The 72,089-nt window shown below is 43.9% G+C and overlaps 1 protein-coding gene across 1 annotated transcript; it reads right to left on the reverse strand.

Moving 5' to 3' along the window:
* Window positions 1-305: 305 nt before the first annotated feature.
* BARX2 (BARX homeobox 2) lies at window positions 306-36,419 on the reverse strand. The gene is made up of 4 exons (XM_080567525.1): window positions 35,836-36,419; window positions 5,896-6,193; window positions 2,871-2,955; window positions 306-1,623 (listed from the first exon to the last, which is right to left on the reverse strand). Exons 1-4 carry the CDS (start codon window positions 36,020-36,022, stop codon window positions 1,372-1,374), a joined length of 822 nt encoding a protein of 273 aa, XP_080423651.1. The 5' UTR covers window positions 36,023-36,419; the 3' UTR covers window positions 306-1,371.
* Between the last annotated feature and the right edge of the window lie 35,670 nt (window positions 36,420-72,089).

The following is a 72,089-nucleotide window of genomic DNA, read 5'->3' on the forward strand; positions in this document are numbered from 1 at the left end:
GGCTGTCCAGATACAAGTGCAGGTGGGGAGGTGACAGAAAAAAAGCTAGAACACCAGTGATCCCACCCTGAAACGTTCATCTGCACCCAGGGACAAGGTGGCATCAAAAGCACCCCTCACCTACCTTCGCAAGGTGCTACAAGGAGTTTGCTCAGCGCTTCCTGCACTGTGGTGTTACGGAAAGTTTGACGACTCCCATTTTCTCCAGTTTGTTAGAATGAAAAACCTAGCCCAGAAGTGTCTGGGCATTCTGAAGAAAAGTAAAAATAAAAATCTAGCATTCTGAAAGAGAAACAACAGCAATGTTTTTATTTATATATTTAATTTTTAATTAAAAAATAAAGGTTATCTTAATACATCTCTTGCAGCCTTTGGGCAAAATGCACCCTTAACAAGACTTTATGAAACATGATGCACATCTGTTCTTGGCACACATCTTAAACACGAACTTTCTGCAACAACTTCTTAAATCCATCCTTCTCCCCAAACCCTGGAAACATTTAAATGTTCTTTAAAAACCTTACAAAAATTAGAAGTGGGCCCAAAGCAAAAATCCTAGATCCAAGCATCCCAAAGCTTTTGGAGCAGACTCAAATCCAAATCCTTATCTCATTCGAAGTTTTATCCTGGATCACTGCAAATTCACAGACACGGCACCCAAATAACCAAGAGATATGAAATCTGAACGCTGACCCGCGTATCAATCTCTCTTCAGAAGCTTTGATCTTTATACGGGGCCAAAGCAAACCCATGGGTCTGAACTCTTTCCTAAAAATGTTGAAGTTGGGCCCATCCCTAACAGAAATAAGTGCTGGTTACATGATGAAATGGTGCTACCACAGCTCCCATTTCTTAGCTGTCCCTGGTCTGAGACCAGACCAAGTCCTCTGTCCATTTGCACTACTAAAAGGCAAGGATAAAGCCAAGCGAACACACTGAACCCTCCAACAGTCATATCACTACACATTTGCCTCCCGCAGCAGGAAAGGAGCCCTGGCCTTCTCCTTTATTTGCCAGGAGCTGTCTCAGGTTTCTAGATGCAGTTTTCTCTGGAAATACGTCCAGTTTCTCTGGAACTCCGTCACTATCTGTGGGAAGGCGTACACACGCCACCAGAGAGACAGGTCATCACCACTCACACAGGATGTCTTTGTTCCACTGTGGCCCATGATGGCTGATTCCCAAAGGCACAAAGTGACAAATCTTTCGACTTATACACAAGGTCTACATATATATATATTTATATATATATGTACACACACACAATTACATACATATTTAAATATATATATATATACACACATATATATATATTTGGTTTTGGTTTTTCTTTTCTCTTTTTATCCCCCCTTTCCCTTCGTTCTTTCCCTTTTAACTTAATGGCGTAGCCTCCTCTGAGGAGGGTGCTGGTATATGTTCTGGAGACTTCTCTGTCTCTGAAGAGCCTTCTGGCTTCTCCTCTGTCACTTTAGGTTCCTCAGGGGCTTGAGATCCCTCCAGCTCCTGACTCTGAGCCTGGCTGTTCATTTTCTCTTCCGCTTCAATTTCCTCTGAGGTGGGAATGGAGTTTTTCTTTGGACGGCCTTTGGGCTTCGTTGGAGCCTCCTGCCCGCCTTTCAACACCTGGAGCAAAGAGATTAACAGTCAGCATCAGTCTGAACGTCACTGCTGTGAGACTGCCTTTAGAGGGTAGGATGAAATTCAGCTTTGACTTCAGAGTGGATCCGTGGTTTGATCACCATTGCAGCTTCATAGAAATTCCTTGCATTCACGGAGTGAGTTCACTCATTACCTCAACTAAAACTAAATGCAAACAATACCAGTAAGGACACCTAGAACTCTGGAGCTGTCTAAGTCAGTTCCTACAGCAGGCCCAAAAGCAATCTAAGCACGGAGTCCTCAAGATTACATACAGAAAGATACTAAGCACAATTCACTTCCTTTTTTTGAGTGTTTGCTTTAATCAGAGCCCAAGTAAGAACAGTCATACTTTAGCCAGAATTTCCTCTGGCTGCCTATTCTCTTGCCAGTTCCACTTTGGCTTCTGAAATAGTCTTTATTATTAATATTATTATTTTTGTAACTCCTGCATTAAAAGACATGACACCCATCTAACCTGTGTAAAGGCAGGGAGTCATTAGAATAGGTCTGCTCTTTTGTTTAATTCCCTTTCCCTTCACAAGCTGCAGCCTGAAGACACTTTCAGCCAAGGATCTGGATCCAAGCTATTCCCAAATTTGTTTCAAGTGGCAGTAACTTCTGCAGCGCTCACATACACTCAAAAATTCAGTTCTGATGCAGTGCAGAACTGCATCTCCTCTACTGGGTGGGAATACATAAACATCTCCACCGGAGAATTCACAGCATCAGTTCCCAGCAGGATTTATGGATACCTCTCCTTTCTAGAAGCATTTTAATTGGAAAAGGGCCATGAAGCTGGAAGTACAAGAGGTGAAAGGAAGGTATGAAAAGCAAGAATCAGTTATATTAGTGCTTAAAACTGCATTGGCTCCCACTGAGCAATATCATCTTTTTGGTCTACATGGATAACCGATCCCACAAGTGTTAAGATCACAAGAATGCCAAGAATGCAGAGGTAGATACTTTGGTTCTTTTCTCTGCTGTTTTATTTTCTTTCTTCTCTTGTCTTCGTATTCTTCTTACTGCCTGTTTTACAACTAGCCCACCACATATGCTGTAGTGTGAGGTTTTTTGTGTTTTTTTTTAAGTGTATTTCTACAAAAATTCAGAAAGAATAAAATAAAATTTGGTATAAATAGAGACAAATCACTGACACTATACTCAGCTTCAGAACCCATTCTTTTAAAAGCAGTTTAAGGACTATGGAGAAATGGTAAAGAACCACTTACCATTTTCTTCCATTTCATCCTGCGGTTCTGGTACCACGTCTTCACCTGGAGCTGAGTCAGCCCCAATGACTGGGCTAAATCGAGCCTGGAAAACAAGACAGACGTTGAAATGACTTGACAGAGGACGAGAAGAGCCCAGATGCCAGGGGCAGCCAATCCAACACTAAGTGCATATAACAGGAGGACTGCCAGAAAAGACTGCTATTTGTTCCTCCAATCTGTTGTTTGAGAAAAAGTCAGACAAAAGTGGTAAACCACTTTTGGGTGAAAAGATAGCTGCATCTTACAGAAGAAGCAAGAATATTTAGGTGTTTGCAGCACTGATTTGAGAAATGAACTCTCTCATTCGTTCTCTATTCTCCTTCTCATGGAGGAATGAGCAAGCCTACAAATATCAGAGGTTTTTCTGCCCTTTTTGAAACACAGGACTGTGGTATTCCAACTGCTGACACTCCACATTTGTGCATGAAGCTACTGGTACACAGCATCCCTGAAAAACAGGTCTATGGTGTCTGAAGCAAACACGTAAGAAGAAAGACACTCAGCTTCAGGCTGCCTTTGAAAGCGTTGCTCCTTATATCGTATTTCATCTTCACTACCTACATGATGGGGATAATGATACTTTTTCATTTCTCATGGAGTAGTAGTACATCTAAATCTATTAATTTCTTATGCATTCTGCTACTATAGGCAATTTAGGCTTATAAATGAATTTATTATTTGCGTGTTTAGCTTAAGGGTATATGTGGCAGACAGCCCATAATCCTGATTCATTCTCTGCAAATCTCCAACCTGTGCAAGTTCATCTGAAACCATTCATTAAAACCCAGGATATGAAGCAAATACAGCTCAGAGTAACCCTTTATCCTTCCCCACAGGTGATAGTAGCATGCATCTGGCAGTGTTGTAATGGCGTTGCACAACGGATGGAGTTGGAAATCCTCAGCAACGCAGGGCAAGTGCCCCAGCGTCACGCAAGTCCTGCAGGTGGGACAGCTCAAACAGAGTCACATTCCAAGGTGTTCTGGATTATGTGAGCTTTTTGGCAAATATTTCCCCACCTTTGCATGGAGAAACACACTGGTGGTTCAAGGCCAAGTTTTTCATAATACGACTTTTATTTCAGCTGGGTTCCTGAGGCAGACAGACGCACTTTTGTATTTACAAACACCTCTGTACTCCACACCAGCTCTGTGCTCACACACATACTCCTAGCTTCATTCTTTTCCCCACTTTAGATTCCCTACAGGTTTGGTTTGCCTGCTGCCTATGCCACTACAGAAAGTCTGCAAGATATCCCACTGACTTAAAAATGCCACCACTGTTGTGTGAGTAGCAGAATCTAGCAGGGGCATTACCCCCTCGTACCGCACTCCTTTACTACTAATAAACCAGGTGCTCCAGTTGCCATCCAAGCAGTACAATGTTGCACCCAGGCCAAAAGCTGCAGGACTCAACACAGAGCACAACCCATTGCTTCACCATCACGTTTCCAGCCATGAGTTCACAGAGAAACACTGCTTGACTAACTCTTGCCACAGTGCACATCTTATCACACTTTGATTACCTGCAACCAGTTACCACCTCTTGCCACACACATTATTGTAACCAGCATTGCCTAGAAACCCAAGGAAACAAACCAAGAGGGCGAAGAGGTACAGGGACAGGAATTGCTCATCAGCCTCGAGCACATACAAAGCCAAGGAACAGTCATACTATTAATTTAATTTACCAGCCCTGAGTGCTTCAGCAATGGTGTCAACAATCTGCTTATGTGAAGCTGTGAGGAGTCAATACAGGAGCATTAGGAACTCTGAAACTGTACAAGACAGTTCAGTCTTGCCCATGAAATTTGGTTTAGCTGTGATCCTTGGCTTCGTGACAGGCAGTACAAGTAGAGAATGCTGACTTCAAAACCAATTTAAATATTGGAATTCTGCCATCTGTGGAGCTCAAGGTCTGGTCAACCTTTCAAACCCTCTCTAGGTTTACAAACTTAATAGGAATTGGACAAAATCTTTTTCCTGTAATTTAAGTTTGCTGAGTAGTGTCCAAGGTCTTTAAAATAGATAGAACCTTTCCTTATTTTAGTTCATCCACTTGTTACCAAGTACTCCCTAAGAACTCGGGACAGAAGCAAGGCAGCCTTCAAATGTATGCATCCCTGGCTCTGTTTCCCTGATGGACAGGCCACTAGCTCCTCATTGAATTGCTAACCAGGTTTGCTAGAGGAAAGCTAGTTCAGCAGCCAGCTGAAGCCACAGCCAATCTCCCAGCCTCCATAGAGACACAGCCATACACCATTGGATCCCAGGAGGAAATCAGGCTGCATTTTTTTCCAAGGGTCTAGCAAGAACAGGAAAGGGAGAGCTTTTGCTCTGTTTCTTGTGCATCTCTGAGTGCCTGCTAGCAAGCACATTTATCAGCATGTGACATTTCCATTGATACAGTCTATCCACGTCACCTTTGATCCCAGGAAAAGTTAGCCTTGAAATTGAATCTGGTCATCTGCCCATGTTCTTGGCCAACAGCAGAGGCATCTCTGTGGAGCTAGTAGGCAGCACACTGCAGCCAGGGAGCATCTGGTATGGGAATGAGAACAGCTGAGCAGGGCTGCAGCAGCCCTTTCGCTCTCCTTCCTTTTCCTAGTTTAGGAAGCAGTATTTTCCTGCTCCTTTCTAAGCAGTATTTATAGCCACTCACAGGCCTTCAGCTAGTTTCTACCCTGCCTGGTTGTCCCCATATCTAAAAGGGACAGAAGTGAGCTACAGATGAATACAAGGTGTGATCTGGCTGTCTTTCAGATCAGTCACTGTCAGTGCTGTCCCTGAAAAGGAACCAACACTCAAAGGTGACACTGAGCATTCAGATGCACTGCTGAGATAAAGCAGTGAACCAGGATGTTTCCTAGATGAAGACAAGAGCTCCCTGCACAGCAAAATGACTCTAGGAGGTGGTGCATAGTGGAGAGCATGATCTGTGGCGGGCAGCTTGTATTTCACTGCCCAGCCCAGCAAACTCCTACCTGTCAGGGGTAGACAGATACTTCTGCTTCTGGAATTTCTTCTCCAAGCCCATTAGCTGGAGCTCTGTGAAGATGGTCCTACTCCGGCGTGGCTTTTTTAACCGAGGTGTGGGCTGCTCTGCCTCCGACTCACTGCTGGCATGGGTCTCGCTGGCTGGGGTCTCCGAACTTGCAGTCCCTGAGGAGGCCTGGGCAGGCAGCACACGGGAGCTGGTGGCAGCTGGCACGAGGTGAGGGACCACAGAGGGCTGCCTGGTGATAACGGAGATGAGAGGATATGCCCTCAGAGAAGGGGACCCTGGCAGGGAAAAAAGAAGAGGTGGATAAGGGTGAGTTGAGTGGCAATGTGGTTAAGACATAAGAGCATTGGAGAGAACAGGGAGAGAGGAACACTTTCCCTGGCTCTGCCATTCAGCTATTAAATGACCACAACCAAGTCAATTCCTCTCTCTGGACCTGTTTGCTCTTCCAGATTGTGTTTAGCCTTCTTGGGCTGGCAGTCTCTTGCTGTGCATTTCATTTTCCTTAGCATAGTGTCTATTTTCATTGCCTTTTTTTTTTCAGGAGCTATTAGGACACACATTGTTGAAGTCATCCATTTAATTACCCCAAGAGACTAACTCAGAGCAAACAGGACAAAATCTGTCCCCACTCATGCAAATCTGCTTCTCTACGGACACTAGGACAGGGTTCATTTGAGATAGTTTCTAACCTCCCTTTATATGTCACAGAAAATCTCAAGTCACAGTTCACCTAGCCCTCTGTCAGGTAACTCAAGAAGTCAGGCGGATCACACTTCTATCCTCTGTTGTCCATACTGGCCCCACTGACCATACGGGCAGATGAGGCTGAATAGGTAAGAGGCAGATTTCCTCACTGACTCTTAACTCTACATTTTATACCAACCAGTGCATACCAGCCCTAGAAGTAAATCAGCAGCTCTGCTCCAATCCTTTCGGGCCAGAGCCAGTCTGGGATGACAAATTTAAACACTCCCAGACACTACAGGAAGTTCTGATTCGCTTCAGACCGCCTGAATTTACAGCTATAGACAGATTTCTGCTCAGCCTTAGCCCCAGGAAATCAAATGTTCCTTTAAATCTCTGGGCAGTGAAATATGGCCACGTACGGGAAATGTGCACTCATTGCAAGGTGGCTCTGTATACAACTTTGCGAACAACCTGCGCAGTCTTGGGCAAGTCATTTTCTTGCTCGGTACCTCAGTTTACCTCATCTGCAAAAGGGAAACAATCCTTCTTACCTACCTTGCTGGTGGTAAAACATGGATTAAAGCTTAATGTACATAAAGTATTCTGAGATCCTTAAGATAAATGGCACTGTGGAAAGGAACGTATTACACCAACACGCCCGATTGTGAAACTCTTAATATGAATCACCACTAATGAACATAATGATCTATAGGCCTCAATGAGTCTATTTTGGTGAGTAACTCATCACCAGCAGAGGAAAGGTGTTACCAGCCTGGCCTGCTGATGACCTATATTCCTTACCCTCGTCCCCAGCATGAAGGGTTGTGGGGTCATACATCAGGTATCAGGTAAACAGCCGTGCAGAGGGTACATAAGGAATTCTGAAGCTTGTTGATTGGCGCTTCTCCCCACAACCACTTCAGTCACAAGGAAAATTCAGCCGCTTACAAAGTGGGCTTGGAAAATTTTTGCCAATACAGTGTAAATCACAGCAGTCTGCATACAAATTAAGCCTTGCTTTTCTCCTCTGCATCTTTGCAACACCATAAATCAAAACATTTCCATTAAATTTAAGTTATTCCACCTAAACCACCCAGGAAGTACATGAGAGATGAGATCAGAATTGCTTAGCCAACAACTGCTTGTGTAAAGCGTATCTGCATCTTCTTTCTGTGGATTTTTTTCCCCCAGCTGATGCCTGCGTGCAGATCTACTACCACCAAGTGAAATGGCAGAAATTCTGCCTTGATTTACCATCTCAGTGGCAGCTCAAAGAGCATAAATCAGGAGAGAGCTGTCCTTTGCCTTACACTACTAATTCTGCCCTCGCTGATATTTCTGCACCTGCTGACACCAGCCAGCTATGCAGAAGGTACAGCAGATCCTGCTCCCACAGTTTATATCCTCCCAGCCAGCGCCTGCTGGGACAGGCCCCTGTGGGACAGGAAAGGCAATGCCAACACACCACTGGGACATTCTTCCTCTGTTTCAGCCAAACTGGCCTGAAAGAGTCAACCTCAACCAGCGCTCAAGCTCACATGCCACGAAGGAGGGCGTCTAGCCTTACGGCATGCTCCAGGGGGCCAGGGGGCCCTGGCTCAAACCTTCCCACCTGCTGAACGCAGCTCCTGCTCCCCTACAGCTTCATTCCCTGAGCCTTATCTCACAGCCTGAAACACCGTCCCTGCCCTTGCACATGGGTGGTTTTTGGCAAAAAATTGATACTTTTACCCTTGTACCCTAGTGTGCTTCCAGCACGGCTCTCTGCAAACCACAGGACTGCTGAGGAGTAATAAATCACCAGAACCCAGAAACCCCTGCAAGGCTCCAAGTGACAAAATCCTATAGCGAAACGCATTTTTACATGGGACTCTCTTCAAGCAAGGTCAGCAAAAGGTATTTGGTATCAGAGCAATCAGGGATATTTGTTTTCCTGCGTGCATGGTAGCAGCATGTGGAAGTGCTCGGGGTGAGGGAGACTAGCTGTGACGGTCCCAGAGCTTGCCATTGGCTTCAGGCTAATTTTCTAGTAATTAGGTAAGATCAGGACGACAATCATAAGAAGACCACTTTCCTCCTTCCAGGATCAGCAGTTTCAGTGTGGCTATTTTTGCAGGGTAAAACAGTGGCTGGTTATTAGAGAAGCAGATGACACTGGGGTTGCTCGAGTGTTGAGCACCTGAATGAGGGGATACATTTTCCAAACTGTTCAGCAGCCAGCAACTGAGACCTGGCAAAAGCTCAGCACACACTTATTTTCGGTGCCCACGTCAGGACACTTATTTACTTACACGACTTCTGAAGCTGCTGCTCTACTTCTGGACAAGTAGTGGTTTGCAACTGCTGAGCTGCTTCGAGCTCCAGGTGGTGAACAGATTTGTGAGGCTGTTGACACCAAGTGCCTTATTTGTTTACCATTTGTGATCATAAGAGAAGCCTTTGCTTATGGCATGACCCCAACAGATGGGACGGTGCTTTTAGAAGTGATTGTAAATAATAAAAGCATCAGCTGATGTTCAGCTCAGCCATATACATATACAAGACTTCTCAGCTTTCTGCCCTTGGCCTGATGCGGGCACAGGATGGCTAGGACAGAGTAAGGACAGCATTTAGCAAAAAAACAGGGGTTCAAGGCTTTCAGTGGGGAAAGCTGGAGGTCAGAAAGAGGGCAATGTTGTAGCAACCACCTGCAGTTAGGAAAAAAAAAAAAAAAAAAGCAGAAATAGCTAACCTCTACATTGCTACTAGATCACAAAGAAAAAAGCATAAGTTCAGTGTCCTGTTCTGGATATAGTTACCCCAAAGTTCAAAGACGGCTGAAGTTGAGTTGGTCCACTGTATCTAGGTACACTATTAAAACAATTCCCCTTAAACCATCTGTACAGTTCTTACCCTGATAAAGTCTTGGCTTCCAAACACTACAAAATCTGAGGCTAGATCTTAATTTCACATCCCCCAGAGTTCAAAGGTATTTCTAGACTGACATGGTATTGTAAGAATGGAATAATTTCCTAATCTTCAACAAATTAAATGCTGGCAAGCAGCTCTTGTCTGCTCAGCACTGTTGTGACATGCTCTGTCTCCCAGGACGGGAAGGAATGGAGATGAAGCACTCTGCCTTTTCATACCTGCCTTACAGAACAGTTTCAGCTGAACATGTACTTTCCCATATCATTCTTTGAGTACCTTTTCCACTTTTGACCCACTGTCCTTTTGCCCTCAAAAACCAAAAAGAAGTCCAAATATGCCAGAAAATGAGGAATTAGTTTGCTACCCTAGCAGCACAGTGTTTTAACATTCCCCACTGATACAATCAAGATGCAGCACTGATGAAGTGCTGTGAAAACACCACAGGTTTAGGATTCAGGAGTTCTTAACACTCTTTATATGAGGACGGTGTCTTGCTACGTGGTTTTGTACAGAAAAGTCCTAATTTTATGTATTTGAATATTCTTCATCACATTGTTCTTAATTTTAGGATAGTTTCATGTTTGCTGTGCTGCTGAATAGTTCCCAAATACCTGGGAAGTTTTAGCATAATCCATACTTCATACCATACACAACTGGGGGAACGGTGCTTACACAACAGTTTTACTGTAATTATTTTAAGCATTTAACTAGTCTCAATTTTAAGCATCAAGAAAGCTCTTATTTCTGTCCATCTTTATAATGCTAACATCTGGCCACTTGGTTGCTAAAACTAATAAAGAGCTAAAAATAAAAAGGACATTGGATCTGCAGAGTGTTTTCCAAGGATCTGAAAGCATTTTGTTTCGCTATTTAAATCAGGCCATGTTGGCAGCCTCCACGCAGTGAAGAACAGACCTGACCCTCGCACAATGCACTGACCACGAAGCCTTGAAATGAACTGGCTTACTCAAGCCATGCAGGTCTAGAAGAACCCTGGACTCCTGTTTCCTAATTACATGCAAGATATTTTTCCTAGAAATGTATCATGATCTGACATATTCACAAGGATCTTTTTCTCACGTGTTTTGCTTTTCAGTACTAGCACCAAGAAGAAGGACAGAGAATGTGTCCCGTTTTCCCCAGAAGGTCGCAGTCAAGAAAGTCAATTTTTACTGGGCAAACCAAGCCAATAACCCAGGCATCAACCTGCAGTGTATCAGCCTTCAACTTCCACTTACCACATATACGAAAACAAGGAGTAAAGCAGCAAAGGCTCCAGACTCCCCACCCCGCTCCAAGTCCCGATACATGAACTGAGAACAATTGCTTTTCACCAGCCCAGCCTGCAGCCAGCTCCACTCATCTGCTGGGATGTTTTGATTAAACTTATGACCATGAGATATGATGCAATAGGTGCACCACCATTGAACTGTATCACATTGCAAAAGTTTTAATTAAAAATAAATGCTTCAAACAAATCTTTTTCTCTCCTTTTTCCCCTCCCCCTTCTTGCTGGCTTATTTTCAACTGCAGCAGACAGAGACTAGAGGAAAGAGAAAAGGGAAAGCACTAATTAATTGCACTGTTTGACTGCCGGCAATGGCAGAACAGTTTTCCTCCTAGGCAAACTCAGCTAATTCTGTTTTGGAAGGAAAGGAAGGAAAGATTTATGGATCAGCTCCTCTTGGCAGGTCAGTCCTGCTCGGAGGCAGAATGAAATCTCACTCCGAATGGGCTGCAGTGAAAGGTAAATAAAAAAAGAAAATGAACTTACGACTTAGGAAGGTCTATAAATCTGCTGTCTCCCAAGTGTCAAAACAAAAGGGTACCAAGAAGGAGTTGGGTTCATTTAGGAGAGTTTCATTTTGCCAAAGGAATGAACAGCCTATTGAAAGGAAAAAGCAAGCCCTGAGCAAAGCAAAGAAGGCAAAAAGAAGAAATGTTCAGAATAAGCAGAACCAAACACAGTTTGTTTAGCAGAGAGGGCATTAAATCAACTTTCTCCACCAGATTCCCAAAACCAGATTTGCCAGCCATGCCATGGCCACACATCTTGGCTGGACTTTGCCAGCAGCTTCCATGGGAATGGAGCCAAGGCAGAGCTGAGCACAGACCGGGTACGATCCAGCCACTCAATTTGGCCCAGGAGTCAAGTGGTCAAAGACAGCAGCCAAACACCTACGGCATGCACTGGGACACAGGATGTCTTCTCAGGTCCCAGTGGGCTCCTTTGCCTTGTGGCTGCTCGAGCCTGTCAGAGGTTGGCTAGGGACATAACACGGCTCTTGCACAAGGGCCATGCTTCTGCTTGCTTCCTCAGCCACCATGTACCGTGCAGACCTGCAGCACCTCTTGTTTATCAGAAGAACAGCAATGAGCTGTGCCTATAATGGGCAAATTCATTCCCCCATAGAAACAAGTAGTTAGGAGAGGGCTGAAGGGAAATAACTGGGTCTGCCAGCCTCTTCACAAATAACTCAATAAACAGCCCTTTCCTAGGTGCCCTCCTCATTGACGTGCCATCATTAACTAATGCTCAAATCCCCAGTTCAGAAACGACCTGGGTGATGTTCATGCTATGCAGCATGGTGCTGTGCACAGATCCCTCAGCTATCTTTAGAATGGGAAGCAGCACAGCCATGCCAGGGTATGATTGCACCTGAGCTAATTATGGCCTTAAAAGAGGTGGGCTAATTAGGCTGTGAATACTGTGTTGACAGCTTGACAGCTTCCAAGACATGAGTTGGTGTATTTGTATGGTGTGGCCCTTGCAACACGTTGACACAGATGGTCTTTCAGACATAACTACCCCTCTTGTGTCCTCTCCTGATGGGCTGGGTGTTCAGGCATAGCCCCAGCATCTTCCTGAAGCTGTTCCCTGCTCAAGTCTACTGAACCTCAAACATGCAAATGCTACTTCTGGACTTGAATGTTTTTAGCATCCCTATCAAACCAAGCTTGGCCAGAGAGATGCTGGTAGATAACCTGCCAGGAATCCTTTGCACCAACCAGTGAAGACTGATTTTCTTCTCATTCTTTCCAAGCTTACTGTAAGACACCCCTACAGAGCCTGCCCCTCTTTGAATATTGAAATGGCTGAAAAGCTTGGATGCAATCCTCTGACCTTTAAAAGGGCCATAACTCAGCTCTATAATCAGATCTTTCTGTGGCTATTACATATTAAATAGGAATTCTGGAACTGGGAACACTTGATAATGCTCTTTATCACCATTCTTTTCCAGCATCTCGGCACCTAAGAGCCTGGTTGATTAACAGAGTTAGCACTGCTCTGAGAGGGCAGATTTTCATTTGTTCTTGTTGGTTTTGTTTGTTTAAACGATTGTTTTTTGTCGTTATTTTTGTTTTTCTACTAGCTCTTTTTCTTTGGTTGCATGGGGAACCAGTTGTAGCTAAACAGGAGCCAAAGTCTTTGCTATGAGCAGAGGTGAAGGGCACTTCTGGGAGATTTTGAAAGCTTCCATAAATAGTCCCAAAACTCAGCTCAAGTGCACAGAGCCAAAATTTCCATGGGAATCATGAGTGTCACAGAGGCTATGGGGAAAAAGAGCAGTCAACCCTGAAGTCTAAGTGCAGAGCTCGAGTACAGAGACACTGGTGGTGCTCCAAAAGAGCATTCAGTGAGGTTCCTCAAAACGAAGTCTAACTGCTCCTCATCAGAGGTTGCAGGTAGAGCTCACACCATATTCTCTTTCCAATTCAATTCAATAAAACCTATTAGCCTGACAAGGGCCATGAGTCTTGCCAAAATTAAATGCAACTCAGCTACACAGCAAGAAGTTGGCCTGGTAGCTAATGGCTTCTCTCCCATAGGGAGAAATCCAGAGCCAACTGATGTCCGTGGCAAAATGCCCATCAGCTTCAGTGGAGCCAGAATTTCACCTGCGTGTGTCCGCAGAAGAAAAAAAAAATAGTGCAGCTAATTTTAGTGAAGCAAAAAAGATCCTTCATAGGGCACTCTGATTAAAGGACAATTCTCTTGGAACCTATACCTTCTGTGATGAGTCAAGCCAAAATTAAGGCTTATCCTCCTGGAGTCTTATTTTGCCTTCCCTAGGCACATTAGATAAAGTCACTTCCCTGTTCAATTAGATTATTACTATTTGTTTTTTTTCTGAGGGGGGAAGGGAGGAGGGTTGTGTTTTCATCTAAGTCAGTTGCAAACAAAACCCTGATGCCTGTAAATATTACCTTTTATAATACTGAATATAATGTATTGTCACTAGAAACTGCTCTTCCACCATGCACCTCTCACTGTGCAACTACCCATCGAGCTACCCAGGGGTGAGCAGAGCTGGACTCAAACTTCAGCTGCCCTTACCTAAGCCGTGGGGCACTTGGTCCTGTAGTTGAGTTTAGCCCAGTTTCAAAGCCACAAGAAAAATTTCCTGAGCATTTGGAGTTGCGAGATACAGGTTTTCTGTTTCAAGCCTGTCACCTTTAGCAATTTATCAACGTAATGCTTCAGTATAACTTTCACATAATAACAGTAATTAATAAGTTTGAATGCATCTGAAGCATGCATGCCGGAGGCCTTCGCACACACACACACACAAAAACTAACCAGAAAGATAATTAATCCTTACTTAATAATGACATTTGATATTTATATTGTGCTTTTTGACTTCTTTAGGGCACTGTACACACAGTAAGTAATTGGTCTTGAGGAAATGATGAGCCTGAGAACCTCCCTGAATGAGAACTTGCCTCTCTCCTGCTGCCATGGGCAGATGTGTAATACCCTGCCTTGGACAGGGCTGGATGTGGGGCAATTATCTATCTTAAACACAATCCAAAAATTCACCTGCAGCACCAATGCCTCCAGCAATGCCAGATCCTTGAAGGGTGGCACCACAGTTCTTCTGGCTGGGATGGCAGTAGCCATGATAACAAGCCAGCTTTGTTTGAGAGCCGTACCGGTGAGGGAGGAGATAGGAATGCACATTGAACCAGAGTCAAAAGATCTGGTTGTGCTGCTGTCCTGGGGCTAGTCACTCCATCGTGGTTTCCTGCTATCCTGAGATATCAAGGCTTAGCTGCTGAGTTTCTTCTTAAGTGCAAAAAAGATAGGACAAGCACCACCTGGGCACTACAGGTTGTTCTCCCTGCACCCAGTGACCTTTCTTCCGGGTTGTCTGCGAAATGGGAGTGTGCCAGGACCTTGTCATATCCTTACTGAAGAAAATTTATATGGAAAAGGATTTATTTATTTAAGAAGTATTTAAAGAATCTCTTTGGCCAGTGCTCAAGAAGTCCTTTGTAGCAAATGTAATAGCACTCTGCCTTAATTAGTGGAAAGTGAATCAGAAAAATATGCACTGCCTTTCTATTCTGAATTATCCCGCCTCACACAAGGGGCAACCTGCCTTTTGGAACAAAGTCCCCCTCGATTCACTTCCATCCTCTTCAGGCAAACTGGGCATGGCTCAGAGGTTCTGCTCTTTGTCTGAGGCTACAAGAAGTGATTCTGTTTGGGATTCCTCATCTTTACCAGATGATCCGTTTAAACCCTACCCAGTAGGAAAGGAGGTGCTCCGAACCCAACCCAAAGGAGATCCTCAGATCTCCTTTAGGATGTATGGGCTCGAGGCCATCACAACTGGAAACAGCTCCAAGTGGCGGGTGGGTTTGGATGTGAACCTCCATTCCAGACCCTTACTGTTTGGACTCCGAGGGAGTTTTAAGACCAGGCCACATTAGTCCCAGGGAAATAAACACAAGCATGTCTCTATAAACCACAGTGTTCAGATGGTGCAGGAAAGTTACTGGGATACAAGCCACCAGCTCATTTACCATATCTGTATCGAGGGACACTTTGACTCCATTAAGCCAACATCAATTTGAATCCCTTTCTTTTGAACTAAGTCATGTTAAATACTTCAGCCAAGATTTTCCTCCATTATGCAGCACAAGACTCAACTCCAGAGCTCATCACTCGCTGGACCCAGATTTAATAAGCAAAGTAGCCAAAAGATGACAGAATCAAATAGCTAGCAGGAATGGATTTATAGGCAGTCTCTGGTCTCAGGGGTGGAAGAGAAACACAGCACCAAGGTGACCCAACTCTCAGGGTGGCTAAGCTGAAGCCGCAACAAGTTTCTGTCTTTGCTGATGACAGCCAGATGACTAGACACCTCAGGACACTGGGGAGAGATGCAGGAGGCCAAATCCAGAACTCCGTACAGATGGTCTCACCGGGTAAGGAGCAACACTTGGATTTAGGTCTAGAAACAGATCATCAGAGCTGAGAGGGTACAGTTTAGTGGAAGGATAAGTCATGTTCTGCTCATCATACTGCTCCCTAAGTATCTCTTACTGGACACTGTCCAACATACTAGCCAATACGGACTTTGGTCTGACACATTAGGACCATTCTTATGTTCTTACACATTTGATAAATAAATCTGCCTTCTCTCAGGATTTCAGAGTTTCTGTTCAAGTTCAAATGCATAATGCCGTGCATGCATAAATCAATCAGTCCTTTACTTCCTGCTCTGTTAATTATTATCACAACGTCCATAAGCAAACACTGGCCTTGGTCAGCTGACTAGCCATGCACACAAAAGCACTCTTCAGGTTTCTCAAGCCCACCCTTGTGTGAGCTCCGGCAAAAAGCTTGCCATAAATATCACCACCTCTTCCTGCTTCGAGCCTCTAAAACACTCTGGTGAGTGACACACGGGAAGAAAGAAAGTTCAATTGTTTCTAAACACCAGACTGCTTAAATTTTGTCTGATTGATCTTTTGGAAAATGCTTTTTTCTTCTCAGGAGAACAGTAGATCTGTGTTCAAAAACCACACACAGACCCCTCCTCTTTTCCTCCACTCTGAAATGAAAGGGGGACTTGAGCAAGTACCAGTGTTAACCTGAAAGAGACCTGTCACTTCTTGGCAAAGCCTTTGCCTCTTATAATCATGGCTTATCTCAAGGATCACCCTATTAATAATCTTGCCCCCATCAGGACACCTTTAGCAGAGAGGTTGGTGTTACTGAGCTGCATATATGTTTCTTTGATCTTGCATCTGCCTTAATAGAGAGAAAACTCATCTCTGTGCTTCTATGCACAAAAATAAACTCTGTGGACGATTTGGCTGAACAGCTGCGCAAACAATGCAATTTAGATGGATGCAAATGATACACAAGCAAGCTGTGTTCAACCTGTCCATCCTTTGTGTCTGACAGTTAGATCAGCAGTCTTAACCCAGCTCTTGTGGCTAGTGGAAAGGAGAAATGTCGATGGAATAAAGCTACATATAATGCTCACCCCAATGTTACTCTAAGAACCCTGAAACCTCGCTGTCAGAATCCAGAGCACCTTCAAATAAGGATTTCATTCAAACCTGATTTTTTGGGTTGAAGAAGCTGACAAAGACTATGTCAAAGCTTCCAGCAGCACGGGGCATTGCTATTTTTATTCCCTCACAAAAAACAGCTCACTCAGGTCACTCTGTGGATTGAATCCTATCCCAAACAAAATCAATCGAGGTCAGCTAAGCTTTCACTTTATGGATGGAGGAGGGAATACAGATGTATTTCCAGTTCCCAAAGCAGCAACTTCTATAGGACTGTCTACATTATATGAAGCTAGCTATGAGCTGAAGTTACCTCAAGAACCTTCAGTTGTATGGCTTCATCACTGCCTCTACCTGCCCGAAATGGACACAGGGAGCCAGGATGCTCTCAGCGGTTACTCGCCCAGACTCCAGGCAGACTGACATTGTACTCGCTTCAACATCTGCACTTAATTAGCCAGCCCTGTGGTCCAGGAGTGAGTGAGGACAAGGAAAATTGCATTCACTGCTACAGACATCATGGAAAGAGCATGTCAGACGACAGCATTACACATGTATTTTCACCACAAAGTATAGCCGGTGGATGAAAGCACAAGGAGATCCAATGAGGCAGTTATGGGCTTGGTCTGTAGGGGGGATATGGAGACTAAACAAAAAGCAAAATAGCCAATTGCTTGGTGTAAAATGCTGTGCCCGCAGAGGATGCAAAAGTCACAGCTGCCGATAGCACCACAGAGGTGTCCTGCTGGAGGAGTCCTTGCCAGTCCTTGCCAGGATTCCAAACTTCAGCATGGCCCCTTCCACCCCATGCTGAGGTGTACTGTCCGTGCCAGATCTACAGCCTCTACAAATGGGAATAGCCCCCAAAATCAAAAATCAGTCTGACATACAAACCCATCTCATTCATTTCAGGGTGTTTGTTTTTTCTTCCCTTTACAGCTGAAACACAAACAGGTTTAGCTCCTATTGCAGTTCTCAAAAAACAAGCCAAAAAATGTCTCAAGGGTAGGCAGTCTCACAATGGATGCGCCCAGAGCAATAGTTCCATGAGAAAAATGTCAGCCTTAGAGAGTTGCAAAGCACTTTGGCTGTATGTAACCATTTACATGTCAGAAAAGCGATGACAAGGTCTCTCAGGTACCAGACCGCCTATACCCCAGTGCTGTTAGAAGGACAAGCCAGAAATTCCAGTTGGTGAGCTCTAGAAAGTTCCGGTCTCCAGAGAATATGATCCTTCACTCATGCCAGACATCACAGTGCTGGTTTTTTTTCTGTCCTGATAGGAAGTCAGCCAAGGAGACACTGTTTTCACATCTCCAGACAGATGCAGATTAGACTTAGGGTGGAGACTGGGCCTAATTAATCATAAGGGTTCGAATTAGGTTTCTACAGGTGCTCCAGTTCTGCTAGCTTTAATTGTGAATAAATGACATTATGGACACAAACCTTAGAAGGACGCCTGTTTCAGACACCTCCAACCTAGAACTACGAACACTCCCGATAAATGCTCTGATGAGGGATCTAGATGGGAGACCCTCCCTCACCCTGAGGTTTGGAGGGGTTGGAGTCAAAGCTCTGGTTATCACCCATCTCCGGTTTTCATCAGCACATCTGTTTACCTCTGATTTTCCTACGGCACTTGTCACTGTGGAATGCAGCATCACCACGTTCCACAGGTACATCTGTGACTCTATAATCTCATTTAAACACCAATCAGAAAGGTCAATACGCAAAGGACAATACAGCCCTTTCTTCCCTCCACATGTGTACGCGGGCGTAAAATCCCCACCAGTACTAGCATCAGCTCCGGGATAATGGGAATATCGTGTCGTTCCCACTGACTTTACTAACTCTCACTTGACTCATAAACGGCAAGAAGAATCAAGTTTTGATCAATTAGGTGTAGGTTTTGGGGAAGGGGGACACTGACATAACATTTCCAGCCCTGCCAGAGCCTTAATGTACAATCTCAACCAAATCCCCAAATCTCACTGGAATTCTGTTTTCCCCACATGCAAAACAAGGATGATATCATCTACCACACAGGGCTGTTATATGGTCTGGAAAGTACTCAAACGGAAGCCACAAAGAGGAGGCAGAGGTGTTATTATCTCACACCTTGCTAAACACATTTCCCATTAATAGACTGCACAGATTGCATGAGCACTGCACTGAGAACTTTGTGTCATATGATTGTGAAATTCCTTAATGTACCATTAATATATATGTTAATAATGAAGCAATGCATGTATCCTATTGTTGTGCAACCAGCAATGTTTCCACAGGAACTCCTCCAATAACAGGTATACATGCAGTTCATGGTTTTTCAAACCAAAATAACAAATTTCATGATAATTATTATTTTTTTAATAAAGTTATTTTGAACCAAGAACAAAATTCTGGCAAAGATCAGATGTGGCTGCCAGTTTTTATATAGTAATAATCTAAGGAAAAAAAGTTTGCAGGAAATATATTTCTGATGTTTCTCAAATACTGTCACTGTCAGACTCTTATGTGGCTGGGGTGAAACTCATCTGACATTTAGTATTCCCATGCTCATCCTGCATATGAGGTAAGAGTCTTTACATTGCTAGTGTTCTCACTAAGCTGTGAAATGGTGGCCATATCCCACCTGCTGCTTTATTAGATATTCCACCCAGAGAACTTATACAATTCTTGAGGTGCACTGCTTTATCATGAAAGACAACCAACTCTACTGATCCATCACACTATGTTGTTTTGCTTTGCCCAGCCATGCCATAATAGTTGCAGTGGGTCTTAATTTCTGGCTGCTAAATGAGCCTTTAATATTTGTTTGATGAACGGCATATGAAAGCTCTTCAATTCTAAGTAATTAAAATCATGCTGATCTTTTTTTCCTCCTCAAAGTATCAATGCCATGCCTGCAGCTACTCTGTTTCCATCCTGGAGGATCTGCTAGGAAGCCAGAGCTAAGGTGTTTCAGTTTATGTAGAGCTTTAGAAAGACTTGCTTGGTCATTGACACCAATTTTACTGTCTCCAAACTCTCCAATAAATTCAGGAGTGCTATTTTAAGTCTTCTTCCTCCTTTCTTTGTTAAATCATTCTGTAGAAAATAAACCTTTAAGTTAAATGGGTGCAATGTTGAATGCATACAGCTGGCTTACTAAAACAATTTCCCGTGCCTAGCCTGTGTATTCAGACCACCACAAATACTCCACCACCACCTCCTTTAAACACACAAAATATCAAAGTAGTTAAAAATAAACAAAAAAACCATGTGCAACTAATACTGGGGCAAAATCAGAAACTTTTTAATTTGATATAAGAATTAGCTCAAATTAACTAAATATCTCAAATTATTTTGGTTTTAGAGCTTTACTAAAATGAGTCAAAAAAGACTGAATTTAAGACAGCTAAATAACATGTCCCTTCTAAATTCATAAAACTTCAGACTGACACACATTCCTACTCCTTTCCTGCTTGGAGGAAACAAAATGAGAATCTCTAATGAAAATGAAAAGTGCTGCATTAGAACAAATCCATCTACAATTCACCTAGTGTATCTTTGCACTCATTACGGAGAGGAAAAAAAAAAAAGCATTATTTCAATTATTTTTCCTCCTTGTGGGTCACTTTTCATTAAATTGTTGAGAAGAAAACATACTCCCACCAAGACGTTAATGTCTCATTTCCAGTACTGCTTTGGTAAAGAGACCAAATAAAAAAAATAATGGCTTCTACAATAAGACATATCATCCATCGTCAGCATGTAAAATGCAGTCATTAATCACCAAAGTAACCTACTTATTATAAGTATTCAAGCACTGGCAATACAAATGCTTATAAAACAGGGGCTCCTTTCATAATTCCCTGCCCTTGTCTCTCAATAGTTTAGAGGATTAACCCTTTTACAACGAAGGATGGGCAAACTGGTTTTGCCTAATTCCAAACCAACTTGACGTCATGGGTTCGAAAGTTCGACTTGAACTCAAACATTATCAGAAGCAGTTTGTGCTGAGGGGAGACAGCGAGAAAGAGCTCAAGGAGAGAAAAAGTTAAGAATACAGTGAAAGAACATGTCAGAAAAAACTGCCGGACAGGGACAGAATAAAAAAAATCTAAAGGGTCAAAGGATGGATAAAAATTACTAATAAATTATTCGAAATCCTTGCAAAGTAATAAATGCAACTTTGTTTTAACATATAAATGTGATTTGCATGGAAGCCTCTTCCCTCCTACAGATGTCTGTCTGGAGCGAAAAAAAAATAGATTTTTTTGTGCTTATTTAATCCTCACGAAGAACACAGTTATATGTATGCATGTCAATGTTGTAATCCCTACTGTCCATATTACTTTGGGCTTCTCTTGCATTTCTTAGCAAAAGATTTTATAATATTTTGCACAAGTGTGTAATGAGCCACCATTTTCCTGTAAGTAGTAGGAAAGACAAACATTTAACCGGCTTCACGTCACATTGTGAATCAGGTACAAAGTTGAGTAAAGTTGGCCAAACCATTGAGCTTCCACTGCAAAGTTCTCTGATATTCCATGCGTTTTGCAAAATCAAACTCCATTTGGTTATCCCTGCTCACAACAGCATGTCTCAAGCTGCCAGCTAAATGAATGCTCAGCAGAAAGTGGTCATATATTTGCAATCTGATGCAATTCCTTTTCTTTTCCTACACACCCAAAACTTCTACTGACTTCAAGGAGTAAATAACGTGGGGATGGGGGAAATAAAGAGGTACTGAGAAAACCAACATTTGAACATCAGAGTTTAAAAGACGTAAGCCTCGCTATTCACTGATCATTGTAAAAAGTGAGACATCTGAAAGAAGAAAATCCTTGTGGAGAGAAATTAGATGAGAGATGAATTTGAATTTGCTCTCAGTGTGCAAAGTGACCCCAGTTCAACCAGAGCAATAACTTTTCACACACTTAAAGAAATTTTGTCATAAACTGAGCAATTTTGTCCAATGTTGGTATCAATTACTAGAGGCAAATGACCTGTGATTGGCTTTGGGGAAAACAATCATCTTGAGACAACAAAATAAAAAAAAATCTCCTGTATTTTAAGCCATGCTAAAGCTATGTGCCAGGCACTGGGCATGAACACGTAGTTTCTTCTGGCTAGATTTTTCAATTAATTAACAAAGCAGCAACAGGCAATAGCAGCTACTTCACTGTAACTTCATCTGTAGAAATTGCTCAGTGAATACCTTGTAGGCATGACTGGTTTCAAAGTAATTGAGATATGTCCTGGTAAACCATCAGCAAGAAGTGCCAACCATTGCAAAGGTACTCAGAAAATCTGCACCAGTGCAGCTTCCTAAGAAATATCAGTTTTCTCAAGATATTTCCCCCTAAAGGAAATGTCTTTCTTCAACCAAAGTTGCCATCAAGACACTGCAATGAATGGCAGTGTCTTCAGTACCCTGCAATTTACTACAGTAAAGTAACATTTTTGTTTTGCAGGCATATACTTGGAGGCAGAGAAATACAATCATCGGGTAAAAACACTATAAACATTAAAAAAAGCTATAAAGATATCAAAGTTAAGATCACTGGTGAGTTAATATGAGTCAAACGAATCACGCCTAAGCTGCACTAAGCAGTCAATATCTATGAATACATAATAGTAATGCTCAGAATTTAAATAGCTGTCAACTGATTTTAATGCATTATTACAGGTTGTGACATGTCTAATTGTGCTCCTATTAAGAAGGGAGAAAATAAGGCATGGATCACAAATCAGGAACAAAGTCAAAAGGAGAATCAGGCTTTTTTGCAAGTATGTTAAAGCCACAGCTATTCAACTACAGCTATCTAGTTTTCTACGCTGCTTTCATGGTAGCATCTTTGTTTACTCGTGGGGAAGAAAACAGGCAGTATTTTTCTTTAAGCAAAGTATGTGCCGTAAGAGTCCTACATTAAAGTTTACAGTGGTTTTACCTCCTCACCCCCACTAACATTGCTGGTTAGGTATCCCTTTCTACTCTTATTTGAAGGGAAATACCTATTTCATAGTTGTAAGCTCTTTCAAAAATGTTAATGGAAGCTATTAGTTGATCCTGGTATTAAAAGACAAGCATGTAAAACAGAGGATACGAGAAGGTGAAACAACCGTGAAAGCTACAACAGCATAAAAGACAATGAAATAATTTGCCAAACTAAGTTTACCAGACTAAAAACCAAGCCCATTTAGCCAACTAAAGAGCTCTGAAGAGACCCCTATGCTACCGTGCATGCAATCACATGGATCTCTTTAATTTCCACCACTAATTGCAGTGGAAGAGCTTTGTTACAAAAACCAAACCAAATACTAAGAGAAGTCTCAGGTGGTTCAGAACAAACCCAGATCCATTCCTTTAGCATTATGCACTTGTATGATGTATTCTGTATGTAAACTAAATGTAATACTGGAAAAGGAAAGGCTGGAAGAAGGTATGGGGGAGAGGTAGAAGGAAATTCAGGAGCTTCACTCCCGAACAGCCTTGCCTGAAATGCGCTTGCTAATGCACAGCCTCTCCCATCCCACACCAGAAAAAGCCACAGCGACTGTGCCAGCAGGTAGGTGATCCCCCCGATGATCTTGTGCAGGTACCCCAAGGTCTCCCAGCAGCTTTGCCAGGAATAGGAACTGTGGCAGTGCCTCTGCAGAGTAGGTAATCATCTGCTTCGCATGTCCCAGAGGCTGCTTCTTACTGTGCAGGGGAAGCACCAGCCACAGCATAATATTTACCCATGGGACGGTAGAAACATCCCACACCTACGTCCCATTTTCCGTCCTTTAGCTGCTCTGCAAACACACAGCATTTCCATCCACCACAAAGACTTTCACAGAGCCAGAGCAATGTTGTGTCCTTAGTTAAAACAAGGATCAGGCCCTATCACAGCTGTTTAACGAAGACAGAAAACGAAACAGACCAACTTCAAACCCTGAAGAAGTCCTTTCAACACTTGGCATTAACTGGGAGATCGTTTAACTGCGGGGACGAATTTAGTTCCCTCTAGTTAATGACCCCATTTAACAGCTATCCCCTGTTGTATAGACAGTTCGCAATGTCCAAAGCTTCTGACAGATCTTTAGTGATGGCACTTGGGATGTGGTGCTAAAACCTCCAGAGATAGCCTGCTCGGCTGGGTTGGACAGCTGCAAGCCAGGAAACTCTATACCTGCCAGCTCTAAGCTACTCCAAACAGCAGGGAGACACCTTCGCCCTGCTGGAAAAGAGCTGATGGGGAGAAATTCCAAGGACAGAATGAGAAGGATCAACCCTGAATTCATAAAACAAAAAAACGTTCTCTAAAAGAGTCACAATTTAAAAGATGATCTCCCCGAGTTTCTGAAAACAACACCATATGTTGTTAAACTTTATTATGTATTTATAAATCCGTCTTTTTTATTATGTTCTCTTTTTAAATAATATTTTGGATGCTGTACTTTGTTCTGCTGAGACATAGATGAATCTCCATAGCCACTCCAGTTTTGAGATTAGATCACGCAGACATTTCAGCAGCTTATGAGCTATTACTTACACAAGTAAGCTCTCTAAATCCAGGCAATTAGGACTAAAAAACACCTCAATTTCTAAAAATCTCTTCTCCATCATCTTTGCTGTCTCTTCTCATGTAATTGCTAGCCAACTAGTCTCTGGTGGACAGAAATATATCTACAGTATCAACCACGGTGACATCTCTTCACAACAGAGAGGTGCTGGTGGTCAGGCACCGTCGGGCACCATCGCAGAGGTCTCTGTCTCAGCCACAAGGAAAAGGGTTTCATTAGAGCCACACAAATAAAAAGCTACCAGTCTAGGATCACATTGAAACACAAACTGTTCACGAAAATTAAGCTTTAAACTACTTTAATATAATGTGCTTTTAAATGTTTACAGTTAAGGCATAATTGAATTTGACTCATGTTGGCCCTGATCCAACTACGATTTAATTGACTTCAGTGGGAGTTGGATTGGGCTCTAAGTCATTTTAACTAAAATAATACATCAATTGTTCCTCACCCACTTCATCAAACGCCTCCCCATCATTTATGATTGCTCTGTAATTTATTGCAACAAGGCAAAACCAACCCTTCTAGCTTTTGGCATGGTTTCCTGTCCCTCAGTGGAGAATCTCACAACCATCGAGCAACCTAAAACAAATTTGCTTACGGAAAGCGTAAGAGCACAACAAACAGCAAACAGCAGAGAGCTGAACTGCCTAGTATTGCCCTCTGCTGTTACAGAAACCTTCAAATATCAGCTCCTCCACTATTTAGTCACCAGAGGAACAAAATGAACTACTAGCATAGCTGTCAAGAGAAGGTTTTGAAGAAAACAGACAGAAGGGCAAAACCTAATGTGTTCACAAACACATGCAAACATTTTGTGGCCAAAAAAAAACACCACACAAAAACATTTGGTTCAGACTTTTCACCATCGTATTGTATCAATTATTACATTACTTGTTTCCTGCTTCAGGGGAATTTGTTCGTATTTTTCTTCTTTTTCCTCTGAGCCGCAAGAGTAAAATTGAGCCCAAGCACTAGGCCCTCCTAAATACGTACAGTGCGATGCAATTACTTGCCCGTGATACGTGCTGCAGGCAAGTACTTACTGTAAGAAGTACCACCGCTGCTAATTTTGCTTCAAAGATGACAGATTAACCTGTCACAGAATACCCTGTTTAAGTAACCACAAACACATCACACGCGTTTCTCTGTCTTGTAAAAGAGGAGATGCTTTTATTAAGGCTTCAACCCTTGTGTGCTTACACAACAGCGTTCTGGTTTTCAACGTACGCATGTAGGCAGCTGGATACTAGATGTGGCAGGAGGCACCTGCACACGCAAAGCTACGGGGACCTGTTCTTGCTTCAACGCTTGTTCTGAAGATGCCTATTAAAGTTTACTTCTGGTGAAATCCAACTTCCATGGGTTAAATCCTAGTTAAAAAAAGTATCAGGTAGAAAACTAGCCATTAACTATCCTGCAACTTGTAAGATAATCATTAGCAGAAATATCCAGAGCCAAACAGTGAGCAAATGTTTAAAGATGACTTACATTGAAAACTCTCCCTTGTTTTGAAAGAAAAATCCATAGAATGAGTAGAAAGATTATCTGAGTTATAGAGCAAATACAAACATTTCTAGTTCAAATCCTTCCTTGCATGAGTAGTCCTGTTGAAATCAGCCAACTAACTACATGAATAAAACCACTGGCATGTTTAAGAATTTACAAGATAAGACCTGAATGCGCACATCCAAACACATTTTAAGGTCATCGTAAGGTTGTTGCTCTGAATATCACAGAAAAAAATAGCATATGTACAAATTTTCTATAATTGCGCTATTAATAGGAATTTTATTTAAGAAGTTCTGGAAAGCGGATCTCTTTTTTCCTGCTTTAAAACACACACACAAAAAGATTGTCTAGGAGTTGTTGATTAAGGGTGTCGTTCTTTCAGTTTGTGTGTTTTAGATAGTCCAAATAATTTCCAGAAGTAAACACTGATGAAGACATAAGTTCAATCAGACGTCTTACACTTGGGAAAAGACAGACTTGACCTACCAAGCTCTCATCATGTATGCCAGGATATTCTTTTAGAAAGTGTCTTGTTTTTACTGATAGTCATTTTTTCTTACTGAACTATAAATATTCATGCTCTACAAGAATTGGCAGCTCTGGATAGGTATGCACAGACTGGTCAAAAAGGAAATAAAAGATGATGATGATGATGATGATTATTATTATTTTTTAAAGGAAGAGATGCTGGACTGCCATTCCATGTATCACACTTCAGAGAGATTTTACACAGACGACTGGTTGGTGCTACCACCTTGAGCCACCTTCAATAATTCTCACCAGGTGGCTGAGAGCAGAGTCAAGCCCCTAGCACCCTCACGGCACACGTCCTACCAGCATCACCCAGAGTGCAGGACTTAGTGCCACAGATGGGCTGGCTGCAGTTGAAGGAGATTTTAACACCAATGTGGGAGTCCACGTTAGGGAGGCTGGAAGGAGTATTTGGGTAGGGGCTATTCTTCACCCTCCCTTTTAGTTACTGTAATTGGTCTCGGTGCTGGGTATCCGAACACCTGCCTGAAATATCTGCAATCGGTAACTTGGTGTTCTTCCGAGCTGTCTTCTGGCCAAGAGAAATGAGAAAAAAGAAGCCAAGAATCAGTCAAAATGTAAAGTTACATGAGAGAAAGATGGAAAATATTAAGCATTTACTGTGTTAGCCAGGTCCTGACACCAAATCTATATATATTTTTAAAGATGTCATTAAAATGTAGCTTGGGGAATTTCACATCACTCAACAAGGGCTAGAAGCTTCTCAGCATCTCAGATTCTCCCAGAGCACTCGAACACAAGAATTAATAGATAACTGGGGGGAAGAGAAATCCATCTCCAATATTCCCCTGGATGATAATATTTATATGACCTCACAATTTATTGCTGCTAAGCTACTCCGAAACTCTCACATATGTCTCGTCCCTGCTATCAGCGGTGGGAGCGATCAGACACGACATTGCACAGAAACACTTCCTAACAGAGAAAGAAAAACCAATGCAAACAGAGGACATTTTCCTCTATAAATCCATGTGAGCAGACACTGTTGTGCCCACCTGCAGGAGACCTAACTTGGTCTGTCTCACCCAAGCAGTGCAACGCTGTGCTCTTCTCCCTGCCAAGTCAAAGCATCCATCGGCCGCCCACTGCTCAGCTCCCACGAGCTTGTTCTTGAGACCCAGCTCACTTATGGACGTTGTCTTGACTTACTTACACAAATACACCTGAGATCACAAAACAGGTTCCTAAGCTTTCCAAGGAACTATTCTTCCACAGCAAATGAAGCTTGTGTTAATGTGTTCTGGCTTCTGCAGTCCAGCTGGAGCAATTCTTAAATAGAACCGACTGAAAATGTTCAGTCATAACTTCCTCCGGTCAAAAATATATTAAAGGAAAAAGAAAGAAAAATCTTGCAATACAGAAAGTAGCTTCATTGCTTTGCCAAACATCTTTTTAAAAAAGTGTTAGGAAGTTTCACTTTAGGCTTTAGAAGGTATGTTTTCAATATTTTATTCCAGATGAATTATTTGATCTGTTTCCCCCCCCACTTTTTAGGCTTTAAACTTGCCAGAATAAACTCTTAAACATTTTGTTTCATTCTGAACTGAAAAGGTCAAGTGATTATTATTTTTTCTATCTACCAACAAACCAAAATACCACCCATTTTTCTCACTAATCCTTGTATTTCCACTACAAAGTGTAGAAATTTTGTACATGGTCTGCAAAGCCTGAGAGCCGCAGTCACGGCTCACTGGATAAGGTATCAAGGGAAAGAGCATAAGAAATAGAGCATCAGAATCAAGAAAAGAAAATCATTGGAGCAACAGTGAGCAAGAGCAGAGATAGGTTACTCCCTAACAAAGTAAATGCCAGCACTGGGCTAAGAAACAACTCTAGCAAGCATATCAAGCAAGTTGTCTACGGGGACCGGTTCCTGCCGTAAAGATAGTTCCAGATGATCGGCTCTGCCGTGTACAATTCCAGGCAAACCTTTACTTGCAAGTCTGTGCTGAGGGCATGGAAGCAACTTAAAGCCAGAAAGCCAGAGATTTCTTTTGGTCAGCCAGACCTGCTTGGTATGTTCTTAGCAGCATTTAAACACTAAACCCTTTCTGAAGGAGTATCTACGTCCCAACCACCATGCCACCAAGGTTGTAACAGTGCGAGCTCTCCCTTCACCATGCTCTTCACTGGAAGATAAATGTAATTAGCAAGCCAAGTAAACAGAAGGGAAAAAAGGCTCCTTAGCTACTGCGCTGCTGCCCATAGTGAGTAGACAGGGAACTTCACACTACTCACTGCCTCAGTACAACTCCACATATTTTTTTTCCCAATCTCCCCAAGAAAGATTCTGCCTTTGTTCATGCCCATCTGCTACTGAAGGCAGCAACGCAGGTGGGACGTTTATTCTACAAGGCTTGCTTTTCCTGCACGTAACACCAACAAGTTGAATAAGTTATAAAAAGAATAAATCACAACAACTTGAGAGCCGTGGCACTAGATTTGCATCGCACGGTTGCTGTGAGCAGGATCTGAACTGAGGTCAGCAGGCTCTTTATAAATCTACAGCATTTAAACCTAAACCAACGCGCAGATGGATTTAAACTGCACTCAGCGTAAGCTGTGAGGCTTTAGAAAATAAGGTGTAGGTGTCAATTTTCCCAGTGGAATCCCACATTCATTAATACCTTCTATTATAGCATTCCTCCGCAATGCTTATTCATACTTAACCACAACCACAATGCTGATTACTTTCCACAGTAGGCTTTATTGCAATCACTGGGGTGTGATTTTCTGTTTTGTTCCTTGCAATTTTGCCTTTCATTAATATATTTTATTCAAGATTAACACCACTGAGATACAGACAGCGCAATTCTGTCTTGATTGCAGATTTTTAAATAACTCAGCATTTAGACTACTTTAGAGCCAGATTTCTGTGTTCAATCTAAGTGAGACCTGTTTTCAAATTCAGACTCTTCTCTGGTTTTGCTTCACTTCTGAAATACCACCTCTAATATTGGATATAATCTGACTGAGAGGATTGACAGACTCATCTCCAAATATATGGTTATTATTAGTCAGCTCATATGCCACTTTTTTGGCATTTCTGAACTATATTTTCTGCTAAAGACATCAAAACATGTAAAAACCAAGGCAGACGTCCTGAAAAATGCCAAGCTCTTTAAAATTAAATTTTGTGCTTAAGCTTCAGCCATTGCAGATGAATCCACTTGCCAAGTCAACAGCATTTGGTCAGTTTACCTCGGCTCTGAGGCTGGTATGAGATTGGCATTCAGCGTGATTGCTGTACAAGGACTTTTTTTTTTTTATGTAGGGCTGAAACCGACGGGAAGTTTTCTGGCTGAGAATTTTAACCAAACTTGAACTTACCTCCTAGCGGAGCAGGGAGACAGTCCTGCAGAGAACGTGACGACAAATTCTGACTTTTCTAGGTTTCCCAAGGAGTGCTCTGAGACACCAGCATAAACACAACTGAGTTTTCTAGGATCCGTATTCAGTAATGTTGTCTCTGAATTATCTTACATTCCTTAATAATACTTAGTAGTTTACCTAATACTGGATCAGAGGCACCTACAGAAACACCACTTCATACTTCTCAGTATTTATTTTTATTTTGTCCTTACTTTTTGCTATTAAACTGCAGAATTAAACTGATCTCTGTAAACTAAACCAAATAATTCATTTTTTTAAAATATTTTTTTCATGAGTTCGCACAAAAGAATCAGAAAAAAATTACAAACAAACAGTACTGCAGCAGTGTAGATTCCCACATAGATACTTGCAGCTTTGCAATTTAAGTCGGCACCTATTGCTCTTTGCTGGTGGATTAAAAAAGATATTCATTGTGGCCTGCTTCCCTTGACAAGCACATTTCGGGACACAGGACTTTAAGGGACCTCCTGGGTCATCAAATCCCAGTTTCTGCCACCATATGCACCCATTTCGGGCAGCTAGGTCAGAAAGCTCTTTGGAGCAGCCATACCACATCCAACAAGATAAAGACTCTTTCCAACTCCTTGCAATAACGAACGTAGGTCTGCCGGCAGAAACGTCGCGCTGCGCTGGGGATGGCCCCAGTGGAGACGCAGCCCTGCCGGGAGGCTTGGCACGCTCAGGTGCGAGATCGCCTGGTAGAAGATACACCCACAACTCTGTATTTGTTTAACTGCATTAATCCAGCTGTTAGGTTTCATATATTGTGCTTTGGAGCGGCTGGCATCTCATTTTTCCCTGCACTCAGATGTACACTACATTGATTCCCTTTTCCTTTCCCAGCTCTCTCCCAGGAGCCCCGTAACAAAATCTGTTCAATTTAAAGAAAAAAGGTGCAGCAAAGTATTTCAGCAAGAGAAATTCCTTCCATCACAATTTTAAGTAATGTCCCAGAGCAAATTCAAACCTTACCCATATCAAGGCCTTTTCAAACAGAATCAGAAGGACTCTCTCTGTTTTGAGGTCACTCATATTAAGCCCGAGTTGTTTTTAAGACGCAGTAAAGGTACTTTCTCACCATGATTTCCTAAACAGGTTGACAAGACTGATTGAAGATCAGGAATATCTACGCTCACACTTTACCGCACGAGCAGTGATTTCCCACAGGTCCCAGTGTCTAGCGGTAACACTTAATTTAGTCCAGAGAGCAAAAAAAAAATCAAATATATCACGATAATGGCATCTCTTTGCGATAAGCAGTTCCCATTTTCATCCTAAGATAAAACAACAGAAGACAAAGGAACTGGAAGATAAGAATTCAAGTTTTGAAGAATTCTATACTACATATCTACATCCATTAAAACCCTGATTGTACAAATACAAAACAAGGTCTTATTCTCCACCACCCCTAAATAAATAAACACCAAAATAATGACTTCAAGGAAGCAAGACACAATTACTACTTTGTTTTTTAAGAGGAACTTGTTTCACGGACTAGCAAGCAGAGTAGTAAATTTTCAAAAAGATGTAGACAAGCCAGGAAAATTAGAGCTATGTCCGCTCAGTGAATGTGTGGCACTTTTAAATATATGTGGAGAAGTACAATACCCTTCAATGCAACTCCTCTTACACAAATGTAAGTATAAGTATCGAAGTAGCTAATTCTCTAAGAAGAGAAGTAAAACCACGCTAATATGAATGCTTCATTTGTAAAACCATGTTCATACAAGGCATTGTTCTAGCATGGCTACTGTAGCAGACAAAAAGAGGTGCAGTCCTACCTTAGATACGCACCAGTAAAAAGCCTTGGTGTAGAGTGGATCTAAATTATCCTGATGCTCACTGGGGTTTAATTTGTAAATCACCAAGATACTTTCAAATTTGAGATTTATTTATTTTTTTATGAGCTCCGGAACTTGTCCTCCAGAATGGGTCCTCACAGGAAGCATAGACAACAACTAATTTACGCTACCAACTTTGCTAAAATAAATTGAAGTTTCATAACAAGCTCTCTCGAAAAGGGCAATGTGATTCTTTTTAATCCAGCATCTCAGTTCATTTGGATAGTTTAGAAAGGACATTCAAAACCAATATTGTTCATTATTAATACACAATGTCACCAATTCCAATATCACCAGGAACACCACATAACTTTCCCCCTGCCAGGCTATAACCACTCTATCTTTTATTTTTCAATAGATTTTAGTTACTTTGACAAATCTGAAACTTTTCCAGTTTGACCTCATAACATCACACACTGACAGTGTCCTTTGATTCTTTATTGTGCTCACAACTACAAATAAGACAATTGGGTTTTGAACTTCACACTAAGCCAAGACTTAAAAAAGTAAAATATAAAAATAATAATAATAAAAAAAAGCCAGGAAACAAAACGGAATCGGTATAGGCTCTCCTACAAATATATGTAAAGTGTTTAAAGTTAAGAAATTATATAAAGATTCTTTAAAAAGTGATTCCTACGGGACTCTACTCAGTCAGAAAGCAAACCCGAGGTTTCTAAAGCCTTAAGAAGTCACTACACTGAACCAGGCACAGTATATATTAATGCTGTAACCATTACTTAGACAAGTTAAATAGGACATATGAAAAGCCAATAAATAATTAAATATCATGAAACAGAATAAATAATGTTTTCACTGTCAAAGTCAAAAATCAAAGAGATATTAACCACCATCTGAAAACACTTCCACTTAAATACTTAATGAGCTGTTTATTGATCATAATGTCTGTGAACCTGGACAAGCATTTTGTAACAGATTCGGTATGAATACAGCCTTCTTGTTTATCTGGCTCAGTAAATGCCACGATACTTATTCATACACCAAATTTAAGCTAATGATGGATCTTTTTTACAGGGAATTGCATTTTTCTTTCCAGAAAAGTTTGTTTGGGGCTTGTTCCAAGCTCTTCGCAATGGGAATCTTCCCCACGAGATTGCTGAGCTTTGCACTAGACCTGAACGCTCCTCATAACTAAAATGTCAATCTTCGACCTGACAATGCATGGGGAGAGCCCCGAACACTTCTTCCACCCCCCATCCCACTCTACTCAACAGCTTTGCTTTGTGCCAATTCAGCTACACAAGCTTAAATATTTAATCTTTGATCACAGCCAAAAGAGAAAAATATTTTCCATTTTGTTACTAATGTTTTTCAAAGCTCTTCACTTAACAAGGGATGTCGTTAAACACACGTGCTGTACAACATCTTATATCCTTCAGCTTCAAAAAAATTACAAAGCATTTCAGACTTTTCTGACTTCATCCTAGATGAAAGAACTATCAATTCTTTAGCCTAGGAAAAAGCCTAAGATTTTGAGTCCTGAACCAAGAAAAAGCCATGCTGCTGAAGAGCAGTTCAGCTGAAGTGAACTAGCTACTCATTACTGCCTCAAACATGTCCCAGGTCTCTGCTAGGACCACACTGGCAAAATAAATTTCTGTGATTTAGATTCAGGTTCATTTATTTTAGACAGCAAAGAGAATAAGACCTCACTGCTTTCCCAATTAATTCAAGAGACAAAGGAAACTCAAGCAGTAAGTTAAATGCTATAGCATGGTATTTCTTCAGTCTTTACTTCTAAGTAGTTTTTTTTTAAACAGATTTGTGTTGGGTATTTTTCAAATTCTTTTATATTTAGATTTTTTTGTGCTCTTCTCCATTTCTTAGACAATGACAGAATTTCCTCTCTTTAATAATAATAATAAAATTCCATTACCTAATACATATAGGAATTTAATAGTACCTATCAGCCTTAGAAGGCTCACAATTTGGAAGCATGGACTTAGGTAGCCATTTCTTTTATAGCTTTAGTCCCACAAACAAATCTCCTTCTGTACTCCGCTTCTCAATCACCGCAACTCCATGAAGCTTATTTCATTAGAAGCAGATATTCACATTCCACCCTGACACAGGGACAGGCCAGAGCTTGGGCTAGAAACACAGTCTTGAGGGCAAATTCATTAAAGATCCCAGGCAGAAAGAGAAGTAAGGCTTTAATTCAGCAGTTACCACAAGAGCCATGCTAGCATCACTCAGAATCCACCGCTAAGTTATCTGAAGATCATTAATGACTATTTAATGAATATATATTAGTCTTGCAAATCCAATGCATGCTATACCTGACACAGAACCACATATTCAAAGAATTTATCTCCCCCCCCCCCCCCCCCCAAGGGTGGCAAGAGTTGAAACAGCTGCTGGGAAGCACCCCACTCCTTAAAAAACCACATTCAAACCACTGTTTGATACTAAGTTCATCATACATGCTTCTGGATGTTGGTAAATGTTCGGGTTATGTTCCTCCTGGGTGCTACAAGAAGCTTTCTTTTCTAATGCTCCCTCTTGCTGTACAGCAGGCTGTTCTAACCAGGAGGAGGGGAAAGTCTCCCCCTTCCTGGCCGCGGAGGTCTGTGGCAGGCATGCCGCTGACTCCGATACGAGCAGAATTGGGCCCCCCACACGTAACTGCAAGCTGCAACACACTGAACCCGTCTGAGATTTTCATGCCTATTTCGGCCAAACCCGGAATTTCACTGTCTACACAGTAGCGAGGGATCAGTGCTGAAAAATTCCATTGTCAGCAATATCTTGATTAACAACCAGCTCTTCTTACATAAAAATACGGCAGCGATTAGTTAGAGAAAGCAATGAACGTCACACACAAATCAAGAGGAAGAAATAAATTTTGAACGAGGCTCACACTATTCATGTAACTTCTTTTGAAAAGCTGGCCATCCCGGGACTTAATTGTCATTTGGCTTTCTAATCAAATTTGGTTCTTTAATTAGCTACATTTGCAAAATAAATATTGAGGTTGGAGAAAGACCAAGGGATTACTCTACTGATCAAACTCTTAGCAACCTACAAGCGGGTTTTATATTAGTGCAGCTTCACTAAGACCTGGAAAGTTCCTTCTTATTTATACTTGCCTAAGCACAGGAGGAAAAAAAAAAAACAAAACCAAAGTGGTGTAGGGCTTGAAATTTTAAGCACAACATCACACAAATGCAAAATGAACTTCCAGTAATAGGAAGAATAAAAATTCGTGACCTTGAAACATATTACTTAACTAAGAATTAGACTTTTCAAAATATTTTTGCACAGTTAGGAGTCCTTGGATAGTGTATTTGTGAATTTCAGTTTCATCACCCAAGTCACTGAAGACATTAGGTGTCCCCACTGCAGGTGTGGCATCCTGGGAAGAACGTAAATCTGGAAAACTACCTGCTTCACCAACAAACTGGTTCGTTTCCTTTGTTTAAAATCTGGAATGCATTATAGGAATGACACTTTTATTTTGAACACGGATTGTAAAGGCTCACGTTAGACCAGTCCATTTGTGACATTTACTAACGCCCGCGGCCAAGCCCCCATTGCTCCCGCGGACGCGTTGTATCAGCGTGATGTGTGCGGGGCAGAGATGCGGTTGCGTGCACCTATTTGTAGCGCCAGGTCCGGCACCCAACAGAAGCGCTTCCACACCTAAAAACAGCCCGACTTCTTTCAAAGGCAGCGAGAACCTCGGCCTGAAAAAGCCGAGGGAGTCGCTTTTCCCCTGCTGCCGGCTCCCTGCCCTCCCTTTGTAGGCGCAGCGCCGGCAGCGAAGAGCCCCGGGCGAGCACCGCGGCGCTCAGGGTGCACCCGGGGGGCTTCGGCCGCCGCCCCCCCGCTGCGCCCAGCCCCGGGGCATCGCTGCTGAGCCCCGCACGGACAGAAGGGGGGCCCTGGAGGCCCACCGCCGGCACCCCCCGCCCCGGGAGGAGCAGCAGCAGCAGCAGCAAACCCTCCTGGGGGGCAGGATGGGGTGGGGGGTCGCGAGGGGCTGGATGGGGTGGGGGGTCCCGAGGGGCAGGGGACTGGACGGGGTGGGGGCTGGATGGGGTGGGGGTCCCCCTCCAGCCGCCTCCTGGCCCCCCGGGACGAGCGGGTCGGGCTCCCCACGGCCCCCCCCCCCCCCTCCCGCAGAGCCGCCTTACCCGCGCAGGAGTGCAGCGGCTTGGGCCGGACCAGGAGGGACGGACAGACGGAATAGAGGGAAAGTTTCTCGAAGTAGTCGCACGTCTCCTTGGAGAGGATCTCGTCGATCATGAAGGTCTTGTAGCGCCTCCTGCCTGCCTTGGCGCGGCCGGGAGCGGCGAGCCGGGGCTGCGGCTGGCAGTGCATGGCCCCGGGGCTGCGGGGGGCTGCCAGAGCCGGGGCTGCCAGAGCCGGGGGCGGCCGCTCATGGGCTCCCGGGACGGCTGCGGGGGGCTGCGGGGGGCTGCGGGGGGCTGCCGGGCGCTGCCCCCGCCGCCTGCTCCGCTGCGCGCTGCTCCGCTCCGCTGCGCTCCGCCGGCCCCGCGCCGCGCCCGGCCGCCCGCTATATAGCCCCGGCGCCGATAAGCATCTCGCCGCGGCCTTTTTGGGACGCTCCGGCTGTCAATCAGGGCGCCCGCTGCTCCCCGCCGAGCACCATTGTTACCCTGCGCCGGGCGGGGAGGATCCCGCCGCTCCTCTCCCCTCCCTGCGCTCTATTTTAAGATACCGGGGTGTGTGTGTGTGTGCGTTGTGTGTGTTTCTTCCCCCCCCCCCTTTTTTTTTTGGGGGCTCCTGGAAAGCGTCCAGGTTAGGCTTTTCTTCCCCCTCACCTCCCCTTTCTCCCTCCCCTGCGATTATTTAACGAAAGGAGGAAAAGTGCGGGCACCAGGCTGGGGGGAGCTCGGCCCCCGGGATGCGCGGACCCTGCAGCTCAGGGCCGGCGGCCGCGGCCACTTCCGAGCCCGGAGCCTTCCCCGGCGGCACCGAAGCTGCAAGGAAAAAAAAAAAAAAAGAAGAAGAAGAAAAAAAAAAAGACAAAATCCCAAACCCCTACGATCCGTAGGTGCCTCGCTGCAGCAAACGCTGCCTGCTCCGGAGCGGCGTTTTCGGTCCCGGGGCCGCTCTGGCAGCCCGGGGGTGATTTACAGGCAGACCGCCGCTGATCTCAGCCGGGTTTCTGCAAAAACGAGCTCCGGCACCTCTCCTGCTGAGGGCAGACCCCGGGGCACGGCGCTCCGAGGTTTCCCCGCTCCACCAAGGCCGCCTTTCCCTTGCCGCCTGAGCCCCGTCTATTTTATTTATTTTATTTTATTTTATTTTATTTTATTTTATTTTATTTTATTTTATTTTATTTTATTTTATTTTATTTTATTTTATTTTATTTTATTTTATTTTTTCTTTCTCCCTGTGGGCTGCCCGCTGCAGGCCCCCGGCGGGCCGGGAGGATTCGCCCAGGCGGGGGTCGCAGCCCCGGGCCCCCCCCCCGCATCCCTCCGGGTTTAGCCCCGGCCCGCCGGGCACCTTGCTCGGGGAAGGGCGGATCGGGAGGACCCGGCCGCAATTACACGTGGCCGCAAACGTTAAGCAGGTAAAGAGGCTCCTTATGGAGACGTGCCACCCCCAAAACATTGCTTGTAGGCTCCACGCAGGGATTTAAATACGAGCCACAAAACGCTAGCAGCCCCAGGTTAGCTTCTGTGCTTCGGTGAGCAGCAAACTCCCACCGAGACGTTAGCAAACTGAATCTGCTTTCACGGAAGAAAACCATCTCGCACTCTCATGTATAATTTGAGCAACTTTTTTTGCTTATCTATATTTAAAAAAAAATCTATAAGCTGCCTCTATTTTTTTTTTTGTTTTCACAAACAGTGTTTTCTTTTTGTTACAAGTATCATTTGGCTTTAAACTTCATAGATACTTGCGGATTTGGAGAGCCCCAAAAACAAAAATAGGCACTCGCATTGTCTGAGCGCTGTCAACACTGGAAGACAGACACAAGGAAATACAATACTTCTGACATATCCTTTGAACTTTTTTCTTAAAAACTCATTACGTGGTTTTAAAAAATCACAGCACAGCAAATTGTATTAAAACAAGGATAAAACATTTTGCTTATTAAACCATTAGAAGAGCACTCTCGCTTAAAATAAATTGTTTGGAAACTTTTATTTTTTATTTTGAGAAACTAAGACATTCCTTCTAACAGGAATTTAACAAGAATGATAGCAACAACCAAGGAGTTCAAGTTCAAGTCTCTCCCCCGATGATATAACTATTTTAAAATTACTTAAACTGTTGCTTTAATTCCTAAACAAACTACAAATATTTAAAGAGATTTGCTGACTACATTATGCATGTAGTTTTATGAACCCTTGCTTAATTCAAACATAAAACAGATTTTAGGAGCACACTTTCTTTTCCACTTCCTCAGACAGTTATTTTTTCAAGGAAACAAAATAATTACCAATAACATTAACTCAAGCAACCACTGCTTGCTAATAATTATTGCAAAGAATATTTCTGAAAAAATATCCAAACCAAGCAAGTGACTTAAATCCCAAACCAGCCAAATACAGCAGCAAACAGCATTTTGCTCCACTGTGCTTCCTCGGTGCCTGCGGGCAGTAGCTGCAGCCCCTTTCCCCCCCTCCAAATTCACTGCTCATTTACTGGTTTCACAAAACCCGACAAAACCCAGCAGAGAAAAGTTTCCTAAGCTGAGAGCAGAATACAAGTGCCGCAAATCGAGGAGTTTTCCACGAGCCCAGCTCGATCCAGCCCAGAAATGAAATGGGGAAGAAACCATCGGCTCGCCTAAGTCACTTACGCACAACTGACCGCAAGACAAGGGTCTCTGCTTGTCTTTTAAAGCTCATTTCTTCCTCCCGTCTGAAAGGCTGGGCACCCAGGGACGTGGGGCTGGCACCTCTGCCTGGGCTCTAGAAACGCCGCTGCCCTCGCTGGAGCCCAGGGAGAGGGACTGGCAGGTGGGATTAGCGCACCCTGATACGTCCCCAGTATCTTTCTTACTTTTATTAATGAGTTTTTTTTTTTAAAACTTTATATTTTTTTAAAAAGTGGCCAGAGCAATACCGCGGGTTATATCATATGAAACACACACTGGCTGTCAATCAAAAAGGGGGTGCTTTGGTTAGGAATAATCAGGGGTTTTGTTTCCAACATTAATGAAGTGGCTGGAATAGCAAACATCTGCCAAGGGGACTCAAACCCCGAGCAGCTGTTGGAGCCCCCAGTACTCTTCCCATGTAGGACAGCCTTGCTGATAAGTACTTCTCCCTAAGGTTTCTCTAGCAGTTGAGAAATGGGGCCGTACGGGAGGGTAGAAAGCGAAAGGCATGTTAGGAAAGGTTTGGAGGGCAGACGACTTGACGTAGTTTGTGTGCATGAGCCCAGCACCTGCACTCCACAAATGGCAGCGTGAGAGCGTGTTTTGGGGATTGCTGCACATGCCCTTTTCCAAGAGGGAAGGGGGAGTTAATCCAAGGCAAGCGATCCTGCAAGTCACTGAGTGAAGCAGCTCTTTGTGCGTAAGGCCAGTACCAGAACCGAGGAGGGAAACAGCGCTGCCCCGAGCTTGTCAGCCAGCAGCGGGTCGGGCACGACGCCGGGCAGGGTGTTCGGCCCTCCGGCAGAGAACTGAAAGTAGAACCTCCAGGAGGCCCATCGCCTTTTCTGCTACGGCAGGAGACCTTCCGAACCAGGGTTTCTGGAGCGTTCTGGTGTTTTAATCCCAGCCCTGGTGCTACCAGGCACTCGCCGTGCAGGGCTGAAACCCCACTGGTGCCGTGCACCTCGGGAAAATGATGAGGCTCTGTAGGGTGGGCTTGTTTCGTCCCAGCACAAACATCGTCAGAGGACGTGATTAAGGCTACAGGAACTAAGCCACTGCAGTACTGCTACGTTTGTTATTTAGGTAGTACTCAAGCCCCTGGCTCTGCTCAGGGTGCAGTTAGCCAGTTGTGATTTCTGTCTGTTTGTACATTGCCTGGCACACTGGGGTCATTTGTAGAAGGAGAGGAATTCTCTCTGATGGATTTTCAGTTCACCAGTTTTCCCATTTAAAGAAGAATTTAAAATGAAAAAAAACAATTTTTTTTCCTGTCCTTTCTGTCAATAAAGTGTCAAAGCCTTAAAGTATGTTGTTTCTTGTTCCAAATTTATTTTCCCTGTCTAAAGGGCAAAGATTATTTTCTCAATCCCCTGACCTTGCCATGTTTAATTGTTAGAAAATTATTTTTTCCAGTGAAATCCTTTGAACCACCTTTGAAAATACAGACACATACAGACATATCCAATCCTGTTAAATACCAGCACTCTGATCTGGAGTGTATGCCTTTGTCCTGCATGGTGTTGGGCTTGATACCTGATCCAGAATGGCAAAATTTGTTGTGTAAGATGAGGGAGGAACACTTGGGCCAGTTTCACTGTGTGTCCAGAGGCTTGTCCTCTCAGTACGAAGTGCCTCATTGCATGGAAGATCTCAGCATCCACCCAACACAAGTAAAGAGGGTGTCTAATATCTGCCCGATGCCAGAGAATATGGAATCACCAAGAAACCTTTTTAAAACCAGGAGGGTGTAAAACCTCCCCATATGCACACAATTACGTAAACCCACACAGGTTTACAGAGCAGGGTCTCTCCCCCCCTCCTGGAAGGCCTCTGTAAAAGCAGGAGCATATCGGAGGGTGGAAGAGAAACCGAAGTGTTTGTTGACTCTGAACTTTACCTTGGCCCCTTTGCAGATGGCAAGATGATACAGCTGGGCACCGAAGTGTGCGATGTAATAGAAATTGCAAAGCGGAGAGGTAATTGCATAGGCTCACGCGCTCCATTGGCTTCGGGGAGGCTGTTGCTTCCAGCTTATCTTTACAAGCAAATTTCACTCCTGGCCTCAGTGACTGCAGACTAGGATTGCTCCAAGTCCAGCGGTTTCATTGAATTATTATTTTTTTTCCAGCTATGGAGCCAGTCCCAAATCCCCACAATTACTTTGCCTGTCACCTCTAAATCTGTCTGCAGCCTCTTTGAGTGTCTCTTTGAGTGTCAACAGACCACACTCGGAGCCAGGCCGACTCTCCTCCTAGTCCCCCTGCCTTGCTGTGATGCTGCAGTGTTTGTGTGGTCCAAACCAGCCCTGGCTTCACTAGCAAGTTTTGTTCCTTACGTGACAGACCTCGGCTTATGGCAACAACACCGCAACGTAGTCCTTGACTTCGTCAGAATAAACTGAGGTTTGAGTTACTTTCTTCCGTAAAATTACACTGATAGCTGAACCATCAACTGGGTCTCCTCCATTTCATATCTCGCTCTGCCTAATCTCCCTTGCTTACAGCCAACTTTTAATCATCTAGAAATCAAGTATAATGGTACTTTTCTCATGTGAGTGAAGACAGTGACTAGTCCCCCAGTCAGTTAAGATGCTGGGCTTTAAAGCACTAATACAGTTAATAGCTGTTGGTAGCAGGCACAGAATGCACAAGCTGGAAGGAACTCATCGCAGATTGTGCAGAAAGGAGATATGGATGTGCTCTCAGATCTACATGCAGAGAAACTGAGGCAGAGGCTTCCTCTTTCAACCCCCAGGACAGCAGCCAGACCTTCTCAATCAACACCATATGTTCTCCAGGTCAAGAACAGTCTAAATCCCAATATTTTCCTCCTGTGACCTCATTTTTTTTCCCCCAAAACAACACTGAAGGATGTGAGAATGTATCGCTGTTTCCCCAGTTACCTCCTTGCAGGGACACACACCACCTGAACAGCTTCTCTTTTCCTAGGTCCTATTGCTACCAAAAATCAAACCAGGTTCTGCCATTGGTGGTTAGAGTGGTTTCCATGAGCTCACCAGGGGCATTGCCTTGCCATCATTCAGGGCACCAAAGAGCATGCCAAACCGGGTAGAATAAATCATTATGAACCCTGAAACAGACTCACTGACAGAACTGAAGGCACTTAGAGAGATGTTTACGGGGTGGCTCTGTTTTCTGGGTGTTGTATAGGTACCACGTACACCTGTGCTGATGCCAAGAAACATATGCCATCTTTCAGCAAGTGGGGATTTGTTTTTTCATGTTATAGCTAAGAGGCTAGAATCCGGACTTGTAAACTAGAGCCGAGGAGTTTGGGAGCGGCAATCAGGAATGTAAAGGAGCCTTCTGTGCCACCCTGAGCAGCAAAACACTTACGGGACTCGCTGTGGAGCAGAGGTAGCAGATCATACTGGTCATGGACAGGCCCCCACTGCTGAGGAAGGAAAAAATCCTGGAGAATATCACACAGGGCAACCATTCCTGCTACTGTCCTAAACAACATTTAAGCATGTGGTTTGGGCAAGACACGTGTGCCTGGTACCCCGTAGTACTTATCAGATATTAGTGGGACAATAGTGGTTTCCCCATGCATACATTTCTCTAGAGAACTCTGTTCTGCATATCCATCTCTTCATCACCCTACCTACATTGTTGTCCTTTCCACGATGCCAGTGAAAACCAAGACATCTATTTTAATGTGGCCAAGGTAACAAAAATTTCATTTAAACCACTTTTCTGCAGGAATCAGAGCCAACGGTAAGGGGAGGCATCTGATCTCATGAGAGTGTCAGTGTTTGGGACTGGAACGTCTTTAAAACGCTCCCCTAGTTTTTGGCAGGTAGGCTTCCCAAATTTAACACTGCTTCACTCTTTAATCCATACTCCAGCCTAATTTGGGTGAGGATCCACATCTGAATGCTCAATGCTTCATCCAGCTTTGCCTAAGGCCAATTATTTTTGCACAAGCCTTGCTAAATCTCTGCCAAGCTGGATGTTAGTATGTTCAAAAATCAAAATATTTCCAACTCCTTCTATAAAAGGACCAGGATGTTTTGGCATTCTGTGACTGATGCTTTATTCATTATTCGCGAGGATTATATCTGTTTGTTTTCTTTCTTTTTCCTACAAGACAATTTACCTGAAAGCAGAGAAGAAAAGGAGATCTCAAACCAATAGACCAGAAGTATGTCTCCAGTCTCCATAGAGACACCAGAAAAACACTACGATCATGTGGGTTGTACACAAGAAGCCTATTCATACTGGAATGGGTGGTGTTCCAGGACGTTAAGTAATTTTGACAATCTGCCACTATCTCAGCCTGCAAGAAGCCCAGAGGGAGTTATTGATGCCATCGAGTGCTGATCTTTACAAATGGTTTCTAGACAGCCTTCTTCATTCTGGGCTCTGTGGGACCCCAAACCCAAACTGCGGATGGATCTCAGCACAGCCATTCAAAAGCAACCAGGGCCACCACCCCCAGAGAGCACCCAGGTGCTGTGTGTCCTACCCGGGCGGCTCAGGCTTCCCCTCCCAAGCAGGCTGCAGAGCCAGGAGCTGTCTGCAAGGAGCCCGGCTGCACAAAAGCCCAGGTCTCCCTCTTCACTTACCCAGGCAGCATGCTGTTGCAATCCACTGACAAAGAGACTTTCACTCGGTTAATACGAGGGCAAACAAGGAGGCACAAGGGCTCTGGGACTCAAGAAATAGCAGTGGATACCAGTATTTAGTGTAGCACGGCTGGGTCCTCAAGGTTCACAGGTAAGGCTGGGACTTTCATTGCCTATCACTAAGTGAAGGTAGGATCCTCAAGGAGCAAGAACTGACTATGCCTATAGATTTATTCCTTCTAAACAAGGAAAGAGCAAAACCTCACCAACAGTAAAAACCCTTTTCAGAGGTCCTGGCCAAATTTACCCTCCTGAGGTAGCCTGCTCGCAGGGAAATGGCTTGCTGTATGCATGGAAGGCCAGCAAAGACAGGGGCTGGTGCTTGAAACAGAGGCAATTCCTTCAATTTTCCCCCCAGTTATAAGTGCCTAATTTGGCTACTTATGATTCTCAATGTCCTTTCTGGACTTACCCCAATGTCTGCTTAAAGCTCCTACCTGGAGAACAGGTCAGGAATCAGGACCATAGCCATAGTTTAAGGACAATGCCATCCCCAGAAGGATTCATTGCCCGGCTTGTAGCAGCTGGCTATTTTAACATCAGCTGGGAACCAGCACACACCTCCAAGGGCTCAGGAGCATTGCATTTAGGGGATTCAGCACAGAGAACTGGGCTGCCTGCAGCATGCTCAGATTCATCAGCCCCAGCTCATTCAAGCCTACTTAACTCTGAATCCTTCAGAGACCGTTCCTAAGAGATTTGGCCCTGAAGAATAACCTGTCTGCACCAGTGCAGTTCTGGAAGCAAGTTTGTCACACCGAGGATTGCTCAACAGCAGCCGAGGCACTTGCAGGAATGTGCAATCCATCAGGTGGTGCCACCACTCTCCTCCGCAGTCATGGGCTCTGCCTCATTCCCCTTCTGTTTGCCACAGCATGTTTTCAGATGGAGCTTTTTGGATGTGCCTCACGGGGACAAGCCCTGCCCACAGCCTGGGGTTCAGATAAAGCAGCTAGTACCCGTGAGGAACAGTGAGAAATCAACTATAATTCAATTGCCATTCAGTATAATTAGGACATTAAAATACACATAGTTGTTAAGACCCTGGTGCCATTGGCTAAGCCACAGAGCTTTTACGGTGTTATCAGTGTAACTGGGGGAGTAAGACATCAAACAGCTAGGTCATATTTCCAATCCCATTGCATTTAAGAGGGAATCTCCAAGTTTAGATTTCCCGTTTTTCTCCCCAGCCATAACCTCAGCTTTATGAGCAGCACTGAGCTGTCGTTCCTCTCCCCTCTACACACTCCCATGCCCAGGTCTCCCAAAAGTGCTCTTGACAGTCTTCCCAGTGGCATTCCAGCAGGCCTCAGTATCTTCACGTGGTGGCTACTGCTGAGGACTTGTCTCCTTTTGGGAGGCTGAAGCCTGATAGTAGCTGCTAACTCACATCATGCAGTGTCTTTCTTTCAGGGTTTTGCTCAGATTGCGCAGATCTTGTCTGCAAGCCAGGACTGTTCTCATTCCCCTTCCACCTATTACAAAAATATCCTAAGGTAGGTAAAATTTCACTCTCCAGCTTGCTGTAGACAGCAACAACAGCAATTGAAGAAATTCTTTAATACAGAAAGAAGCTCTCTAGACTCTGCCTTGAGACTTATTCCTTCTTATCTGTGTTCTCATTGTCCATAGCTACCAACCTGCTGTTAACGTTTCTTCCTATCCCATAGGCATTTCTGCTTGTTACACTAATGCTTTACATTTAAAATTCTTCATAGCCTGGCTCCATCTTGTTTTCTAATTTCATACTAGGTTTTTGTTGTTATCTTGCCAGAGTTGGGGCAGTATCATCCTTCCTTAGGAAAAAACCTTCCAGCGTACCATCTATTAGCAACTATTTCTTTTCTTTTTCACTTACCTATTAGCTTAAAAAAATCCTCCCCTTAAAGAAAAAGAAGGAAAAAAAATGCCATCTACAAACAAACAAAAAGAAATAGAAAAAAAAAAGATAACCTTATCTTCCCACTTCTATAAGAAAGGCAGTGTGCCCACTCCCCTACATTCCCACGTGCAAGTACTAATCAGGGGTCGCTGTGCTAAGTGCCTTCTGCACTATACTAAGGGGAGAGGTTATTGGTTACGTTGTAGTAACAGCTCAATATTGGTTTTAGAATTTAAAAGCAAAGTGTTTTGTTTACTGAAATAAGTAAGGTCAATATGAAAAGAATATATATAGACTACGTTTGCATAATACTAGACTAAAAGAACGCTATAAAGAAAATAGGTCTGAGATCTTACGGTAAGGACATTCTGTTTTACATCATGCTTTCCTATACAAAGTCTTCCTTTTTAATTCTAGACTTTAAATAAATGTTATATCTTCTAGCACTGGAAAAAGTATTTTAAGACTTGGTTTCTGCAGTGTTACTACTTCATATGAAGTCTTGCTTTCATCAGCTATGGATCCTTGTTGTCAATAAGAAAGCTCTTGACTAGATATAACATGGTGCCAGGAAGTACTCTGATAGTCCCTAGTTTTTTTTCTCTACATTCTATTCTTTTTTCTTTTTTTTTCTGTTGAAGGAAATAGTTATTTGCCCAAGTCACGGCTCCCAAATTTAGGGAAGAATAATAGATTTCTATTATCCTATGAACTTACAAAACAAGAAATGTTAAACTGGGTATGTGTAATGACATGAAAGAAGAGTCAAATTTTATAGAATGTTTTCTATGGACTCAGCAGAAAGAAATGATTCAGCTGCAACTAGAGAATAAAGGTGTCAGAACTTCTAACAGTGACATTTTCAACTTATTTCTACCACTTCATAGCCTGTGAAACCAGTGAAACAGCCTGCTTCAGCCTCTTCTTTTACAGTGAGACAAGTCTGTTCCGAGAATGACGGAACGATGGAATGTACTTTCTTCTATACAACAGACAACATAATAAGAAATAGCATATAAAGGAAACATACCGTATTTCTGCCTCGATTCTTTTTTTTAAAGAAAAAAAAAGGGGGGAAGGGGGGCGCAGATTCAGTGAGCCATTGGAGTGCAAAGGAGCTGACAATAGAGGGCAACAGCCAGCCTGCAGGCACTTCTGCCCGAGCAGTTTCATATTTAATGTGAATTAGTTAATGTGAATTACTTTTAATGTGAAACTAATTCCAAACTTTGCTCTGCTCTAGATGACAATAAGCAGAGCTGACCTGAGTAGAAAAAAGTAGATGATCAACTTCGTGCGCATCACCTAGCTCACAGCTGCTCTCAGTCCATCCCAGCGTGACAGTCTCCTGTCTTAGCCTTGCCTATGACTGAAGCAGCTTGCGAATGCCTTACCAGAAAGCAAGATGGGGAATCTGAAATCATGTAGGCATTGGAAACGTGAAAGGAGGTATGAGAGCTGAGAAGTAAATAGAGCTCTTAGCAGAATGGAGAGGAGTTTTGAATGATACTTCTTGGGGGGAACTGGCTGGGGAAGACACGCCAGGAGGCAGAGAGCTACCGCCAGTGCCTGGCACGTGCCTTCCCTTCTGTGCTGCTGCTCTGACCTGCATTGGCCAAATCAGTGCTATGTCTGACATACTACCGCACTACAAAGGTAGACAGCCTTCCACTTAACACTTGGCCTTAGCTGCTATCTTTCTGAAGACAAGAGCAGGAAAACTCCCGTGGTCTTCCAGAATACTAGGATTGTGAACAGGATCCAGTTTAAAGTTTAACATTGATTAATCCTGTTCCCTTGCCCACAATGGGACTAAACTGCCTGATACTAGATAAAAATCTGTCTTGTAATCCAGATGAAGTAAAGCTTGAGATTAATTACAGCTAATTAGATCTCCATTGTCTCTTGGCTGAATTGAGATAATTTCTTAACAAGACCTGCTCTGAGCTGAGAGCAGAATCCTTGTGAAAAGTTCCCCTTTAAACTCCCGGTGTGGTTTTTCTGTATATGCAGTTACAGCGTGCCAATGACAGCCTCAGTCAGGTGAAAGGACGGGGACTTAAGATGCGGTGGTAAGCCACAAAAGATTGTTGGGGGAGTTGAAGATCAGTATAAATGGTTTTCTGTTCCTTTCCAAGCAGAACTGGTATGGCTACATTGCTACACAATGCTCCCATGTCTGAGTACAAACATCTCTCCCACGTCCCAAAGGGCTCTCTTCAAGAGAGACGGAGGCACTACTTCGAGCTGAGGGTAGCTTTGTTCATCTAGTGCCCCGTTGTCACTTTCTACACAAGTAATAACAGACACGGAGTCCGGATCGTGGGCTGGTATAAATCGGGCTGGTTAAGTTTGCTTCCACAGGGCTTAGCCAACTTATACAAGGAGATATAGGTCTCTTGGGCAAAGGTACGTGTTGTCAGCTGTTGCTTTCTGTCTCCTCTGCATTGGTTTTTGAGGACTTGGTGACTAGCTCTCAAGCAATCTGCAGAGTGGATGAAGATGGAGTGCTCCTGGGCGGGTGGTATTTGGGAATTTTGCCCATTCCGATTTACAAACAAACAAATGATCTCAGCCCTAAAATGAGAACTTGTAACTATTCTAAATACATGCAGATAAAAGAGGATGATAATGTTATCAGAGGACAGACTGTTTAGAAGTCCTGGACTCTTTCTGACCTTTTCACACTACACTGCAAACACGGAGACCAGCTTGCGGGTCAGAATCATGGCAGTCTGTCTTTGACAGACTCCAATGGGATCTTCAGAGTCTTGCTTCCCATCGAAAATGGAGTCACTCTATTAGGAGAGGCAGGTCAACACAACTTCCCTAACTTTTCAACGAAGGTATTAATATCCATCCATTGAGAATCCCTGCTCTGCATATCCTGCTGCTAAAGCTGCTCGTATTGTGGTGGGTGCTGGCAGTCTGTCTGAGGCACTAACGAACCAGTCATTAAAACGCTAAGTTTGAGACAATTTTGTCAAGCGCTGGGTGGTGTGTGTGGTTAGAATAGATAGCACCATAGAAACCCAGGTGCTGGCTAAGTAGCTGAAAAAACAAATCTAACTCGGGTCTGCTTCAGCCTCGGGTGCCATCCAACCCACGTTCAAACATTCAGACTGGGCTGCTGTGTTCCCATAACCGATTGACCCTCCCTTCTGGAAGTGCTGGGTCGCAGACACGCGGGTTATTCATGTTAAAAGACAGGCAACATGACTCTTCCATAAAAGTGGAACAGACAGACACATTAACCCCTGTAATCCCTTCCTGTGGTGTACATGACGCCACCTAGATTTATTAATTAAACCCTGTTATCCGGTGGCCACTGTCAATTAAGCGTTTCCTTGTAACATATAATGAGGGCTCATTCATTAGCAAATGTTTCCATTACATTTAAGGCTGTGAGTCTCTCTGAAGACTTTTCTTCTCCAACAACGCAGAGAATTTGTTGCAGTTCGAGATCCTGGGTGGACAGAGGGTGTGGAGAAGTTGAAAGCAGGAAAGACAGATAATGGCTCTGTTGCTAAACTGAACAATTAATAAACGATCGCTGCTGTGCCCTAGGAAGGCACAGTGCTGTCTTCAAACTCTTTCAGGAAACGGGTGCAATTCCTGCCTCTGCCACTTGCCAGCCCTGTGACCCTCAGAAAGCTGCAACGCACCCCTACCTTTCTTGTTGCTGTTCTCTGCTTAGACGGCTCTTTGGAGCACTATGTGTACAGCTGGAAAAAGCAACCTTGCACGTGGAGTGTTCAGAGGCCTCAGGGCCTCAAATTCCCAGTGAGGGTCTCACTTCCCACTGCATGCAATTCTTCCTTTTGCCTGAAGAGTCCGTGCCAATTTATTTGTACCGTATTTCTAACCCTTCAAGCTTAAGCTACAAGGTTCTGCCTGGCTTTGCCTGGCTTGCGTATTTTCTTGACTTTAATTCTGTGTTCCCCTGCCCTGACTCCAGACCTCTCCTGTCCTGTGGTCAGGAAAATCTTCGTTCCTGTGGGCTGTTATGTCTACCCCTTCCTTCAAAATTAATACACTACATATTGATTTGATACAGGACTTATCAGGTGAATCCTAGGAATGAGAAGCAGTGTGACTTCTGACTCTGCAAGGGTGTTTTCAGATCAGGATTACCTGAGAAAACCATCTAGAGAACCTCACTCAGTAGCTTCTTCTGACCTCAGCACTGTTGGCTCAATACGCACTGGCTCAATAATTCATTGCAAGACTTGTAGTGCTGACTCTGTTCTTAAAGCACCAGCTCCCTGAGTTGTTACTAGAAATACAAACACATCTGACAGATAAACTCTGACCTGGCTGCTGAGAAATCAAACCACCAAAAGACTGATCAAAGAAGTACAAGATTCTTCTGTCAAGCACTATCTGCAGTAATAAAACGTTTTTGATTTTAAATGAGTACTTGAAGTCTTTTCAGACTTGATGTGACTTTTAGATCGTTGGGTTTTGGCAAAAAAAATGTCCGAATAGAGTAATTAATCCACCCTGAATGTTACCAAGGGTTCTTCCCAGCAGCTGCCTCGAGAGAGAGGCAAAGGACTAACTGAACCCAAAGCTTTTAGGAAGTAGTCTGCCAGTTGTGCTTCAGCAGCTGTTGGCACATGGAGCTACAGCTCCCTCTCCTGGCAAAATTTGCATCTTTTGAAAGTCCTTTTTGAAAATAGTCTGATTTATTCAGTTAATCCATGGCTGGGTTAGGACTCCATGTGAAGAAAGCTCAAAGCTAAGCATATCGGACAAATCAGAAACTCTGCACGCCAGGGAAAAAAAATCAAAGCCCATCCGCAGATAACCAACAAATAGCTGAAGGAATTAAACTCAGCCAGTAACTTGTTGGCTAGCTTAACCCTAGTAATGATTTTATTAGTCCTGCCTAGTGTTAGGTCTTCGTACCATGATCTCAAAGCTTCAGAATTGCTGCACCAAGCCTCTTGTAGAGGTTCTTTAGTTGCCAGAGGCCAGTTGCAGAGCCTGGAAATAGATGGGAGTGGGAATTTGGACATCAGGCACAAAGTCACAGGGTGGTGTCTGCATGTTGTTCCCTGCTTGCTGGAGCGCTGTGCTGGGCTGTTGCATGCCAGCACTGGGAATGGTGTTGGCAGTAAATCCTGAAAGAATCCCACAGAAAAGATTCAAGCCAGACATTCCCCCTCTCGCAGGTCCTCTGCAGCCAAACTGAGTGAATGAGCTGTTACCATTGAGCACATGGAAAAGACGACCTTATCGAATCAGAATCACTGGGAAAAAAAGACAATACCATCTGGCCACTTCTGAGAGAGCTAGAGACCATGCTGGCACTATCTAAGGCGGACTGTACGCTCATCCTTCCCCACGCATTCCTGGGACATTTCTAATCATAACTGTGAATGGCATCCCGCAGTGCCTTTCTGGGATCAGGTTCCCCTCTATAAACGCCCAATCCTGTGTTTGGAGGCAGCAGAGCTCCAGTTGAAGTCAGCTGAAACACAGCCTGACTCAATACTTTCAGAGCTGGTATTTCACGCAGGATCCATTAATAACAAAATTTTCAATAGGATGCAATTTAGACTTTCAGAGCATTGTTGTACCTATTCAAAGTTGTCTTTTTTAAGGAAGTCAGAAAAAAGACAAGCAAGGATAAAATGATATATTCCTTGTCCTTTTTTTTCTGAATTGTTCTACAGTGACATATGTATATAATCAATTATGGAGAGCAAAAAATAGGATTATTTTTAAGAAGCCCACTTTACTTTTTTCCCTTTTTACTGTCGGCATGTTCACACAACTCAGCATGGATTGAAGTGATAACGAGTAACTCAGCACATGGCCCTGTCTGCTCGGTTTATTATCATGCATTCCTATCTGACTGTCTAATCTAAGATGCTTTTAAAGGACCCATCATCAAAATATCTAAGTGCTGCCACAGGATCTAATTACTAATCTTCAGGAAGAAACACTGGCTTTGCTGCAAAGTTGGAATAACCCCCCTTAAATCTTTATGAAGCAAAGGGGCAGAAGGCTGCAAGGCATACGTGTACAAAACATAAAACTGTCTTTCTTGTGCCTAAGTCTGTGAGCACTCGATGCATGATGCAATATAAAACTATTGTTCTATCAGAAACTATGGTGTTATTTTACACTGCACGAGACCATGAGTCATTAAAACTGCGTTGTACCACTTCCAAGAAATCGTTTATGTTGGCCTGTGTTATTCATCACTTTTTTTATTGGTTGGCTTTTCTTTGAGCATATTACCACAGAATTTGGGTGCCCTACAAGTACTTGTGCATTCACTCTCACAGCATCCACAGCTCACACAACTCTCTTTACATGTGGGGAATTAGAGGCGAAGATGAGGAATGAGGTTTGTCCAGGGAAATGAAAAAGATTTTCAGGGCAACAGTCCAAATGCAACCAGATGTCTTGTGTCATAGTCCTTCCCTGCAGGGTCTCCATGCAGCTAAATAGGGCTTTTTTCCTTGTCCCCTGACAAGCCAAGGACAGGTTCACCAGCTGGACCAAATAAAATTATAGCCAATGTCTGTATCCTTCTGCTCAAAGAAGTTATTAAAACTCAGAAGGTGCAATAGGCTCACGGTAGTGCCGTGTTAGATACAGGCTTTGATGCCTGCCATATACAATAGGGGAACAGAAGGCTAGGAAATGAGCCTAGGATGAGTGTTCCATGCTTGTTATAGAAAATATCTTGCCTAATTTTAGTTCTTTCTTTTCTTCTGTCCCTGTTGAAGTCACTACCAGCCTTGTATTCAGCTCCTGCAGATCAGGAATATCCTGCATATCCATATTCCTGGATAGAGGAACAGGCAGACATGAGCTCATGAATCACACCCAGATGTGTCCCAGAAAGAGAACCTAGAAGTCTTCACTCTAACTCAGTCCATGCACAGTTTTCAGCTTTAAGTCAAAGTACAATTTTCCCCAAACCATTCTAAAATTGTGGCTGGGCACAATCTGATTTACTCTTTGTGTGGACCAAGTCAGTTTGTCGCAGTATAAAAACTAAACCATCATAGCTGCCTTTATCATAACAGCTACTGCACTGTCAGGTTGCACCAGTATAACTATGTTTCCAGACAAATGTATATAGACAGGGCTATCCAGTCTCATCTTAAAAAATTGCTGTCCGCTTTCTTCCATGGACAAAAGCATAACCCAAGTATTCTGAAGCCCAGCCCAACCTTCTCTTCTCGTTGTTCAGGTCACCCTCCCTACCAAGCAATAGCAATACATTCATGGAGTTAAAGCACGTACCATAAAGCCATCCAGGTGGTTCAACCCAGCTGTCCTTGAACTGCTCTGGTTACTCGCGTGGGGGTGAAACATCACCTTCAGAAAAGCATCCGTAGAGCCTTCATTTGACGGCGTCATGAAACCGTGTGCCACTACAAAATAAAAGTTTAATGTCTAATTTGAATGCATTCAGCTTTAGCTTCTAAGTGCTGATTAAGACTGCTTGGCATTTGATTTCTAATGCTACAATTTTATTAATTACTATTAATATATTTACCATTTAAATTTATCATTATTATTTATTTTATTTATCATTTAAATCTATCGTTTTAGTAATTATTTTGCTTTTTAGGTATTTAGCGTTCTGTGCACTTATGAGAGTGCTGATTAAAAAAGTTTTAATATTGCAGACTCTTACAGAGAGCAGGATTGCTCATCTCTCAAGAAGTACACCCGCCTCTGGCTGTACTCAGATGCCTCCGGCCCTCGGGGTGCGCACACCAGCGCTGGTACCGGAGGGACCGCGGCGGAGCCAAGCGGCGCTTCGGGTAAAGAAATTCAAACCTCGGCTGGGAAATGCCAGCTCCACACCCACCCTCGCCCTGCCTTTCCACGGGACGGCCACCAGATGGCAATGCTCCAGAGCAGAGCCTCGGAGCCAGCACACGAGCACAACCCCCCCTGCTGCAGGATGAGTCAAGAGCATCGCCTCGAGCCAAGGAAAACTGAGAAAATAAAAGAGCAAAACGTCCTTGAGTTTCGCTGAAGAATTCAAGCTGAAAATCTGTACCGTAATGGGCAAAACCATCACTGTGTGGCCTCTTCCACCCTTCATTTGCCTGCTTTTTCCACCCCGCAGTTATTATTATTGCAGCTATTTTTATTTTGGAATGCAATAGTTACTTCTCATAGGATGGCACCCAGCTGGGATGAGCACCCCTTGTGTTGGATGCTGAATCACTGTGCAATAAAAACTGTCAGTTTCACTACGATTTAACAATCTAGCATTGTTCTGCTTCTCTGGGGACACCCCCACCCCCATATCACACCTCTCCTACCCGAGCAACTCCTATGCAGAAGTCAGAAGGCGTGCACATACCTCGGCAAAACTGCCTGCCTGTTTCGTGCAAGGTGGTTTGGACAGAAGGGTGAAGGAACTTGAAAGAACGTAACATTTCTCCCTCTAGTCTTCTTCCTTCCCCTTTTCCCCATAATTACATCACTAATTTGTTACTTTAAAAACCCTAAGATATAAACCAGTTTCAGCCTAGACGTGTTTACACTGGGAAGGACAACAAAAGACCTTTAATAACTTTGGGACCGACTGCATGAAGTATCATTCAAAAAATAAAATAAAAGATAAAAAATGCAAAGATTAGCGAATCAATCTCTTAAAACCCAGCCCTGGGAGGCAGATTGACAGGTGCTGTTATTCTAAAGACAGGGAAAATGAGAGAAGAGCCTGGAGTCAGTAACAGAAAGACATTCTCACTCCTGAGTGTGGGGTTCCCAGAGCTGAACCCCTCAGCCTGTCGAGTGCTAACACAGGACAACAAGCCCACCACCTCCACTTGAAGTCACCCTCCTGTTCTCCAGTACTGGTGGAGTCCTACTGCTGTAGCTCACTGCCTCACCTCTGCTCTGTTGCCACCTGCACCACGCAAGGGGCTGAGCTCAGCTATAAAACGTTCAGCAGGAGTTGAGGAGAGCTGGAGGCTGAGTGCCAAACAGGCAAGGAACAGCAGAGGGAGGTATCAGGCCAGGCATGAGAGTAACCAAGAGAAATTCCCTGCCCTGCGCTGTTACACACGGTATCGCAACGTCCCTTTGGGTCTGCTCCTCCTGCCCCCCTCTTTCAGCGGGTCCTGAAAGTAATTGTGCATAAGGAAGAAAAGGGTTTGAAAGGCAATATACAGAGACAATCTTTTGTGCCCCGGTCAACTGCACAGCAGCGTGCATCTGAGAGCTCTAGAAAGGACACAGTTACTGGAGGGAAGTGTACACGGCTTTGCCCTTTGGATGCACTTTTGCACACTTCTGACTCCATGCCCACCACACGAGGCTAAAGCAGATAGGCAGTGCTGGCACACGCATCGCTGGAAGAGGATGCCGCCCTACCCTCCCACTACACGGATGCTCTCCACAACCAGAGGTTCTAAAGAGCACATCTGGAATCACTTACAGCAGCATCTGGAAACTGTCATGAGCCGCAACGAGACACAGTCGCTTAATTATTCTGGGTCCGCATCCTTTGCCACTGTGAAGCTGTCAGTGGCCATTCAGCCTCCTCGGCACAGATCCCGGCGCACCACCCGTGCATGCCTCTCATCACATGTAACACTTGTCAAGGCATAGGGAGCATCAGCTTTATCTTCAGCCCTGTCCTGACTATGTCCAGCGCAAGCAAATGACTGTGGAAAGTTCACTGTTACAGCAGGCGGAATGAAACAAAAAAAAAAAATTAAAAAAAGGTCTTAATTACTCAAAGAGCATACAACGATGGCCCTGTAATATTCCCAGCTTATCTCCCCACCACACATGACCAAAGATTTCATTCCACAGCATCAATCCATTCTTTCATGAGAAGTCCATCAAGAAATACCTTTGCAGCAGCTTTAATGGTTAAGATGACAAAAGGAGTATGACACTCCAGAGCATCCAGGACAGATTTCTACTTCACCATTTTATTCCTGGGACATCATGCCCCTTACAAGTATAGAGCAGACAGACTTCCATGGAGGACAATCGTTTTTGTTTCCCTGTCTCTTTACCAGCATTGTTGCTTGCTCCTGGAAGTGAAGGAGTTAAGCAGACTGTGCTATGCATTTTGCTCATAGCACAAAGGGAGACAGGCTAGGGATTCTTGCTCATTATCCCAGTGCTGAACTTCAAGGCTGAACTTCCTCTGGAATCGTTTGCATCTTCCCTTTCCGCCTCCAGCAATGCCTCTGAGGTCAGTGTCTTGACCCAGGATGGATGGGATTATAGCACGAGGGAGGCTGATGCCTGTGCTCAGTCAACTGTTTCGGAGTGGGATGGTGCTCCCTGTGCTAACAGGAAGCAGAGAAACGTGAGAAAAAAAGCGGAATAAAAGGAGCAGAAACCAAACAGGAATGTTGAGAAGCTCTGGGGAGAGGAGGAAACGTGAAAGTGTATGGGATACAAGGAGACAGAGTTCACCAATGCAACAGTAGCTCAAGGGAAGCAAATGAGACATACAGAAAATGCAAAGGAATGATAGAGAAATCATAAAACCAGGACCAAATTCCAAAGGATACATCTAAGAGTTCAGCCCATGCTGCAATAAACAGCCAGATGGCTGCGTCTCCCAGAGAGACGTTGCTGGGAAAGGAAATGCAGAGGGAAAGAGGGGGAGAGCAGGGTCACTTACATGTGACTCTTCCATTCCCAGTGAAAGAGGAAAAGGAAATGTAGATTAAGGGAGGTCTTCATGGCCTCAGCACTGGCTGAGCCAGCACAGGCACAGGAGGCAGAAGAAGCCAAAGAATGTCTTTGAACCTCCTGTGCTCACATATTTTCCTTGCCCTCTTCCCTTCTCTCTCTCCCACCATTTCAGCCCCCTCTTTTCTCACTCACACCACCCCTCTCTCCAGTTCTGACAGTCTCTTCCCTTTTCCAGAGGCCCAGAGCAAGGACTGGTTTATAGCGCTCTAAGCCACGTGTCACAGCATCACGTCCTCTCTTCTCTCTCCTTTAGGTGCCCCAGACCAATGTCCCTCACAGGTCACAGTCAAACAAATGGGAAGAAGCAAGACAAGCCTTTAGTCTTACGGAAGTGCTCTGCAGCAACCAGAGGTCCACGGGATCTTCCACAGATTCATACAGGGAATAAATCATACACTCCACCTACAGTCATACAGGTTGGACTTGCCATACCAGGAGACACAGCTAAGGGAAATATGGTGACTTCAGGACTGCATCAATTGGCCCCAAATCAGGCCATCTTGTTGTTCTTGACATGCTCAGCCCTCGTTACGTGATGGTGAATAAGACATTTGCCATCTGCCTTTCCTGTGTCTCAGTTTCCTCAGATGTGAAACAGGGACGAATGCTGATGTAGCCATGTATAAACCCCCAAGATTTTGTGTTGAAAACATGAAAGCAGTTTAAAGAAACACTACTGGGTGAATAAGCTTTTATTAGTGTCTTGTCTAACTGAGATGTTAGAAGCTCTGGTCCTTCAGGCAGCTGTGAAAGTCAGAATAACGCTGAATTCCAAAGCAGGAGGAGAGGTTTTGGTGTTTTTTTTTTATTTGTTTGTTTTTTAAGGGGCTCATCTTTTGCTTTCATCTGTACCTGTTACACGCTGAACACAGGCTCTCTTATCCTATTTAGTTAGGATGTGCCAAAGACAAGCTTACATCAAAGGCAGGTGAGACTAGAGTCCTCCTTTTAGATGGCCCTTCACAGACAGCCCTCACCCTGCAGGGGAAAGGCAAAATCAGAACTACCTGGTGCCTCAGCCAGCTGGGAAAAACAAAACAAAACAAAAACCCACCTTCACCATATTGGTCTGTTTTGCTTTGATAAGCTCCTTTTCATGGAAGAGTATTCAGTGACCTGTACAGAAGCCCCAGTCCTCGATTAAAATTAAATGACTACGGGAATTGGGAGATCTGTGCCGTGGAGAAGGAAAGCGTTGGTCTAAAAGGCACAAGAAGTGTGGACGTTAAATGAACATTAAGTTCAATCCTTTGATTTTTTTCTGCAGTTGGCAGGATTTTCCTGTGGAGTAAATCAGCAGAGCTCCTTTCTGCTCCACGACACAGCGGATGGCCCCGCCTGCAGTGGGGACTGCACAGCCCCAGGGAGCAGGGAGGTGATGGGCTACTCTGCTGTTACCCGCGAGCAAAGGGAAAAAGAAAACCCTCTCTGACAGAGGGAGGCAGAAGCTGGTAGCATATTACATTTGTCCCCACGCTGAGAGGTTAATGTGCAAGGCTGGTTTATCAAAGCTTTAAAAAATATTATTTTCAGGGAAGGGAAAAAGGACCATGTTTTCACTTTTTTCCTCTTTGTTCTGTATGTTGCCTACTTTATGGTAAATAAGGTATTTTTTCTTCTAAGCATTTTATTTTTAGCACTGCTGTTTGTAAATTATTTTCCCTTTTACGTCTGTCTACCTTTAGAAGGAGATTAAAGTCTGCTATTAGGACGATGTTGGTTGTACTTCTGTCCCTGAGTACCTGAATGGCAGGGTGCGCTACTTGGAGAAGTCAGCATTTTTAGGGCTGTTTGCTTTCATCCTTGCTTCAAATCTGTTTTAGAACCTGCTGAGTAAGCAGGAAAAATAAAGAGATGAGGTGGGGGGGTGGGGGAGGCAGCTGAAGCGGGAGCGAGACAATAGACTGCCACAATACCTTGTGAAAGGGCTCTGTTTTATACTGCCTGCAAATAACGTTGCAGATGGTTTTACCATCACATCAATCCGATGAGCAGGAGCTGAATATTAGGAGAAAATAATTTCATGTGTAAAATAGTAAACCAGGTACTGCAGGCTTTATATATACGCGTTAGTAAGTCACTATGTGAAAACTCATCCATAGAAAAACAATTTGTGTTTCTGTCTTGCCTTTTGAAAATGTGTGCTTTTTTTGGGTCTCGCATGACCCACACAGCATCTCACCCAGTGGGATTGCTGTGTCTCTAAACACCACCACAATGGGAAAATTAATTGCGTGGGCTGAAGCCTGGAACACAAAACTTGGCCACGATCGTATCATTTCCACTCAGCAGACAGGCAGATCGCTTCTGGCATCTCTAAGAGCAGGAGGCCTGTTTTACTGACTGGCTCAGATTCCAGATCCCCTAGAGCAACAGAAATTGAAACACACTGTCCAGAAAGATTTAATAAAATAGTCTTTCACCTACAAAGATGGGCACTTAGCCATTCGCACTTTGCCTCTGCCTAGCAGCCTACCTTGGCTGACAGGTGATCGGAGTCCAAGGAAGAGGGAGCACGGAAGGGAAAATGATTATTCTGAGTCAAAACAACTGCAGCACAGGAAGCATTTGTATTTCTGGGCTGCAGCAGTAACTGAGACAAATGGACTTCTCTCAGCCATACTTCTCTATCAGCCGTGTCAAATGTACTTCTTTATCAGCCACAGCATTTGTAATGTTTCATATGACTGAGCAGTTCAACGCATGCAGGCTGTTCAGTGAGATTTGCCCTAACTCCCCAGTCCTGCTTCTGAAGCCAGAGTTCCCTCCCTCCTTGACAATAATTGGTATAGATCTAGACTGCAACAGAGGAATTTTAAAATAATAGCAACCTTGCTGGAGTTTTCCTTGATTTGATTAATGGGGTATTTTTATCATCATCGTAATCTATTTTGCAGAAAAATCTAGGTTTTCCAGTTGTACACCACAGCCCCATAGTCCCAGCTGCTTTATACTTAGAGAAGAACGGCAACTGACCTTCCTCGAGGAAGTTTGCCGGATCAGACTTACTGTATCTGACTTGTAACCCATGCATAACTAGGTCCTGCACCTTCAGAAATGACTTGTGCTTTCGAATATCCAACTTATGTTTTTTCATTCTCAGGAAAAAAAGCCAGTTCATACAAAATTAAGCTCCCTCAAACCATCAATCTGTAAAACAGACCTAGGTCTTTTCTCACTGTGAACTTTCTCATTGTGAAAATGCTTAGGCCCATAACCATTGGTGAAAACTTCCCAGGGGATAATGCCAGTTATCCTTCCAGACACCCTTCCATGCTTCTTCAAATGGTCTGTCATTTGGATTATTCTTCATGTTGCACTTCATTCCCAAACTGGACACTGCACAGCACAAGCGCAGTGATGCAAAAAGATTCTTTTCTTTCTTTCTTTCTTTCTGGAAACTTTATTCAAGCAGAACTGAGGAGCACGTATTCTTTTGTGGGTTTCTGGAGATGCAGCAGCAGCTTTGATCAGGTATTTCTGTGTCCAGGGCTCCTGAACACATCCTTTGCATATGTAAAACATCCCTACAGCACCGGCAGAGCAAGACAGATGCCTCCAGGAAGCTTTGGAGCTATTAAGCAAGCAGCTCACAGACAACGTGTATTCAGACTGAACCCATGGTGTTCATGAGGTAGTACACAGAACACCTGAACAGAAGCATGGCAGTCACACACCTCTCACAAACACCATCACTGTTAGAGGGAGTTTGATAAAAGGCTGTACGTATAGAGACCACTTTCAATAGCTGTGCAACTGCTCGCAGCCATTCTAGTGCTGGGATCCTCCAGCTGCCTCGATAAGGAGGCTCATGCTATTTTATGCTGGGACAAGCCTCAGCCACTTAGAAATATGCTGCATGGGTTCCAGTCCACCCTTTGGCAGCTGCATCTGTTCCCTTGCAGATCCAAGGATCCTCAGCCTGAGCAGCCCCTTCAGCGCAAGTCAGCAGGAGCCGGAGGCGTTCACCACCTAGCAGGACATCCTGCAGCCCTCCCTGCGAGCCCCGCTGCCCAGCGTCTTCATTTTAGTGCAGCCTTACAGCAGCTGTAGTCACACCTTGTTTCGGTAGACGTGCCCAATTCCCGCCTTTGTTATCAACAAATTCCTTTGTTATCAACGATTCGTTTGCCTCCCCAACAGCCTGAAGAGCTGCTGTAGTTTTCCGTTTCAGTAATTATTTTCCAGAGACAGAAAGAGCCAGTCCTCTCAGCTGATTTTAATGGTATTAGTCATCTTTGGCTTGGCACAGGGTTCAGAGAGCAAAGACAGGTCAGCTTTCTTTGGGTTGCATCCCTTCCACTTTCAGGCATTGCAGAACCTGCCACAGTAAGCAGGTCTGTCTCTGGCACGGAGACAAACACTGAACATCCAGGTATTGAACCAAGCCGTATGAGGCACTTTGTTTTTTCACAGGAAGTAACAAGAGGATAGAAGTCTCTCTCCTCCTCCCCCCCTCCCATCAGTAAACAAATTTCTTCCTTAATATAAGAATGAACAAGTGTGGCAAGAAGCAGCACAGGGAACAGAGAGATTTCTGAAATGAGTACAGGAATTCCAGTAATTGAACAGCCCATATTTTGACACGCTGAGTTATTAAGTTCTGAGAACTGATGAAATATCTCCCTAGACATAGCACAGAGTGCCAGGATAAATACCAGCGTTTACGCAGCCCGGTTTTCAGCACAGATCCATTGGCCATGCCCACAGGCAAGACTGCAGTTGCTGCTGATACAGGAAATATTTAGGAAAAAGCCTAAATAGGAGAAGGCAGCTTTGAAGGTAAAGGAACTGCAATTGCTGCATGCATGCAAAAGGATGCTGTTCAATGACCATGGCTTGAAATTATGAAATTAGAGCCAGTATCTCAACATTCCTCTGAGTTCTTCCATTTCCTACTAATTTTACCGAAAGCTGAGGAACCTCCTCCCACGCAATCACCTCCTCTGGTTTCTGTAACCTGCTGCATTTCTAGCTCTTTCCTGTTTTTCTGACAGAAACTGAAGGGACCACTCCCACGAGCCAAATTTCAGAGCGTGCATCACCACCTAAGTTTTGGCTTACAACCTGAAACATGCCCTGGATCCAAATAGACTGCAGAATTAACGTTTCACAATAAAAATAAATTGTTTTTACCCTGCAAAGAGCTGGAAGCATTGCTGTTAATAACTAATGATCATCCTTTGCACATATGTAGTATCTTTCATTCAAGAGCCTTAAAGCGCTCAATAAGCAACAATTAATTAACCTCATAACATCTCACTGGTGTAATTAAAGCATCTATATACGGCATAATTGCACCACCAATGATTCCGGCTGCAGTGATTTCATCAAAATGCTGCAGGTATGTCACAGCAGTTTGTAGTGCATGCAACAAACAGCAGCTGCCTGAGAAAGATCTGGAGAAGTTCTGTATTAGGCTCTGGAGAGGAACTTAGGAAAGCAGGATGCAAACAGGTAAATCATTAATGTTGCGGGATTTCTGGCAACACACTTTCACACTTCTCTTTTATGGGTGTATTAATCACCAATATAATTTTGTTCCCCACACGCACACTAACTTAAAGGCACCCTACAGAATTCCCGTAGAAGCCCTGATCTATAATTCCCAGAGAAATACTAGAGTCTAGCAAACACTCGGTTTACAATTTCAGAGCACAAAGTTTATAAATCAGTTAGGCAAGACTGTCACAAACAAGGCAAATGAGTTTGAGTATCTAACATGCCTTTAGAATAACTTTGAGACTTTCAGGTTAAAAAAGAAATAGCATCAATGAGCAGGTTACATGCTGTTATCTCAGGCTCCTGGGTATTACATTTGCATCCAGAGTGCGGGGCATTTAGCAGACAGCAGCCATTGTCTCACGGTCATAAAGGTCCCTTAACGTCAAAGTGTTTATTAGACACACTCAACAGGCCGGTCTGGGGATACTTCACGATTCATTATCATTTTGGATGAATAGCTGTACCCTCTCTCTTCTTTTTCTAGTGCTGTATTAGGTTCTTTCCTATTCTTTTATACCTCCTCTTCAGTAATAGCTGCCCTATCTTCCCATACAATTACGACATGTTATTCCAAGATGAAGGAAAGGGGAATTTGTTCTTTTAGAGAGCTTTCATCTGCACACAGTGCTTTAAGGCATCTGCCTAGATTTATACAATCTGACAGCTTAAAGGTGGAACAATAATAATAATGGCAAGGCTTGCCATTTATTCAGCAGCTCTCAAAGCATTGCAGTGTTCTTCATAAACACTGAATCTTAAACTACTGTCAGTGATTTTTGTAAATGCGAAACCTTAAGCACAGCTTTTAAACTTAAGGGAAATCTCAAGCGCGCAGGGCTTGTAGTAAGTCACAGGAGTCACTAATGCATCTAGGAATGCAGTCCAAGTATCCTAATTTTTCCTTATGCCTTTCCAATATGCAATTAAAAAGTGTTTCAAGTGTGCTGGTTTATAAGAAGAGCTTGTACTTCTCTTTCCAAACCCACATACCATCAGACTGAATCGATATCTAACACTGCAAGGATACTCTAAAGCAGTGCTTGAAATGCTAAACCTTGCAATGTTGTACCAAGATTTTCACAGGGCACTGGACCACAGCAAGAGGAGACTACCGATATTAAGTTACCTTGTATTTTTATGGAAAAAAAAAAAGGCAAAACAAAACAAACAAACAAACAAAAAACACATAGCAATAAGAGACCAAAATCTCACCAGGTATAATTTAGCATAGCATTATTAAACCCAGAAACTCTATACCAACTTAAACAAGTTGAAGTTGCGGTAGCAAGATGCAAAGGAAGAATTTAGCATGCATAAAACCATTAAGATCTGGAGTTTCAACAAAATAGAAAGATAAGCATCTTGCTTCAACATTTAAACCAATCTTTGGAAGAGATCCAGAACAAGACTGGGGGTAAGATTTTCCCCACGCACTCACACTATTGCCTGAACAAAGGAGAGTCAGGTTATTTCCATCTAAGTCTGCCTTGTGGTGTGCAGAGTGGAGGCAGTTCTGGCAGTGCTCGGACCTGAAAGGCAGCATTGTTAGAGTGGCAGCGGGACAGCCAGCCAGCAACGAGAGCGTTAACCCAAGTCAGGGTTTGCATTGCCCCCGATCCTTGCAAAGGCAGCAGACAAGGATCTGACTTCTGGCTTGGAAGGCTGGGAATGCACCAGCTGTAACTTCAGCAGCATGAGCAGCCCCTGCTTTAAAGTTTTAGCGTGCTTCCTACACCAATTCCTCCTGAATAGGAGCAGGAAACTAATGAGTGGTGTCAAACATGCTGTTAATCAAAAGCTTCTAAAACGCCGAACCTTTCACACGCTTCATCTCAAGTCAGTGGATCTGCGGGGCTTGATGTAGGCTGCAAACCGGTCCGCAGGCTCTGGCAGCAGCGTTCAGCTATTTAGAAGGGTGTTCAGCCAGCTCTTAACCAACTGCTAAGAGACATCCACATCTTGTTTAAATTTATCAGGCAGCTTGCTCCTGCTAAGAAATATTTGACATGGCAGACCTCTGTCAAACAGCTCACAGGTTGCTGTTTCTGTCTAGAGGACCCAATCCAACATTAAAAACATGCAGGGAACACTCCAGCTCCATGTGAAGTCAAAGGAAATGCAGCTAATTTACCTCAACAAAAAGATGCCTGCGGTGCTGAGCAGAAACAGGCCCCAAGTTCCCAGGTCATAACAGAAGTCATAGAGCACAGGGTCTGTATTACAAAAAGAAGTGCGTCTCTTGCAAATCCGGTGGCATTGCCTGTGTCTACCATTAAGGCCCACTGTTGGAGACATCAGTAAAACCATGCTGGAGGAGAAGAATGTTCCGATTTGCAGAGCTAAAGCTGGGACCTCAGCATTCATTTCTGCCTAGATGCAACCAGAACAAGGAAAACCCATCAAAACGCCTTGAGGCTACGGCAAGCGGGACATTGAGTTAGTCAAAACTAGAAAGAAAAAGGGGACGAAGGGAAACAGAGTAAGTCAGACCATGCTGGTCAGATCTCAGGGAATTCTAGCTGCCCCAAAGTTAAGAAAAATGACAGGATCTACGTGTCATTGCAAAGTTCCTGAGCGTCCTCACATTAAATAAATTCACACTTGTAAATTGTCGTTATGTGGAATCTTTCAGATGAGAATCTCCTTATTTTATGTAAAGTATCCAACACGCTGAAGAAATAATGGATTAACTGCTGTCAGCAAGTGCTACTATTACATTGGGCCCTTTCTTCACCTAGGGACCTAACTGGATAATTACAGCTTTAAAAATGAAAAATTTAAAAGAAAGAACTCCAGCACTGAAGGGTGGGTAGCAGTTTCTGCAGCATTAGTTCCTCATGACAGTTAAAAGCAGGTTTCTTCAAGGATTCATGGATTATTATACAGAAGACTAGATATTAAAATAAATACGTAGCATGGGACGTTCTCTCATTTTGCTCCAAAGTGGTATATGGCATGGAGAGCTTGCTTTGCAAGGAATGTTCTTGTTTAAATGGCATGATAAATTGGATTCTTTTGATGCTGTGTTGCTCTTGTCTTCCTTAATCTCTCCTAATCATAATAATGATTATTTTTTTTTAGACTGCAATGCATTTGACCTACTTCCACATTCCCTCTATCCTGCTGTTCTTTCCTGTCTGTATTCTCTGCAAACATCTGTATTTTTCCTCCCTTTTTCCATTAAAAAATAATCAATGAAATTTTGTTCAAAAGAAAATAAGATCCTCAGGCAAATCAGATGTTTTGATTCTTACCATCTAGTGAACACTGGAAACCTCACAGAAGGAGAATTCTTCCCCATTCAGCCCAGGCATCAACCTTTCTAAGTCCCAAGACACTGCTTGTCTACATGCAATTTGTTGAACTATTTGAACCAGAGGGCTCTGACAGAGACCTACAAACTGCAAGCAGTAGCATCCAATTTTTAATCACTCCAGGGAAAAAAAAAAAAAAAAGAATCTGTCAATTAAAAAAACATTTTTGATACAGCAACAGAAAGAAAATAACCAGCTATAGTGGCAGGTGCATCGCTTCTGACAAGTTATACACCATCCAGAACGCTGTCTGAAACAGAAGGATAGCCCAGGGATTAGGGTTTTAACAGAAAATTTAGAATTGGGGATTACAGTCCTTGCTCCACCGCGGCCAGTCTGTACAGTTTGGCCATTTACAAAACAGGGTTAACAGTTTTCCTCCTCCCAGTAAAATTAAGGAGAGCAGCAGCACTGAATATTGTCAGGCATTTAAGGCTAAATACAATTTAAAATAAGTAATTCTTGGATAGGATCTTGAGTACCTAACATGGGAGCTTCATAGGCATTTAAACTGAAACCACAACCACTCCGCCTGGTACCTGCGTATCGCTGGAAGCACACTAATTTCAGACTCTTACTGACTTTAAGTGTCCCAGGTAGCTGTAGCTTTGCACAGACCTAAACAGGCCCTGATTTGAGCAGAAATACACTGTATGAACTCCACTATAACTCAGAAGGGAAAAGCAATGACTTTTTATACCTCTGTTAAGCTCTGCAGTCACCCTAGTTTCTATTTTACATATTTTTTATTTGTTTTTTAATCTGACTCTTAGATGGTGGAGCAATAGGTGCCAGAAAAACAAGGTAAGAGCAGCTGGCTGAATGCAAACCACATCCAAGCACAGGCAGGGCAGATGTGGGCCAGACAACCACAGCGCAGAGGAACAGGAGAGCAGCACAGGGAGGCTCAGGCCAGGTCTGTCTGTGGGGCTCTGGCTCGCAGCACTTTGCAAGGAGACGGGATGAGGACGGAGTCTGAAGTCAGCTGTGACAGAAGAACACAGAAGACTTGAGGACAGTTACTATTTCTGCTCAGCCCTTAATTGTTTTCCATTTTTGAGCAACTCCGCTCTTCCCTGGAGATCAGAAGGGGTAATAGAAAAACAGTTTTTGCATCACGAATGTCATTCCTTTCTCCATTTCTGGCATGCCCCGCTAGGAAATCACCAGCAGAGGTCTTGCCTGCGGATTCTCATTTGAAGGGTCAGCACTCCTGCAGGCTTTGGACCATCTTGCATCAGTGATGCTCCAGTCTTCACTTGATGTTTCGAGTGGACTCGTGACCACGTAAGTTCACTATCTTGCGAACATGGCTGTCTAGACAGGCCTGGCTTTTGAGGTCTCCATCCAGCTGAGTTTGGCAGGAGCCAGGCAGCGGTATGTACAATTTCCCTTGGTGCTGCGACTTCACAAAGCAGTGAAGGAGAACAATGTAACTGGAAATGTGGCGTAGATTAACACCAGGCGAAGTGTAGTTGGTCTTGGAACTGGTCTGCACGTTGGAACCAGGACTGGAAGATTTGGGAAGAGCAGTACAGAATCCTTGACAAGACTGAAACATAATCAACAGTCCTAATTTCCCTGGCATGTGCCAATGCTTGTTAGCTAATTGCCTCAGACGCAGTACTCCTGCTCTGCTGCAGCACGGGGGAGAAGAGAACCTGGGCCCACGTTCAGGGAACAAAATGTTTAGAGCCAAACAAACAAAGACAAAAGGACAACAGGAATCAAAGGGTGTTGTATCCGATCCAAGAACACAAGGCAGTTAGAAAAACATTCTCAGAAGTAAATTGCAAAAAATGGCAGGTACCACAGTAGCTGGAGAGCTAAGGAACAAAGATATTTCCTGTGCAATAAACCAAGCAGCATTACATAAAAGAACTTCATTTAAAGGGACAACAATCCTCACCCCGTGCTTTCCACTGTTTTTAACACCTTCGTGACCAAACAAGAAGATACCCTAATACTGCAGCATCCAAGGGGGGCTCACTTTATCACAAAATATGTGAGGTTATTTTATGGAAAACAAGCCAAAGTACAGTGAGGACATGCGACCAAAGCCACACAGATTGTCTATGGCAAAGCAAGAGCTGAATTTGGATGTCCCTCAGTTCAGGCCACTGCTCTCACTGCTCACTTTTAATGCTCCCCCCCTCACTCACTTCATATCTGCAAGAAGGGATGGGAAACTGAACTCAAGTTATCTTTCTGTTGTCTAATGGAAACCCTCTGAATCAGCTCTTGTTGCTCCTCATACTTCATAAGGAATGCATTTGCTGGGTGCCAGCCCCAGCACCAACATCACAAAACCCACCATGCTAACTAGCAGCGTTGCAGTCTTACCAGATAACTTGCAGAGACAGAAGAGTTTCTTCTGCTTGCACTGTGCATGGGGCGGACTAATTACAGGTCTCACTCCCATTGGCTATCTTGCACTTGAAGAACTGTGCAAAACTCCCCTATAAATGAGAACAGAGACTCTTACAATAAGCAGGGTTAAAAAAAAAAAAAAAAAAAGCAGCTCTTAACTGGAGTATGTATGTCTAATAGCTAATTATGATGCTAAGTCATGGAATCTGATGATAAAAAAAATAGCTATCCCCAGAAGACACACAACCTAATAAATGTTCACTGCAGATCTAGCTCCTAAATCTGCTGCCCGCTGAGATAATGAAATATGATTTAGTCAGATCCAGACATCTTTTTAATTTCAGATGCAAAACTGCTCAGCGCTGAGTGAGGCTGCTACAGACAGCAGCAAAGGAAGCGTGGGGGACAAACGCGCGCGGCGCAAGACAGGCTGCCGCAGCCCAGACCGCCGGACAGCAGGAGCTCCCCGCCCGACTCCTCGGGGGCTGGAAGACGAGGGAAGACAGAGGGCCATAATGCGGGCATGGGGGCAACAGCTCCCCGTGGGATTCCTGGCCTGCTTTTTGGTTTGGAGTCTCTGTGGAGATGCGTGTGTTGTTTGTGTTCAGCCAATTTACAGACAACAGGTAAATGGCACTCCGAGGCTTTGTTCCTTGTTGGTTGTTCTTCTAGCACGGCAGTCCTCACACACGACCTGACTCTCTGGCAGATGCTTTTATTTATTAATGCCACTGAAAGTGAGACCTGCACCCGCCCTTTGGGTTGCAATACCTGGTGACCCTCCTTAATCCCTGCATTGAGAGCAAAGCTATTACATTACCTTCGAGCTATTATTATATTACCTTCAAAAAAATGGTCAGCAGCTCCGGTGACACAAAATTAGGCAACTCTCATCTATTAGATAAATTGGGATGTGCTTTCTGACCTACATATTAAATCAACTTGTATTTTCAGGGGACTGACAGCACATGGGTCTGCTCCAAGGACATCCTGAGAGCTTCCATAGCACAAGTGAGCTCTAGAAGTGTCACAACTGACAATGCAGAAGCTTTCAACAGATTTCCAGGTGCAAGGAGGTGCACTTCCTATCCACCTCCTGACAGAGCAACCCGGAGGGTAAAACAGACCTACAACTGGCACGGAAAGCATATAGCAGGGAGCTGTCCTTGAAAGGGACATTTATGCCTTCCCTGTTTATCTGCCCACAGGCCAAAACGCTTGGCCCAACTGTCACTCTAGGATGCTCAGAGGCAGAGCAGTCATATAAAAGCATCGGAGACTTGACCCGAGGCCAATTTCTCTCCACTGTAAGTTAAATCAATCAGCGAAGAAACCTTTCAGCTAGATTCTCTGCATATTTCTCAAACTTTCCATCGCCCAAAGCCACCCTTCATTCTTTCCCTTCCTTCCAGACTTTTTTCTCTAGCTTGTTCCTGCTCCCAAAGCCCCACAAGCCGCCCTTCACAGCTCTCTGTGATGTTACCTTCCCTTATCCAGGATTCTTGTTCAGTGCCCAAGGGCTGGAGTAGCCACTGCTGGCTGCAGAGCAAGCCTGAAGCAGTCAGGCGGATCTGCTGACTTCCAGGCTGAGCCCAGCACCAGCTCAGGTCCGTCAGGCATTTCTGACAAAGCCCAGCAGGCAGATGGGAAGTTTACTCACCCCTTTATTGCTATGTCCTGTAGAAATGAAAAGCCAGAACAGAGTTCAACATGCCCGGCGTTGAACTTGCCACATCTCTCATGCACTGTTCTTACCACTTTCTTATAATCTTTTCTACTAACTCGCTCAAGACTTAATCTAGCTTGGTGCACAGAACTTCTTCCAATGAAGACTTCGCCCTCTTCTATCCCAGTCTTTTGAGGGTAGCTAATGCCAACAGGCAGAAATCTGACGTGCATCAGCAATAACCACCTTTTACCCCCGGTCACTGCTAGTACGTAGTCCTTGTGTCTCCAGAGCTCTGCAACTAGACACCAGCCCTGAACTGCACTGCTGTTAGGTCCGGCGTTCGTACCCTGAGCTTGCTTTCTGTCTTCCGCCCCATTCAGGTCACGTTTTGCAGTTTTAGCCCCCTCCCCACCCTTTTTTTTAAAATCTACAGATTCAGCCTTTCTATACAGTATTTTAAGTGAAATAACGTCTAAAGAAGCCTAAAAGCATTATGCAGCAAAGTTCATCCTCTTTTCTCCCCTTAAAAATTACTGCGACTTCTGGTTTTAACTGCAGCAAGATTAGAAACTGGCCCGCAGTACAGCAAAAGTCAGGGTGAAGTTTTAGGTGGTTACAACACTGTGCAGTAAATTTTTATCCTAAGTTCTGTGAAAATAAGTACTTGAGCTTTGGGTTTCTCTACAGTCTTCAGCTTTATAGTTCTGTAGCCCCTCTCAATTTCACATGGCTCAAAGCTAACCACAGCAATCTATGAGGGCTTGAAGTAGGAGATACTTTATTTTAAAAGACTCCTACATTTAAAAGATTATCAAATTCCTACAAAATCATTTATTTGCTTAAACAAAACACCATGCAGTATCTTAGGTTAACAAAGGAAGTTTTGCCAAAAAATGCAATTAACTATTGGTTGAGCACTAGCTTAGTTAATTATTAATTATTCTTACTAAAGGCTGCGCCCTAAAACATCAAAAACCTTTCAGAGCTTTTCTGTCATGTTGTGAACTGTAACAACATAGCCACCTTGCCACGTATACTCACAGTTGTGAAATAACAGATTTTTTAATTTCTGCAGAAGATCAGATAAATGGTTGGCTTTGAATGGTGGAGTTAACTGCGTGCCCAGCCCAAGAAAATTTATCTACAGCAGCAAAATCTCTGATGAAACATTACCAAATAACTCATTTGCAAGAGGAGGTTTTTCCTGCTTCCATCAGTTTGTATCTGGGGCACCCAACCACTGGAAGATTTAAATACCTCTTCTAATAATAACTGAATATATTTATACAGATTTTTATATATTTTTCATCCTCCAAATAAGTCCGCAGCACTAATTCCTGTTTAGCACCGAGCAACAGGAACTAATGGCAGCAACCGCTGCTGATTGCAATTGTATATCTCTCAGAAGTCAGCATCAACTCCGGCTTCCCCCAGATCTGAGACAGATGTATGAAAATAAGAATTCTGCATTCAGGTGTAAGTCTATAAAGACAGAGGAGCTCTCAGCATGCGTGTTTGATGTAAGTAGCCACCCTGGGCTTTTGGAAAGTTCATAGCCAAATAAAAGACCTTAGTTCAGTCTCGGCTCTTGCTGCAGCCAGCTGCTGGAAAGTTTTACCCACCCCTGAATTTCATGGTACATTTGTTAACAGGGAAGAAATTTCATTTAACAAATGGGTGAAAAACGAACTGCCCTCTATCCTTAGATGTGGAATCAACTCCCTGAGACAACCGAACAGCAAAAAAAAGCTGCCTCATCCCTCAAGCTTAAGGGTAGATGAAAATTTCACCAAAAATTTCAGATTCTCCCCACACTGATTGATGCAACCAAAGCACAGCATGGTCATCAGTGCTGGGGGTGAACTCCAGACGTACTGGAATTACACAATGATCAGATGAAGTACTCCAGTGCAAGAAACGAATAAATGGAAGATTAATACGAGACACAGCAAAACAATGAGGTCTTGAGCTGTCCCACTTGCTCCCGTGCCCCCTCAACAGCCCAGCCCTGATGCCACCGTCAGCCTTGACCGTTGTTACAAATTTTATTAGCACATCCACAAAACACAGCTTTCTTGTATTATGCTCTCTCTGGAGTGCATGTGGGGGAAAAACACCCACAGGTTTCCGCAAGCAGCAGCCTACCAAGTGTCTGCCTCGTGTGTGACGTGCTAGTACTTGACAGCTCTGCCAGGCTCTCCTGGAGGCCCCTGAAATGCCATCCATCCACCCCAGCTACAGAAAGAAGCCCTGCATCTGCTAGCGGGTACCAGAGGGCATTTCTAGCACCTGCGCTACGCAGCCCCTCACTTTCCCCCCTCTCACTTGCTCTTCTTGCGGGATTGCAATCAGTGGGTGTGACTGGAAAGGCAGAGCCCAGGGCGCATCCCGGTTTCCCGGCTGACAGCCAGTCACTTTGTTTTAGGCTCTCCCCAGCTCATCAGTTCGCCTCCAGACGCCCTCTCCCTGGTGCTTTCAGACACTCACCTAGCAGCCACCCCTCAATTTCTTATTCTCCAACCTAAAGAGCTTCTAAACTCCATTCCACCTGCTGAGGGTTACAGCAGCCCGCCTACCTCCACAGCAATCCACGTCCAACATTTGGATATTAGGAATTGCCACAGTTGTCCTCAGTACAGCTGGGTATTATAGCTCATGTGTTAGGCCTTAAGCCACTCTCTAGAAGAGGTGAAGAAAATCTAAGACTAAAAATGAAAGATATTGTGCGTTTCTTGCAGGATTCTTGCCCAGCTTGTACATTAAGACCTGAGGCCTAATCCAATCTGCTGTGTTCACTCCCTTCAGGCAACGGAGAGACACGAATAGGAACTGGCAGCTCCAGCCACATACAGTTAAGTCATAAGTACACAAATTATTACACAGCATAATTTGCATTACATATGACGAGGAGAAGCACTAAGTCAGTAACTACGAAAACAAGCCAGGATCTGGTCTATCCTGCATGTCTGATCCCCATCACACAGTGCCTCAGATGCTCCTTCCCAGCTGAGAAATTGCTGAACTAAGACGGCACACTCAGTTAGGCCACAGCTACCAGATGCCAAACACGTGGCAGTGCTGGATTCCAGGACGTTGCCAGGTTTCCCTGAGCAATACTCCCTTATCTTCACACACTTAATGGTGTACTACGATACTTGAAGTCCATATCCTACACAGCTCTTTCCACACTGGGTGGGTAGAGTGCTAACATGTCCGAACTCCTACAGACTTCCAAAACCCAGTGCCGTTTCTCCATAGGAAACATATCCAAGTGTCAAGCTACAAAATACAGATCTTCACTACTTGCTTAGTAAGCCACAGAAGTGCACAAGCGCTGAGTCTCTTCAGTCCTGCAGGGCCCCTCTTACGTGCTCCTTGGCTCATCTTGATCTCTGGTCTCACTACCAGAGCAAGCTGAGCCAGTTCTCACCCATGCCAGTGCCCATACCCGCTTGGAAAACTGGTGGTGCAACGCCCACCT

This window comes from Anser brachyrhynchus (assembly GCF_964034855.1).
Source record: "Anser brachyrhynchus genome assembly, chromosome: 25".
Taxonomy (NCBI): Eukaryota; Metazoa; Chordata; class Aves; order Anseriformes; family Anatidae; genus Anser; species Anser brachyrhynchus.

What these genes read in the sequence shown, in the direction of transcription:
- BARX2 (XM_080567525.1), bottom strand. Translation starts at nt 36,022, where the DNA reads ATGCACTGCCAGCCGCAGCCCCGGCTCGCCGCTCCCGGCCGCGCCAAG. An exon ending in TATCTGTCTACCCCTGACAG is followed by an intron (nt 2,956 to 5,895) that starts GTAGGAGTTTGC and finishes CTTGTTTTCCAG; the next exon opens with GCTCGATTTAGCCCAGTCAT. An exon ending in GGATGAAATGGAAGAAAATG is followed by an intron (nt 1,624 to 2,870) that starts GTAAGTGGTTCT and finishes TCTTTGCTCCAG; the next exon opens with GTGTTGAAAGGCGGGCAGGA.